This window comes from Bacillus rossius, chromosome 12 (assembly GCF_032445375.1).
Source record: "Bacillus rossius redtenbacheri isolate Brsri chromosome 12, Brsri_v3, whole genome shotgun sequence".
Taxonomy (NCBI): Eukaryota; Metazoa; Arthropoda; class Insecta; order Phasmatodea; family Bacillidae; genus Bacillus; species Bacillus rossius.
In genome coordinates, this window is record NC_086339.1 from 49,465,536 (window position 1) to 49,537,624 (window position 72,089).

The window sequence follows — 72,089 nt, forward strand, 5'->3', positions numbered from 1 at the left end:
GGTTAAGTAAGGTTAGGTTGGGTTAGGTTAGTTTGGGTAGGTTAGGTTGTGTTAAGTTCGGTTGGTTTGGGTTAGGTTAGATTGGGTTGGGTTAGTTTAAGTTGGGTTAGGTTAGGTTAGGTTATATTTGATGGGTTAGGTTAGGTTTGGTTAGGTTAGGTTGGGTTAGGTTAGGTTACGTTAGGTTAGGTAAGTTTAGATTTTCGATAAGTTAGGTAACGTTAGGTTAAATAAGGGGAGGTTAGGTTAGGTTAGATCAAAAAGCATCATAATAACCCATTTCTAAGTAATAAGTTTATTTGAATAGAAACAAATTCCAATAATAAAGCCTGAATTATTTTAAATAAACAAAAGAAAGGACTCAAATGTGTGTAAATATAATCCACTTGTACATATTAATGTGATTAACAAAAAAAATATATAAACGATTCAAATGAATACTAAATAAATACAATTTTAACTAATTGATAAGGAAAATAATTACATTAAACCAAATCGCTTGAACAAATATAAATAAATTGATATCCAGCGAAATGAATTATTTAAGTAAAATGAAGGAGAAAATGTTAAAACTCACTAAATGAATTTATAACGAAATAAGTTTACTCCAATAGAAGTAATTTCCAACTATTAAATGCATGATTTATATTAATTATACATTGTAAAACACTCAAATGTGTGGAAAAGTATTCCACTTGTAAAATTTAATGTGAAGGTTAGGTTAGGATAGGTTAGGTTATGTTTGGTATGGTTAGGTTAGGTTAGATTATGTTAGGAAAGCTTATGTAAGATTAGATTAAGTAAGGTTAGATTAGGTTAGTTTAGGTAAGGTTGGGTTAGGTTAGGTTGGGTTAGGTTGGGTTGGGTTAGGTTCTGTTAGGTTAGGCTGGGTTAAGTTAGGTTGGGTTAGGTTAGGTTGGGTTTGGTTAAGTTAGTTTAGGTTGGTTTAGGTTAGGTTGGGTTGGGTTAGGTTTGGTTGGGATGGGTTGGGTTTGGTTAGGTTGGGTTGAATTCGGTTGGTTTGGGTTATGTTTGATTGGGTTTGGTTAGTTTGGGTTGGGTTTGATTATGTTAGGTTAGGTTTGATGGGGTAGGTTAGGTTGGGTTAGGTTAGTTTGAGTTAAGTTAGGGTGGGTTGGGCTGGGTTAGGTTTGGTTAAGATGGGTTTGGTTTAGTTAGGTTGGGTTGAATTCGGTTGGGTTGGGTTGGGCTTGGTTAAGATGGGTTTGGTTTGGTTAGGTTGGGTTGAGTTAGGTTGGGTTGGGTTAGGTTAAGATTGGTTTGGGTTAGGTTAGGTTGGGTTAAGTGAGGTTGGGTTAGGTAAGGTTGGGTTAGGTTAGGTTAGGTTAGGTTGGGTTGGGTTGGGTTAGGTTCTGTTAGGTTAGGCTGGGTTAAGTTAGGTTGAGTTAGGTTAGATTGGGTTAAGTTAAGTTAGATAAGGTTATTTTAGGTTAGTTTAGGTTAGGTTAGGTTAGTTTAGGTAAGGTTGGGTTAGGTTAGGTTGGGATAGGTTTGGTTTGGTTAGGTTGAGTTTGGTTAGGTTGGGTTGAGTTTGCTTGGTTTGGGTTAGGTAAGATTTGGTTGGGTTAGTTTGGGATGGGTTAGGTTAGGTTAGGTTTGATAGGTTAGGTTAGGTTGGGTTTGGTTTGGTTAGGTTAGGTTAGGTTGGTTAAGCTTAGGTTAGTTTAGATTTTTATTAAGATAGGTTAGGTTAGGTTAAATAAGGTTAGGTTAGGTTAAATGAGGTTAGGTTAGGTTAGATCAAAAAGCATCAAAATCATCCATTTTTAATGAAATAAATTTACTCGAATAGAAACAACTTTAGTTTATTAAATGCATGAATTATTCGAAATAAACCTTTTGAAAGAACTCAAATGTTTGGAAATGTTATCCACTTGTACAATTTAATGTGAATTAATCAAAAAAATAGTAAACGATTCCAATAAATACGAAATTAATCCAATATTACTACATTAGTCGGTAAAACTACTACATCAAACAAATACACTCGGTATAATATGAAACAAGTAATTTTTACTTAAATGCACTTAATGGAGTAATATGAAGTAGAAAATGATCAAAAAACATCAAAATAACACATTAATAACGAAATATGTTTATTCGAATAGAAACCATTGCCAATTATTAGATGCATGATTGATTCTAAATAAACCATTAGAAAGGAATTAAATCGTGGTAATGTTATCTACTTATACAATTTAATAAGAATTAACCAAAGTAATCAAACTATTTTAATGAATACGAAATAAACCAATTACAACAAATTAATTCGGAAAATTATAAATTCAAACCAAATCACTCGTGACAATCAAAATAAATTCGATTCTACTCAAACGTACTTATTTAGGTAAAATGAAGTAGAAAAGAATAAAAAAGCATCAAAATAACCCATTTATAATGAATAGAAACAATATTTAATTATTAAATGCATAATTTATATTAATATGTAAAACACTTAAACATGTGGAAAGTTATCCACTTGTACAATTTATGTGAAGGATAGGTTGGGTTAGGTTAGGTTAGGTAAGGTTAGGTTAGGTTAGGTTAGGTTATGTTAGGTTAGCTTATGTTAGGTTAGGTTAATTTAGGTTAGGTTAGGTTGGGTTAGGTTAGGTTGGGTTAGGTTAGATTGGGTTAGGTTAAGTTAGGTAAGGTTATTTTAGGTTAGTTAAGGTTAGGTTAGATTATGTTAGTTTAGGTTAGGTTGGGTTAGGTTAGGTTGGGTTTGTTTAAGTTACGTTAGGTTGGGTAAAATTAGTTGGGGTAGGTTAAGTTGGGTTGAGTTAGGTATGGTTGGGATAGGTTGGGTTTGGTTAGGTTAAGTTTGGTTAGGTTGGGTTGAGTTTGCCTTGGTTTGGGTTAGGTTAGATTTGGTAGGGTTGGTTTGGGATGGGTTAGGTAAGGTTAGGTTAGGTTTGATGGGTTATGTTAGGTTGGGTTTGGTAAGGTTAGGTTAGGTTAGGTTGGGTTAGTTTAATATTAGTTTAGATTTTTGTTAAGATAGGTTAGGTAAGGTTAAATAAGGTTAGGTTAAGTTAAATGAGGTTATGTTAGGTTAGATCAAAAAGCATCAAAATAATCCATTTTTAATGAAATAAGTTTACTCGAATAGAAACAACTTTATTTTATAAAAGGAATTAATTATTTGAAATAAACTATTGAAAAGGACTCAAATGTTTAGAAATGTTATCCACTTGTACAATTTAATGTGAATTAATCAAAAAAATAGTAAACGATTCCAATGAATACGAAATAAACCCAATTATAATTAAATTAGTCTAAAAACACTATTACATCAAACAAATACACTCGGTACAATATGAAACAAGTAATTTTTACTGAAATGCACTTAAAGAAGTAATATAAAGTAGAAAAAACATCATAAAATATCAAAAAAAACACATTTATAACGAAATATGTTTATTTGAATAGATAATATTGCCAATTATTAGATGCATGATTGATTCTATCTAAACCATTGGAAAGGAATTAAATACGTGGAAATGTTATCTACATGTACAATTTAAAAAGAATTAACCAAAGTTATCATAAACTATTTAAATAAATACGAAATAAACTAATTACAACAAATTAATTCGGAAAATTATAAAATCAAACCAAATCACTCCAGACAATCAAAAATAAATTTAGGTAAAATGAAGTAGAAAAGAATGAAAAAGCATCAAAATAACACATTTATAATTAAAAGAAAACAATATTCAATTATTAAATGCATAATTTATATTAATAATACATTCTAAAACACTCAAACGTTTGGAAAAGTTATCCACTTGTACAATTTAATGTGAAGGATAGATTGGGTTAGGTTAGGTTAGGTAAGGTTAGGTAGGTTATGTTAGGTTAACTTATGTTTGGTTAGGTTAATTTAGGTTAGGTTAGGTTGTTTTAGGTTAGATTGGGTTAGGTTAAGTTTAGATAAGGTTATTTTAGGTTAGTTTAGGTTAGGTTAGGTTAGGTTAGTTTAGGTTAGTCTGGGTTAGGTTAGGTTGGGTTTGATTAAGTTAGGTTAGGTTGGGTTAGATTAGTTTGGATAGGTTAGGTTGGGTTGGGTTAGGTTTGGTTGGGATAGGTTTGGTTAGGTTGAGTTTGGTTAGGTTGGGTTGAGTTTGCTTGGTTTGGGTTAGGGTTAGATTTGGTTGGGTTAGTTTGGGATGGGTTAGGTTAGGTAAGGTTAGGTTTGATGGGTTAGGTTAGGTTGGGTTTGGTTAGGTTAGGTTAGGTAAGGTAGGGTTAGTTTAGGTTAGTTTAGATTTTTGTTAGGTTAGGTTAGGTTAAATAAGGTTAGGTTAGGTTAAATAAGGTTAAGTAAGGTTAGATCAAAAAGCATCAAAATAATCCATTTTTAATGAAATAAGTTTACTCGAATAGATACAACTTTAGTTTATTAAATGCATGAATTATTAGAAATAAACCTTTTGAAAGGACTCAAATGTTTGGAAATGTTATCCACTTGTACAAATTTAATGTGAATTAATCAAAAAATTAGTAAACGATTCCAATGAATACGAAATTAATCCAATTATAACTACATTGGTCGGTAAAACTATTACATCAAACAAATACACTTGGTACAATATGAAACAAGTAATTTTTACTTAAATGCACTTAAAGAAGTAATATGAAGTAGAAAAAGATAAAAAAACATCAAAATAACACATTTATAATGAAATATGTTTATTTGAATAGATAATATTGCCAATTATTAGATGCATGATTGATTCTAAATAAACCATTGGAAAGGAATTAAATGCGTAGAAATGTTATCTACTTGTACAATTCAATAAGAATTAATCAAAGTAACCATAAACTATTTTAATGAATACGAAATAAACCAATTACAACAAATTAAATCGGATAATTATAAAATCAAACCAAATCACTCAAGACAATAAAAATAAATTAATTTCTAACCAAATGTACTTATTTAGGTAAAATGAAGTAGAAATGAATAAAAAAGCATTAAAATAACCTATTTAAATGAATAGAAACAATATTCAATTATTAAATGCATAATTTATATTAATAATACATTGTAAAACACTCAAACGTGTGGAAAAAGTTATCCACTTGTACAATTAATGTGAAGGATAGGTTGGGTTAGGTTAGGTTAGGTAAGGTTAGGTTAGGTTAGGTTAAGTTATGTAAGGTTAGCTTATGTTAGGTTAGGTTAAATTTAGGTTAGGTCAGGTTGGGTTAGGTTAGGTTGAGTTAGGTTAGATTGTGTTAGGTTAAGTTAGGTAAGGTTATTTTAGGTTAGGTTAGGTTAGGTTAGTTTAGGTTAGGTTGGGTTTAGGTTAGGTTGGGTTGGGTTAGGTTCTGTTAGGTTAGGATGGTTTAAGTTGGTTTGGGTTAGGTAAAGTTAGGTTAGGTTAGGTTTGGGTTAGGTTAGTTTGGGTAGGTTAGGTTGGGTTGAGTTCGGTTGGTTTGGGTTAGGTTAGATTGGGTTAAGTTAGTTTAAGTTGGGTTAGGTTAGGTTGGGTTAAGTAAGGTTGGGTTAGGTAGGGTTAGGTTAGGTTAGGTTGCGTTAGGTTAGGTTAGTTTAGATTTTCGTTAAGTTAGGTAACGTTAGGTTAAATAACGTGAGGTTAGGTTAGGTTGGATCAAAAAGCATCATAATAACCCATTTTAAAGTAATAAGTTTATTTGAATAGAAACAATTTCCAATAATAAAGCCTAAATTATTTTAAATAAACAAAAGAAAGGACTCAAATGTGTGTAAATCTAATCCACTTGTACATATTAATGTGATTTAACAAAAAGAATATAAACGATTCAAATGAATACTAAATAAATACAATTTTAACGAATTGATAAGGAAAATAATTACATGAATCCAAATCGCTTGAACAAATATAAATAAATTGATATCCAGCCAAATGAATTTTTAAGTAAAATAAAGAAGAAAATGTTAAAACTCACTAAATGAATTTATAACGAAATAAGATTACTCCAATAGAAGTAATTTCCAACTATTAAATGCATGATTTATATTAATTATACATTGTAAAACACTCAAATGTGTGAAAAGTATTCTATTTGTACAATTTAATGTAAAGGTTAGGTTAGGATAGGTTAGGTTAGGTTTGGTAAGGTTAGGTTAGGTTATGTTATGTTAGGAAAGCTTATGTTAGGTTAGATTAAGTAAGGTTTGGTTAGGTTAGTTTAGGTAAGGTTGGGTTAGGTTAGGTTGGGTAAGGTTGGGTTGGGTTGGGTTAGGTTCTGTTAGGTTAGGCTGGGTTAAGTTAGGTTGAGTTAGGTTAGGTTGGGTTTGGTTAAGTTAGGTTAGGTTGGGTTTGATTACGTTAGGTTAATTAGGTTAGGTTTGGTTAAGTTAGTTTAGGTTATGTTAAATTAGGTTATATTAGGTTAGGTTAAATAAAAAAGCAATACAATAACCCTTTTTTAATGAAATAAGTTTACTCGAATAGAAACAACTTTAGTTTATTAAATGCATGAATTATTCGAAATTAAGTATTGAAAAGGACTCAAATGTTTGGAAATGTTATCCACTTGTACAATTTAATGTAATTTAATCAAAAAAATAGTAAACGATTCCAATGACTACGAAATAAATCCAATTATAACTAGATTAGTCGGTAAAACTATTACATCAAACAAATACACTCGGTACAATATGAAACAAGTAATTTTTACTTAAATGCACTTAAAGAAGTAATATGAAGTAGAAAAAGATCAAAAAACATCAAAATAACACATTTATAACGAAATATGTTTATTTGAATAGATAATATTGCCAATTATTAGATGCATGATTGATTCTAAATAAACCATTGGAAAAGGAATTAAATGCATGGAAATGTTATCTACTTGTACAATTTAATAAGAATTAACCAAAGTAATCATAAACTATTTTAATGAATACGAAAAAAACCAATTACAACAAATTAATTCGGATAATTATAAAATCAAACCAAAACACTCAAGACAATAAAATATAAATATAGGTTAAATGAAGTAGAAAAGAATGATAAAGCATCAAAATAACCCATTTATAATGAATAGAAACAATATTCAATTATTAAATGCATAATTTATATAAATAATACATTCTAAAACACTCAAACGTTTGGAAATGTTATCCACTTGTACAATTTAATGTGAAGGATAGGTTGGGTTAGGTTAGGTTATGTATGGTTAGGTTAGGTTAGGTAGGTTATGTAAGGTTAGTTTATGTTAGGTTAGGTTAATTTAGGTTAGGTTAGGTTGTGTTAGGTTAGATTGGGTTAGGTTAAATTAGATAAGGTTATTTTAGATTAGTTTAGGTTAGGTTAGGTTAGGTTAGTTTAAGTTAGGTTGGGTTAGGTTAGGTTGGGTTTGTTTAAGTTAGGTTAGGTTGGGTTAGATTAGTTTGGGTAGGTTAATCTGGGTTGGGTTAGGTTTGGTTGGGATAGGTTGGGTTTGGTTAGGTTGAGTTTGGTTAGGCTGGGGTGAGTTTTCTTGGTTTGGGTTAGGTTAGATTTGGTTGGGTTAGTTTGAGATGAGTTAGGTTATGTTAGGTTAGGTTTGATGGGTTAGGTTAGGTTGGGTTTGGTTAGGTTAGGTTAGGTTGGGTTAGTTTAGGTTAGTTTAGATTTTTGTTAAGTTAGGTTAGGGTAAATAAGGTAAGATTAGGTTAAATGAGGTTAGGTTAGGTTAGATCAAAAAGCATCAAAATAATCTATTTTTAATTGAAATAAGTTTACTCGAATAGAAAACAACTTTAGTTTATTAAATGCATGAATTAACCGAAATAAACCTTTTGAAAGGACTCAAATGTTTGGAAATGTTATCCACTTGTACAATTTAATGTGAGTTAATCAAAAAATAGTAAACGATTCCAATGAATACGAAATTAATAAAATAATAATTACATTAGTCGGTAAAAACTATTACATCAAACAAATACACTCGGTATAATATGAAATAAGTAATTTTTACTTAAATGCACTTAAAGGAGTAATATGAAGTAGAAAAAGACAAAAAAACATCAAAATAACACATTAATAACGAAATATGTTTATTCGAATAGAAACCATTGCCAATTATTAGATGCATGATTGATTCTAAATAAACCATTGGAAAGGAATTAAATGCGTGGAAATGTTATCTACTTGTACAATTTAATAAGAATTAACCAAAGTAATCATAAACTATTTTAATGAATACGAAAAAAACCAATTACAACAAATTAAATCGGAAAATTATAAAATCAAACCAAATGACTCAAGACAATAAAAAATAAATTTAGGTAAAATAAAGTAAAAGAATGTAAAAGCATCAAAATAACCCATTTATAATGAATAGAAACAATATTCAATTATTAAATGCATAATTTATATTAATAATACATTGTAAAACACTCAAACATGTGGAAAGTTATCCACTTGTACAATTTAATGTGAAGGATAGTTTGGGTTAGGTAAGGTAAGGTAAGGTTAGGTTAGGTAAGGTTAGGTTATGTTAGGTAAGCTTATGTTAGGTTAGGTTAATTTAGGTTAGGTAAGGTTGGGTAAGGTTGTGTTAGGTTATATTGGGTTAGGTTAAGTTAGATAAGGTTATTTTATGTTAGTTTAGGTTAGGTTAGGTTAGGTTAGTTTAGGTTAGGTTGGGTTAGGTTAGGTTGGGTTTGTTTTAGTTAGGTTAGGTTGGGTTAGATTAGTTTGGTTAGGTTAGGATGGGTTGGGTTAGGTTTGGTTGGGATAGGTTGGGTTTGGTTAGGTTGAGTTTGGTAAGGTTGGGTTGAGTTTGCTTGGTTTGGGTTAGGTAAGATTTGGTTGGGTTAGTTTGGGATGGGTTAGGTTAGGTTAGGTTTGATGGGTTAGGTTAGGTTGGGTTTGGTTTGGTTAGGTTAGGTTAGGTTGGGTAAGTTTAGGTTAGTTTAGATTTTTGTTAAGATAGGTTAGGTTAGGTTAAATAAGGTTAGGTTAGGTTAAATGAGGTTAGGTTAGGTTAGATCAAAAAGCATCAAAATCATCCATTTTTAATGAAATAAATTTACTCGAATAGAAACAACTTTAGTTTATTAAATGCATGAATTATTCGAAATAAACCTTTTGAAAGAACTCAAATGTTTGGAAATGTTATCCACTTGTACAATTTAATGTGAATTAATCAAAAAAATAGTAAACGATTCCAATAAATACGAAATTAATCCAATATTACTACATTAGTCGGTAAAACTACTACATCAAACAAATACACTCGGTATAATATGAAACAAGTAATTTTTACTTAAATGCACTTAATGGAGTAATATGAAGTAGAAAATGATCAAAAAACATCAAAATAACACATTAATAACGAAATATGTTTATTCGAATAGAAACCATTGCCAATTATTAGATGCATGATTGATTCTAAATAAACCATTAGAAAGGAATTAAATCGTGGTAATGTTATCTACTTATACAATTTAATAAGAATTAACCAAAGTAATCAAACTATTTTAATGAATACGAAATAAACCAATTACAACAAATTAATACGGAAAATTATAAAATCAAACCAAATCACTCGTGACAATCAAAATAAATTCATTTCTACTCAAATGTACTTATTTAGGTAAAATGAAGTAGAAAAGAATAAAAAAGCATCAAAATAACCCATTTATAATGAATAGAAACAATATTTAATCATTAAATGCATAATTTATATTAATAATACATTGTAAAACACTTAAACATGTGGAAAGTTATCCACTTGTACAATTTATGTGAAGGATAGGTTGGGTTAGGTTAGGTTAGGTAAGGTTAGGTTAGGTTAGGTTAGGTTATGTTAGGTTAGCTTATGTTAGGTTAGGTTAATTTAGGTTAGGTTAGGTTGGGTTAGGTTAGGTTGGGTTAGGTTAGATTGGGTTAGGTTAAGTTAGGTAAGGTTATTTTAGGTTAGTTAAGGTTAGGTTAGATTATGTTAGTTTAGGTTAGGTTGGGTTAGGTTAGGTTGGGTTTGTTTAAGTTACGTTAGGTTGGGTAAAATTAGTTGGGGTAGGTTAAGTTGGGTTGAGTTAGGTATGGTTGGGATAGGTTGGGTTTGGTTAGGTTAAGTTTGGTTAGGTTGGGTTGAGTTTGCTTGGTTTGGGTTAGGTTAGATTTGGTAGGGTTGGTTTGGGATGGGTTAGGTAAGGTTAGGTTAGGTTTGATGGGTTATGTTAGGTTGGGTTTGGTAAGGTTAGGTTAGGTTAGGTTGGGTTAGTTTAATATTAGTTTAGATTTTTGTTAAGATAGGTTAGGTAAGGTTAAATAAGGTTAGGTTAAGTTAAATGAGGTTATGTTAGGTTAGATCAAAAAGCATCAAAATAATCCATTTTTAATGAAATAAGTTTACTCGAATAGAAACAACTTTATTTTATAAAAGGAATTAATTATTTGAAATAAACTATTGAAAAGGACTCAAATGTTTAGAAATGTTATCCACTTGTACAATTTAATGTGAATTAATCAAAAAAATAGTAAACGATTCCAATGAATACGAAATAAACCCAATTATAATTAAATTAGTCTAAAACACTATTACATCAAACAAATACACTCGGTACAATATGAAACAAGTAATTTTTACTGAAATGCACTTAAAGAAGTAATATAAAGTAGAAAAAACATCATAAAATATCAAAAAAACACATTTATAACGAAATATGTTTATTTGAATAGATAATATTGCCAATTATTAGATGCATGATTGATTCTATCTAAACCATTGGAAAGGAATTAAATACGTGGAAATGTTATCTACATGTACAATTTAAAAAGAATTAACCAAAGTTATCATAAACTATTTAAATAAATACGAAATAAACTAATTACAACAAATTAATTCGGAAAATTATAAAATCAAACCAAATCACTCCAGACAATCAAAAATAAATTTAGGTAAAATGAAGTAGAAAAGAATGAAAAAGCATCAAAATAACACATTTATAATTAAAAGAAACAATATTCAATTATTAAATGCATAATTTATATTAATAATACATTCTAAAACACTCAAACGTTTGGAAAAGTTATCCACTTGTACAATTTAATGTGAAGGATAGATTGGGTTAGGTTAGGTTAGGTAAGGTTAGGTAGGTTATGTTAGGTTAACTTATGTTTGGTTAGGTTAATTTAGGTTAGGTTAGGTTGTTTTAGGTTAGATTGGGTTAGGTTAAGTTAGATAAGGTTATTTTAGGTTAGTTTAGGTTAGGTTAGGTTAGGTTAGTTTAGGTTAGTCTGGGTTAGGTTAGGTTGGGTTTGATTAAGTTAGGTTAGGTTGGGTTAGATTAGTTTGGATAGGTTAGGTTGGGTTGGGTTAGGTTTGGTTGGGATAGGTTTGGTTTGGTTAGGTTGAGTTTGGTTAGGTTGGGTTGAGTTTGCTTGGTTTGGGTTAGGTTAGATTTGGTTGGGTTAGTTTGGGATGGGTTAGGTTAGGTAAGGTTAGGTTTGATGGGTTAGGTTAGGTTGGGTTTGGTTAGGTTAGGTTAGGTAAGGTAGGGTTAGTTTAGGTTAGTTTAGATTTTTGTTAGGTTAGGTTAGGTTAAATAAGGTTAGGTTAGGTTAAATAAGGTTAAGTAAGGTTAGATCAAAAAGCATCAAAATAATCCATTTTTAATGAAATAAGTTTACTCGAATAGATACAACTTTAGTTTATTAAATGCATGAATTATTCGAAATAAACCTTTTGAAAGGACTCAAATGTTTGGAAATGTTATCCACTTGTACAATTTAATGTGAATTAATCAAAAAATTAGTAAACGATTCCAATGAATACGAAATTAATCCAATTATAACTACATTGGTCGGTAAAACTATTACATCAAACAAATACACTTGGTACAATATGAAACAAGTAATTTTTACTTAAATGCACTTAAAGAAGTAATATGAAGTAGAAAAAGATAAAAAAACATCAAAATAACACATTTATAATGAAATATGTTTATTTGAATAGATAATATTGCCAATTATTAGATGCATGATTGATTCTAAATAAACCATTGGAAAGGAATTAAATGCGTAGAAATGTTATCTACTTGTACAATTCAATAAGAATTAATCAAAGTAACCATAAACTATTTTAATGAATACGAAATAAACCAATTACAACAAATTAAATCGGATAATTATAAAATCAAACCAAATCACTCAAGACAATAAAAATAAATTAATTTCTAACCAAATGTACTTATTTAGGTAAAATGAAGTAGAAATGAATAAAAAAGCATTAAAATAACCTATTTAAATGAATAGAAACAATATTCAATTATTAAATGCATAATTTATATTAATAATACATTGTAAAACACTCAAACGTGTGGAAAAGTTATCCACTTGTACAATTAATGTGAAGGATAGGTTGGGTTAGGTTAGGTTAGGTAAGGTTAGGTTAGGTTAGGTTAAGTTATGTAAGGTTAGCTTATGTTAGGTTAGGTTAATTTAGGTTAGGTCAGGTTGGGTTAGGTTAGGTTGAGTTAGGTTAGATTGTGTTAGGTTAAGTTAGGTAAGGTTATTTTAGGTTAGGTTAGGTTAGGTTAGTTTAGGTTAGGTTGGGTTAGGTTAGGTTGGGTTGGGTTAGGTTCTGTTAGGTTAGGATGGTTTAAGTTGGTTTGGGTTAGGTAAAGTTAGGTTAGGTTAGGTTGGGTTAGGTTAGTTTGGGTAGGTTAGGTTGGGTTGAGTTCGGTTGGTTTGGGTTAGGTTAGATTGGGTTAAGTTAGTTTAAGTTGGGTTAGGTTAGGTTGGGTTAAGTAAGGTTGGGTTAGGTAGGGTTAGGTTAGGTTACGTTGCGTTAGGTTAGGTTAGTTTAGATTTTCGTTAAGTTAGGTAACGTTAGGTTAAATAACGTGAGGTTAGGTTAGGTTGGATCAAAAAGCATCATAATAACCCATTTTAAAGTAATAAGTTTATTTGAATAGAAACAATTTCCAATAATAAAGCCTAAATTATTTTAAATAAACAAAAGAAAGGACTCAAATGTGTGTAAATCTAATCCACTTGTACATATTAATGTGATTTAACAAAAAGAATATAAACGATTCAAATGAATACTAAATAAATACAATTTTAACGAATTGATAAGGAAAATAATTACATGAATCCAAATCGCTTGAACAAATATAAATAAATTGATATCCAGCCAAATGAATTATTTAAGTAAAATAAAGAAGAAAATGTTAAAACTCACTAAATGAATTTATAACGAAATAAGATTACTCCAATAGAAGTAATTTCCAACTATTAAATGCATGATTTATATTAATTATACATTGTAAAACACTCAAATGTGTGAAAAGTATTCTATTTGTACAATTTAATGTAAAGGTTAGGTTAGGATAGGTTAGGTTAGGTTTGGTAAGGTTAGGTTAGGTTATGTTATGTTAGGAAAGCTTATGTTAGGTTAGATTAAGTAAGGTTTGGTTAGGTTAGTTTAGGTAAGGTTGGGTTAGGTTAGGTTGGGTAAGGTTGGGTTGGGTTGGGTTAGGTTCTGTTAGGTTAGGCTGGGTTAAGTTAGGTTGAGTTAGGTTAGGTTGGGTTTGGTTAAGTTAGGTTAGGTTGGGTTTGATTACGTTAGGTTAAATTAGGTTAGGTTTGGTTAAGTTAGTTTAGGTTATGTTAAATTAGGTTATATTAGGTTAGGTTAAATAAAAAAGCAATACAATAACCCTTTTTTAATGAAATAAGTTTACTCGAATAGAAACAACTTTAGTTTATTAAATGCATGAATTATTCGAAATTAAGTATTGAAAAGGACTCAAATGTTTGGAAATGTTATCCACTTGTACAATTTAATGTAATTTAATCAAAAAAATAGTAAACGATTCCAATGACTACGAAATAAATCCAATTATAACTAGATTAGTCGGTAAAACTATTACATCAAACAAATACACTCGGTACAATATGAAACAAGTAATTTTTACTTAAATGCACTTAAAGAAGTAATATGAAGTAGAAAAAGATCAAAAAACATCAAAATAACACATTTATAACGAAATATGTTTATTTGAATAGATAATATTGCCAATTATTAGATGCATGATTGATTCTAAATAAACCATTGGAAAGGAATTAAATGCATGGAAATGTTATCTACTTGTACAATTTAATAAGAATTAACCAAAGTAATCATAAACTATTTTAATGAATACGAAAAAAACCAATTACAACAAATTAATTCGGATAATTATAAAATCAAACCAAAACACTCAAGACAATAAAATATAAATATAGGTTAAATGAAGTAGAAAAGAATGATAAAGCATCAAAATAACCCATTTATAATGAATAGAAACAATATTCAATTATTAAATGCATAATTTATATAAATAATACATTCTAAAACACTCAAACGTTTGGAAATGTTATCCACTTGTACAATTTAATGTGAAGGATAGGTTGGGTTAGGTTAGGTTATGTATGGTTAGGTTAGGTTAGGTAGGTTATGTAAGGTTAGTTTATGTTAGGTTAGGTTAATTTAGGTTAGGTTAGGTTGTGTTAGGTTAGATTGGGTTAGGTTAAATTAGATAAGGTTATTTTAGATTAGTTTAGGTTAGGTTAGGTTAGGTTAGTTTAAGTTAGGTTGGGTTAGGTTAGGTTGGGTTTGTTTAAGTTAGGTTAGGTTGGGTTAGATTAGTTTGGGTAGGTTAATCTGGGTTGGGTTAGGTTTGGTTGGGATAGGTTGGGTTTGGTTAGGTTGAGTTTGGTTAGGCTGGGGTGAGTTTTCTTGGTTTGGGTTAGGTTAGATTTGGTTGGGTTAGTTTGAGATGAGTTAGGTTATGTTAGGTTAGGTTTGATGGGTTAGGTTAGGTTGGGTTTGGTTAGGTTAGGTTAGGTTGGGTTAGTTTAGGTTAGTTTAGATTTTTGTTAAGTTAGGTTAGGGTAAATAAGGTAAGATTAGGTTAAATGAGGTTAGGTTAGGTTAGATCAAAAAGCATCAACATAATCTATTTTTAATTGAAATAAGTTTACTCGAATAGAAACAACTTTAGTTTATTAAATGCATGAATTAACCGAAATAAACCTTTTGAAAGGACTCAAATGTTTGGAAATGTTATCCACTTGTACAATTTAATGTGAGTTAATCAAAAAATAGTAAACGATTCCAATGAATACGAAATTAATAAAATAATAATTACATTAGTCGGTAAAACTATTACATCAAACAAATACACTCGGTATAATATGAAATAAGTAATTTTTACTTAAATGCACTTAAAGGAGTAATATGAAGTAGAAAAAGACAAAAAAACATCAAAATAACACATTAATAACGAAATATGTTTATTCGAATAGAAACCATTGCCAATTATTAGATGCATGATTGATTCTAAATAAACCATTGGAAAGGAATTAAATGCGTGGAAATGTTATCTACTTGTACAATTTAATAAGAATTAACCAAAGTAATCATAAACTATTTTAATGAATACGAAAAAAACCAATTACAACAAATTAAATCGGAAAATTATAAAATCAAACCAAATGACTCAAGACAATAAAAAATAAATTTAGGTAAAATAAAGTAAAAGAATGTAAAAGCATCAAAATAACCCATTTATAATGAATAGAAACAATATTCAATTATTAAATGCATAATTTATATTAATAATACATTGTAAAATACTCAAACATGTGGAAAGTTATCCACTTGTACAATTTAATGTGAAGGATAGTTTGGGTTAGGTAAGGTAAGGTAAGGTTAGGTTAGGTAAGGTTAGGTTATGTTAGGTAAGCTTATGTTAGGTTAGGTTAATTTAGGTTAGGTAAGGTTGGGTAAGGTTGTGTTAGGTTATATTGGGTTAGGTTAAGTTAGATAAGGTTATTTTATGTTAGTTTAGGTTAGGTTAGGTTAGGTTAGTTTAGGTTAGGTTGGGTTAGGTTAGGTTGGGTTTGTTTTAGTTAGGTTAGGTTGGGTTAGATTAGTTTGGTTAGGTTAGGATGGGTTGGGTTAGGTTTGGTTGGGATAGGTTGGGTTTGGTTAGGTTGAGTTTGGTAAGGTTGGGTTGAGTTTGCTTGGTTTGGGTTAGGTAAGATTTGGTTGGGTTAGTTTGGGATGGGTTAGGTTAGGTTAGGTTTGATGGGTTAGGTTAGGTTGGGTTTGGTTTGGTTAGGTTAGGTTAGGTTGGGTAAGTTTAGGTTAGTTTAGATTTTTGTTAAGATAGGTTAGGTTAGGTTAAATAAGGTTAGGTTAGGTTAAATGAGGTTAGGTTAGGTTAGATCAAAAAGCATCAAAATCATCCATTTTTAATGAAATAAATTTACTCGAATAGAAACAACTTTAGTTTATTAAATGCATGAATTATTCGAAATAAACCTTTTGAAAGAACTCAAATGTTTGGAAATGTTATCCACTTGTACAATTTAATGTGAATTAATCAAAAAAATAGTAAACGATTCCAATAAATACGAAATTAATCCAATATTACTACATTAGTCGGTAAAACTACTACATCAAACAAATACACTCGGTATAATATGAAACAAGTAATTTTTACTTAAATGCACTTAATGGAGTAATATGAAGTAGAAAATGATCAAAAAACATCAAAATAACACATTAATAACGAAATATGTTTATTCGAATAGAAACCATTGCCAATTATTAGATGCATGATTGATTCTAAATAAACCATTAGAAAGGAATTAAATCGTGGTAATGTTATCTACTTATACAATTTAATAAGAATTAACCAAAGTAATCAAACTATTTTAATGAATACGAAATAAACCAATTACAACAAATTAATACGGAAAATTATAAAATCAAACCAAATCACTCGTGACAATCAAAATAAATTCATTTCTACTCAAATGTACTTATTTAGGTAAAATGAAGTAGAAAAGAATAAAAAAGCATCAAAATAACCCATTTATAATGAATAGAAACAATATTTAATCATTAAATGCATAATTTATATTAATAATACATTGTAAAACACTTAAACATGTGGAAAGTTATCCACTTGTACAATTTATGTGAAGGATAGGTTGGGTTAGGTTAGGTTAGGTAAGGTTAGGTTAGGTTAGGTTAGGTTATGTTAGGTTAGCTTATGTTAGGTTAGGTTAATTTAGGTTAGGTTAGGTTGGGTTAGGTTAGGTTGGGTTAGGTTAGATTGGGTTAGGTTAAGTTAGGTAAGGTTATTTTAGGTTAGTTAAGGTTAGGTTAGATTATGTTAGTTTAGGTTAGGTTGGGTTAGGTTAGGTTGGGTTTGTTTAAGTTACGTTAGGTTGGGTAAAATTAGTTGGGGTAGGTTAAGTTGGGTTGAGTTAGGTATGGTTGGGATAGGTTGGGTTTGGTTAGGTTAAGTTTGGTTAGGTTGGGTTGAGTTTGCTTGGTTTGGGTTAGGTTAGATTTGGTAGGGTTGGTTTGGGATGGGTTAGGTAAGGTTAGGTTAGGTTTGATGGGTTATGTTAGGTTGGGTTTGGTAAGGTTAGGTTAGGTTAGGTTGGGTTAGTTTAGGTTAGTTTAGATTTTTGTTAAGATAGGTTAGTTAAGGTTAAATAAGGTTAGGTTAAGTTAAATGAGGTTATGTTAGGTTAGATCAAAAAGCATCAAAATAATCCATTTTTAATGAAATAAGTTTACTCGAATAGAAACAACTTTATTTTATAAAAGGAATTAATTATTTGAAATAAACTATTGAAAAGGACTCAAATGTTTGGAAATGTTATCCACTTGTACAATTTAATGTGAATTAATCAAAAAAATAGTAAACGATTCCAATGAATACGAAATAAATCCAATTATAATTAAATTAGTCTAAAACACTATTACATCAAACAAATACACTCGGTACAATATGAAACAAGTAATTTTTACTTAAATGCACTTAAATAAGTAATATAAAGTAGAAAAAACATCATAAAACATCAAAAAAACACATTTATAACGAAATATGTTTATTTGAATAGATAATATTGCCAATTATTAGATGCATGATTGATTCTATCTAAACCATTGGAAAGGAATTAAATACGTGGAAATGTTATCTACATGTACAATTTAAAAAGAATAAACCAAAGTTATCATAAACTATTTAAATAAATACGAAATAAACTAATTACAACAAATTAATTCGGAAAATTATAAAATCAAACCAAATCACTCCAGACAATCAAAAATAAATTTAGGTAAAATGAAGTAGAAAAGAATGAAAAAGCATCAAAATAACACATTTATAATTAAAAGAAACAATATTCAATTATTAAATGCATAATTTATATTAATAATACATTCTAAAACACTCAAACGTTTGGAAAAGTTATCCACTTGTACAATTTAATGTGAAGGATAGATTGGGTTAGGTTAGGTTAGGTAAAGTTAGGTAGGTTATGTTAGGTTAACTTATGTTTGGTTAGGTTAATTTAGGTTAGGTTAGGTTGTTTTAGGTTAGATTGGGTTAGGTTAAGTTAGATAAGGTTATTTTAGGTTAGTTTAGGTTAGGTTAGGTTAGGTTAGTTTAGGTTAGTCTGGGTTAGGTTAGGTTGGGTTTGATTAAGTTAGGTTAGGTTGGGTTAGATTAGTTTGGATAGGTTAGGTTGGGTTGGGTTAGGTTTGGTTGGGATAGGTTTGGTTTGGTTAGGTTGAGTTTGGTTAGGTTGGGTTGAGTTTGCTTGGTTTGGGTTAGGTTAGATTTGGTTTGGGTTAGGTTAGAATTGGTTGGGTTAGTTTGGGATGGGTTAGGTTAGGTTAGGTTAGGTTTGATGGTTAGGTTAGGTTGGGTTTGGTTAGGTTAGGTTAGGTTAGGTTGGGTAAGTTTAGGTTAGTTTAGATTTTGTCAAGATAGGTTAGGTAAGGTTAAATAAGGTTAGGTTAAGTTAAATGAGGTTAGGTTAGGTTAGATCAAAAAGCATCAAAATAATCCATTTTTAATGAAATAAGTTTACTCGAATAGAAACAACTTTAGTTTATTAAATGCATGAATTATTCGAAATAAACCTTTTGAAAGGACTCAAATGTTTGGAAATGTTATCCACTTGTACAATTTAATGTGAATTAATCAAAAAAATAGTAAACGATTCCAATAAATAAGAAATTAATCCAATTATAACTACATTGATCAGTAAAACTATTACATCAAACAAATACACTCGGTATAATATGAAACAAGTAATTTTTACTAAAATGCACTTAAAGGAGTAATAAGAAGTAGAAAAAGATCAAAAAACCTCAAAATAACACATTAATAACCAAATATGTTTATTCGAATAGAAACCATTGCCAATTATTAGATGCATGATTGATTATAAATAAACCATTGGAAAGGAATTAAATGCGTGGAAATGTTATCTACTTGAACAATTTAATAGGAATTAACCAAAGTAATCATAAACTATTTTAATGAATACGAAAAAAACCAATTACAACAAATTAATTCGGAATATTATAAAATCAAAACCAAATCACAAGACAATAAAAAATAAATTTAGGTAAAATGAAGTAGAAAAGAATAAAAATCATCAAAATAACCTATTTATAATGAATAGAAACAATATTCAATTATTAAATGCATAATTTATATTAATAATACATTGTAAAACACTCAAACGTGTGGAAAGTTATCCTTTTGTACAATTTAATGTGAAGGATAGTTTGGGTTAGGTTAGGTAGGGTAAGGTTAGGTTAGGTTAGGTTAGGTTAGGTTATGTTAGGTTAGCTTATGTTAGGTTAGGTTAGTTTAGGTTAGGTTAGGTTGGGTTAGGTTGTGTTAGGTTAGATTGTGTTAGGTTAATTAAGATAAGGTTTTTTTAGGTTAGTTTAGGAAAGGTTAGGTTAGTTTAGGTAAGGTTGGGTTAGGTTAGGTTGCGTTAGTTTAGGTTACTTAGATTTTTATTAAGTTAGGTTAGGTTAGGTTAAAAAAGGTTAGGTTAGGTTAGGTTGGATCAAAAAGCATCATAATAACCCATTTTAAAGTAATAAGTTTATTTGAATAGAAACAATTTCCAATAATAAAGCCTGATTTATTTTAAATAACTTAAAGAAAGGACTCAAATGTGTGTAAATCTAATCCACTTGTACATATTATTGTGATTTAACAAAAAAATATTAAACGATTCAAATGAATAGTAAATAAATAGAATTTTAACGAATTGATTAGAAAAATAATTACATAAAACCAAATCGCTTGAACAAATATAAATAAATTAATATCCAGCCAAATAAATTATTTGAGTAAAATGAAGGAGAAAATGTTAAAACTCACTAAATGAATTTATAACGAAATAAGTTTACTCCAATAGAAGTAATTTCCAACTATTAAATGCATGATTTATATTAATTATACATTGTAAAACACTCAAATGTGTGGAAAAGTATTCCACTTGTACAATTTAATGTGAAGGTTAGGTTAGGATAAGTTAGGTTATGTTTGGTAAGGTTAGGTTAGGTTAGGTTATGTTAGGAAAGCTTATGTTAGGTTACATTAAGTAAGGTTAGGTTAGGATAGTTTAGGTTAGGTTGGATTAGGTTAGGTTGGGTTAGGTTAGGTTGGGTTAGGTTAGGTTGGGTTGGGTTAGGTTCTGTTAGGTTAGGCTGGGTTAAGTTAAGTTGGGATAGGTTAGGTTGGGTTTTGGTTAAGTTAGGTTAGGTTGGTTTGGGTTAGTTTGGGTAGGTTAGGTTGGGTTGGGTTAGGTTTGGTTGAGATGTGTTTGGTTTGGTTAGGTTGGGTTAGGTTAGGTTGGGTTAAGTGAGGTTGGGTTAGGTAGGGTTAGGTTAGGTTGGGTTAGGTTAGGATGGGTTTGGTTACGTTAGGTTAAATTAGGTTAGGTTTGGTTAAGTTAGTTTAGGTTATGTTAAATAAGGTTATATTAGGTAAGGTTATTTTAGGTTAGTTTAGGTTAGGTTAGGTTAGGTTAGTTTAGGTTAGGTTGCGTTAGTTTAGGTTGGGTTTGTTTAAGTTACGTTAGGTTAGGTTAGATTAGTTTAAGTAGGTTAGGTTGGGTTGGGTTAGGTTTGGTTGGGATAGGTTTTGTTTGGTTAGGTTGAGTTTGATTAGGTTGGGTGGAGTTTGCTTGGTTTGGGTTAGGTTAGATTTAATTGGGTTAGTTTTGGGATGGGTAAGGTTAGGTTAGGTTAGGTTTGATAGGTTAGGTTAGGTTGACTTTGGTTAGGTTAGGTTAGGTTAGGTTAGGTTGGGTTAGTTTAGGTTAGATTAGATTTTTGTTAAGTTAGGTTAGGTTAAATAAGGTTAGGTTAAGTTAAATGAGGTTAGGTTAGGTTAGATCAAAAAGCATCAAAATAATGCATTTTTAATGAAATAAGTTTACTCGAATAGAAACAACTTTAGTTTATTAAATGAATGAATTATTAAAAATAAACCTTTTGAAAGGACTCAAATGTTTGGAAATGTTATCCACTTGTACAATTTAATGTGAATTAATCAAAAAAATAGTAAACGATTCCAATGAATACGAAATTAATCCAATTATAACTACATTAGTCGGTAAAATTATTACATCAAACAAATACACTCGGTATAATATGAAACAAGTAATTTTTACTTAAATGCACGTAAAGGAGTAATATGAAGTTGAAAAAGATCAAAAAACATCAAAATATCACATTAATAACGAAATATGTTTATTCGAATAGAATACCATTGCCAATTATTAGATGCATGATTGATTATAAATAAACCATTGGAAAGGAATTAAATGCATGGAAATGTTATCTACTTTTACAATTTAATAAGAATTAACCAAAATAATCATAAACTATTTTAATGAATACGAAATAAAACAATTACAACAAATTAATTCGGAAAATTATAAAATCAAACCAAATCACTCAAGACAATAAAAAATAAATTTATTTTTACCCAAATTTACTTATTTAGGTAAAATGAAGTAGAAAAGAATGAAAAAGCATCAAAATAACCCATTTATAATGAATAGAAACAATATTCATTTATTAAATGCATAATTTATATTAATAATACATTCTAAAACACTCAAACGTTTGGAAAAGTTATCCACTTGTACAATTTAATGTGAAGAATCGGTTGGGTTATGTTAGGTTAGGTAAGGTTAGGTTAGGTCAGGTTAGGTTATGTTAAATTAGCTTATGTTAGGTTAGGTTAATTTAGGTTAGGTTAGGTTGGGTTAGGTTGTGTTAGGTTAGATTAGGTTAGGTTAAGTTAGATAAGGTTTTTTTAGGTTAGTTTAGGAAAGGTCAGGTTAGGTTAGTTTAGGTTAGGTTGGGTTAGGTTAGGTTGGGTTTGTTTAAGTTAGGTTAGGTTGGGTTAGATTAGTTTGGGTAGGTTAGGTTGGGTTGGGTTAGGTTTGGTTGGGATAGGTTGGGTTTGGTTAGGTTAAGTTTGGTTTAGTTGGGTTGAGTTTGCTTGGTTTGGGTGGGCTTTGGTTGGGTTACTTTGGGATGGGTTAGGTTAGGTTAGGTTAGGTTTGATGGGTTAGGTTAGGTTGGGTTTGGTTAGGTTAGGTTAGGTTAGGTTGGGTTAGTTTAGGTTAGTTTAGATTTTGGTTAAGATAGGTTAAGTAAAGTTAAATTAGGTTAGGTAAGGCTAAATGAGGTTAGGTTAGGTTAGATCAAAAAGCATCAAAATAATCCATTTTAATGAAATAAGTTTACTCGAATAGAAACAACTTTAGTTTATTAAATGAATGAATTATTAAAAATAAACCTTTTGAAAGGACTCAAATGTTTGGAAATGTTATCCACTTGTACAATGTAATGTGAATTAATTTAAAAAAAAATAGTAAACGATTCCAATGAATACGAAATAAATCCAATTATAACTAAATTAGTCGGTAAAACTATTACATCAAACAAATACACTCGGTACAATATAAAACAAGTAATTTTTACTTAAATGCACTTAAAGAAGTAATATGAAGTAGAAAAAGATCAAAAAACATCAAAATAACACATTTATAACGAAATATGTTTATTTGAATAGATAATATTGCCAATTATTAGATGCATGATTGATTCTAAATAAACCATTGGAAAGGAATTAAATGCGTAAAAATTTTATCTACTTGTATAATTCAATAAGAATTAAGCAAAGTAACCATAAACTATTTTAATGAATACGAAATAAACCAATTACAACAAATTAAATCGGAAAATTATAAAATCAAACCAAATCACTCAAGACAATAAAAATAAATTCATTTCTAACCAAATGTACTTATTTAGTTAAAATGAATTAGAAAAGAATAAAAAAGCATCAAAATAACCCATTTATAATGAATAGAAACAATATTCAATTATTAAATGCATAATTTATATTAATAATACATTGTAAAACACTCAAACGTGTGGAAAAGTTATCCACTTGTACAATTTAAAGTGAAGGATAGGTTGGGTTAGGTTAGGTTAAGTTAGGTTAGGTTAGGTTAGGTAAGGTTATGTTAGGTTAGCTTATGTTAGGTTAGGTTAATTAAAGTTATGTTAGGTTTGGTTAGGTTAGGTTGGGTTAGGTTAGATTGGGTTAGGTTAGGTTAGGTTGGGTTATGTTAGGTTAGTTAGGTTAGGTTAGGTTAATTTGGGTTGGGTTAGGTTAGGTTGGGTTTGGTTAAGTTAGGTTAGGTTGAGTTAGGTTTAGTTTGGGTAGGTTAGGTTGGGTTGGGATAGGTTGGGTTGGGATGGTTTGGGTTTGGTTAGGTTGGGTTGAGTTTGGTTGGTTTGGGTTAGGTTAGATTGGATTAGGTTATTTTGAGATGGGTTAGGTTAGGTTAGGTTAGGTTTGATGGGTTAAGTTAGGTTGGGTTAGGTTAGGTTGGGAAAGGTTAGGTTGCGTTAGTTAAGGTCACTTAATATTTTTATTAAGTTAGGTTAGGTTAAATAAAGTTAGGTTGGATCAAAAAGCATCATAATAACCCATTTTAAAGTAATAAGTTTATTTGAATAGAAACAATTTCTAATAAGAAAGCCTGATTTATTTTAAATAAATTAAAGAAAGGGCTCAAATGTGTGTGAATCTAATCCACTTGTACATATTAATGTGATTTAACAAAAAGAATATTAAACGATTCAAATAAATAGTAAATAAATAGAATTTAAACGAATTGATTAGGAAAATAATTACATGAAACCAAATCGCTTAAAAAATATAAATAAATTGATATCCAGCCAAATGAATTATTTGAGTAAAATGAAGGAGAAAATGATAAAACTCACTAAATGAATTTATAACGAAATAAGTTTACTCCAATAGAAGTAATTTCCAAATATTAAATGCATGATTTATATTAATTATACATTGTAAAACACACAAATGTGTGGAAAAGTATTCCACTTGTACAATTTAATGTGAAGGTTAGGTTAGAATAGGTTAGGTTAGGTTTGGTAAGGTTAGGTTAGGTTATGTTAGGAAAGCTTATGTTAGGTTATATTAAGTAAAGTTAGGTTAAAATAGTTTAGGTTAGGTTGGGTAAGGTTAGGTTGGGTTAGGTTAGGTTGGGTTAGGTTGGGTTGGGTTGGGTTAGGTTCTGTTAGGTTAGGCTGGGTTAAGTTAGGTTGGGTTAGGTTAGGTTGGGTTTGGTTAAGTTAGGTTAGGTTGGTTTAGGTTAGTTTGTGTAGGTTAGGTTGGTTTGGGTTAGGTTTGGTTGGGATGGGTTGGGTTTGGTTAGGTTGGGTTGATTTCGGTTGGTTTCGGTTATGTTAGATTGGGTTGGGTTAGTTTGGGTTGGGTTTGATTATGTTAGGTTAGGTTTGATGGGTTAGGTTAGGTTGGGTTAGGTTAGTTTGTGTTAAGTTAGGGTGGGTTGGGCTGCGTTAGGTTTGGTTAAGATGGGTTTGGTTTAGTTAAGTTGGGTTGAGTTCGGTTGGGTTGGGTTAGGTTAAGATTGGGTTGGGTTAGGTTAGGTGAGGTTAAATGAGGTTGGGTTAGGTAGGGTTAGGTAAGGTTGGGTTAGGTTAGGATGGGTTTGGTTACGTTAGGTTAAATTAGGTTAGGTGTGGTTAAGTTAGTTTAGGTGATGTTAAATTAGGTTATATTAGGTAAGGTTTAATCAAAAAGCAATACAATAACCCATTTTTAATGAAATAAGTTTACTCGAATAGAAACAACTTTAGTTTATTAAATGCATGAATTATTCGAAATAAACTATTGAAAAGGACACAAATGTTTGGAAATGTTATCCACTTGTACAATGTAATGTGAATAATTTTAAAAAAATAGTAAACGATTCCAATGAATACGAAATTATCCAATTATAACTAAATTATTCGGTAAAACTATTTCATCAAACAAATACACTCGGTACAATATGAAACAAGTAATTTTTTCTTAAATGCACTTAAAGAAGTAATATAAAGTAGAAAAAGATCAAAAAATATCAAAATAACACATTAATAACGAAATATGTTTATTCGAATAGAAACCATTGCCAATTATTAGATGCATGATTGATTCTAAATAAACCAATGGAAATGAATTAAATGCGTGGAAATGTTATATACTTTTACAATTTAATAACAATTAACCAAAGTAATCATAAACTATTTTAATGAATACGAAAAAACCAATTACAACAAATTAATTCGGAAAATTATAAAATCAAACCAAATCACTCAAGACAATAAGAAATAAATTTATTTCTACCCAAATGTACTTATTTAGGTAAAATGAAGTAGATAAGAATAAAAAAGCATCAAAATAACCCATTTATAATGAATAGAAACAATATTCAATTATTAAATGCATAATTTATATTAATAATACATTCTAAAACACTCAAACGTTTGGAAAAGTTATCCACTTGTACAATTTAATGTGAAGGATAGGTTGGGTTAAGTTAGGTTAGGTAAGGTTAGGTTAGGTTAGGTTAGGTAGGGTTTTTTTAAGTTAGGTTAGGTTGGGTTTGGTTAGGTTAGGTTAGGTTAGGTTGGGTTAGTTTAGGTTAGTTTAGATTTTTGTTAAGATAGGTTAAGTAAGGTTAAATTAGGTTAGGTTAGGCTAAATGAGGTTAGGTTAGGTTAAATCAAAAAGCATCAAAATAATCCATTTTTAATGAAATAAGTTTACTCGAATAGAAAAAACTTTAGTTTATTAAATGCATGAATTATTCGAAATAAACCTTTTGAAAGGACTCAAATGTTTGGAAATGGTATCCACTTGTACAATTTAATGTGAATTAATCAAAAAAATAGTAAACGATTCCAATGAATACGAAATTAATCCAATTATAACTACATTAGTCGGTAAAACTATTACATCAAACAAATACACTCGGTATAATATGAAACAAGTAATTTTTACTTAAATGCACTTAAAGGTGTAATATGAAGTAGATAAAGATAAAAAAACATCAAAATAACACATTAATAACGAAATATGTTTATTCGAACAGAATACCATTGCCAATTATTAGATGCATGATTGATTATAAATAAACCATTGGAAAGGAATTAAATGCGTGGAAATGTTATCTTCTTTTACAATTTAATAAGAATTAACTAAAGTAATCATAAACTATTTTAATGAATACGAAAAAAAACCAATTACAACAAATTAATTCGGAAAATTATAAAATCAAACCAAATCACTCAAGACAATAAAAAATAAATTTATTTCTTCCCAAATGTACTTATTTAGGTAAAATGAAGTAGAAAAGAATGAAAAAGCATCAAAATAACCCATTTATAATGAATAGAAACAATATTCATTTATTAAATGCATAATTTATATTAATAATACATTCTAAAACACTCAAACGTTTGGAAAAGTTATCCACTTGTACAATTTAATGTGAAGAATAGGTTGGGTTAGGTTAGGTTAGGTAAGTTTAGGTTAGATCAGGTTAGGTAATGTTAGGTTAGCTTATGTTAGGTTAGGTTAATTTAGGTTAGGTTAGGTTGGGTTAGGTTGTGTTGGTTAGATTATGTTAGGTTATGTTAGATAAAGTTTTTTTAGGTTAGTTTAGGAAAGGTTAGGTTAGGTTAGTTTAGGTTAGGTTGGGTTGGGTTAGGTTGGGTTTGTTTAAGTTAGGTTAGGTTGGGTTAGATTAGTTTGGGTAGGTTAGGTTGGGTTGGGTTAGGTTTGGTTGGGATAGGTTGGGTTTGGTTAGTTTTAGTTTGGTTAGGTTGGGTTGAGTTTGCTTGGTTTGGGTTAGGTTAGATTTGGTTGGGTTAATTGGGATGGGCTAGGTTAGGTTAGGTTAGTTTTGATGGGTTAGGTTAGGTGTGGTTTGGTTAGGTTCGGTTAGGTTAGGTTGGGTTAGTTTAGGTTAGTTTAGATTTTTGTTAAGTTAGGTTAGGTTAGGTTAAATAAGGTTAGGTTAGGTTAAATGAGGTTAGGTAAGGTTAGATCAAAAAGCAACAAAATAATCCATTTTTAAAGAAATAAGTTTACTTGAATAGAAACAACTTTAGTTTATTAAATGCATTAATTATTCGAAATAAACCTTTTGAAAGGACTCAAATGTTTGGAAATGTTATCCACTTGTACAATTTAATGTGAATTAATCAAAAAAATAGTAAACGATTCCAATGAATACGAAATTAATCCAATTATAACTACATTAGTCGGTAAAACTATTACATCAAACAAATACACTCGGTATAATATGAAACAAGTAATTTTTACTTAAATGCACTTAGAAGAGTAATATAAAGTTGAAAAAGATCAAAAAACATCAAAATAACACATTAATAACGAAATATGTTTATTCGAATAGAAACCATTGCCAATTATTAGATGCATGATTGATTCTAAATAAACCATTGGAAAGGAATTAAATGCGTGGAAATGTTATCTACTTGTACAATTTAATAAGAATTAACCAAAGTAATCATAAACTATTTTAATGAATACGAAAAAAACTAATTACAACAATTTAATTTGGAAAATTATAATATCAAACCAAATCACTTCTGACAATCAAAATAAATTCATTTCTACCCAAATGTACTTATTTAGGTAAAATAAAGTAGAAAAGAATGAAAAAGCATCAAAATAACCCATTTATAATGAATAGAAACAATATTCAATTATTAAATGCATAATTTATATTAATAATACATTGTAAAACACTCAAACGTTGAAAAAGTTATCCACTTGTACAATTTAATGTGAAGGATAGGTTGGGTTATGTTTAGTGAGGTAAGGTTACGTTAGGTTAGGTTAAGTTATGTAAGGTTAGCTTATGTTATGTTAGGTTAATTTAGGTTAGGTTTGGTTGGGTTAGGTTAGGTTGGGTTAGGTTAGATTGGGTTAGGTTAAGTTAAGTAAGGTATATTTTAGGTTATTTTAGGTTAGGTTAGGTAAGGTTAGTTTAGTTTAGGTTGGGTTAGTTTAGGTTGGGTTGGGTTAGGTTCTGTTAGGTTAGGTTGGGTTAAGTTTTGTTGGGTTATGTTAGGTTGTGTTTGGTTAAGTAAGGTTAGGTTGGGTTAGGTTAGTTTGGGTAGGTTAGGTTGTGTTAAGTTCGGTTGGTTTGGGTTAGGTTAGATTGGGTTGGGTTAGTTTAAGTTGGGTTAGGTTAGGTTAGGTTATATTTGATGGGTTAGGTTAGGTTGGGTTAGGTTAGGTTGGGTTAGGTTAGGTTACGTTAGGTTAGGTAAGTTTAGATTTTCGATAAGTTAGGTAACGTTAGGTTAAATAAGGAGAGGTTAGGTTAGGTTAGATCAAAAAGCATCATAATAACCCATTTCTAAGTAATAAGTTTATTTGAATAGAAACAATTTCCAATAATAAAGCCTGAATTATTTTAAATAAACAAAAGAAAGGACTCAAATGTGTGTAAATATAATCCACTTGTACATATTAATGTGATTAACAAAAAAAATATATAAACGATTCAAATGTATACTAAATAAATACAATTTTAACTAATTGATAAGGAAAATAATTACATTAAACCAAATCGCTTGAACAAATATAAATAAATTGATATCCAGCGAAATGAATTATTTAAGTAAAATGAAGGAGAAAATGTTAAAACTCACTAAATGAATTTATAACGAAATAAGTTTACTCCAATAGAAGTAATTTCCAACTATTAAATGCATGATTTATATTAATTATACATTGTAAAACACTCAAATGTGTGGAAAAGTATTCCACTTGTAAAATTTAATGTGAAGGTTAGGTTAGGATAGGTTAGGTTATGTTTGGTATGGTTAGGTTAGGTTAGATTATGTTAGGTAAGCTTATGTAAGATTAGATTAAGTAAGGTTAGATTAGGTTAGTTTAGGTAAGGTTGAGTTAGGTTAGGTTGGGTTAGGTTGGGTTGGGTTGGGTTAGGTTCTGTTAGGTTAGGCTGGGTTAAGTTAGGTTGGGTTAGGTTAGGTTGGGTTTGGTTAAGTTAGTTTAGGTTGGTTTAGGTTAGGTTGGGTTGGGTTAGGTTTGGTTGGGATGGGTTGGGTTTGGTTAGGTTTGGTTGAGTTCGGTTGGTTTGGGTTATGTTTGATTGGGTTTGGTTAGTTTGGGTTGGGTTTGGTTATGTTACGTTAGGTTTGATGGGGTAGGTTAGGTTGGGTTAGGTTAGTTTGAGTTAAGTTAGGGTGGGTTGGGCTGGGTTAGGTTTGGTTAAGATGGGTTTGGTTTAGTTAGGTTGGTTTGAATTCGGTTGGGTTGGGTTGGGCTTGGTTAAGATGGGTTTGGTTTGGTTAGGTTGGGTTGAGTTAGGTTGGGTTGGGTTAGGTTAAGATTGGGTTGGGTTAGGTTAGGTTGGGTTAAGTGAGGTTGGGTTAGGTAAGGTTGGGTTAGGTTAGGTTAGGTTAGGTTTGGTTGGGTTGGGTTAGGTTCTGTTAGGTTAGGCTGGGTTAAGTTAGGTTGAGTTAGGTTAGATTGGGTTAAGTTAAGTTAGATAAGGTTATTTTAGGTTAGTTTAGGTTAGGTTAGGTTAGTTTAGGTAAGGTTGGGTTAGGTTAGGTTGGGATAGGTTTGGTTTGGTAAGGTTAGGTTAGGTTAATTTAGGTTAGGTAAGGTTGGGTTAGGTTGTGTTAGGTTAGATTGGGTTAAGTTAAGTTAGATAAGGTTATTTTAGGTTAGTTTAGGTTAGGTTAGGTTAGTTTAGGTAAGGTTGGGTTAGGTTAGGTTGGGATAGGTTTGGTTTGGTTAGGTTGAGTTTGGTTAGGTTGGGTTGAGTTTGCTTGGTTTGGGTTAGGTTAGAATTGGTTGGGTTAGTTTGGGATGGGTTAGGTTAGGTTAGGTTAGGTTTGATGGGTTAGGTTAGGTTGGGTTTGGTTAGGTTAGGTTAGGTTAGGTTGGGTAAGTTTAGGTTAGTTTAGATTTTGTCAAGATAGGTTAGGTAAGGTTAAATAAGGTTAGGTTAAGTTAAATGAGGTTAGGTTAGGTTAGATCAAAAAGCATCAAAATAATCCATTTTTAATGAAATAAGTTTACTCGAATAGAAACAACTTTAGTTTATTAAATGCATGAATTATTCGAAATAAACCTTTTGAAAGGACTCAAATGTTTGGAAATGTTATCCACTTGTACAATTTAATGTGAATTAATCAAAAAAATAGTAAACGATTCCAATAAATAAGAAATTAATCCAATTATAACTACATTGATCAGTAAAACTATTACATCAAACAAATACACTCGGTATAATATGAAACAAGTAATTTTTACTAAAATGCACTTAAAGGAGTAATGAGAAGTAGAAAAAGATCAAAAAACCTCAAAATAACACATTAATAACCAAATATGTTTATTCGAATAGAAACCATTGCCAATTATTAGATGCATGATTGATTATAAATAAACCATTGGAAAGGAATTAAATGCGTGGAAATGTTATCTACTTGAACAATTTAATAGGAATTAACCAAAGTAATCATAAACTATTTTAATGAATACGAAAAAAACCAATTACAACAAATTAATTCGGAATATTATAAAATCAAACCAAATCACAAGACAATAAAAAATAAATTTAGGTAAAATGAAGTAGAAAAGAATAAAAATCATCAAAATAACCTATTTATAATGAATAGAAACAATATTCAATTATTAAATGCATAATTTATATTAATAATACATTGTAAAACACTCAAACGTGTGGAAAGTTATCCTTTTGTACAATTTAATGTGAAGGATAGTTTGGGTTAGGTTAGGTAGGGTAAGGTTAGGTTAGGTTAGGTTAGGTTAGGTTATGTTAGGTTAGCTTATGTTAGGTTAGGTTAGTTTAGGTTAGGTTAGGTTGGGTTAGGTTGTGTTAGGTTAGATTGTGTTAGGTTAATTAAGATAAGGTTTTTTTAGGTTAGTTTAGGAAAGGTTAGGTTAGTTTAGGTAAGGTTGGGTTAGGTTAGGTTGCGTTAGTTTAGGTTACTTTAGATTTTTATTAAGTTAGGTTAGGTTAGGTTAAAAAAGGTTAGGTTAGGTTAGGTTGGATCAAAAAGCATCATAATAACCCATTTTAAAGTAATAAGTTTATTTGAATAGAAACAATTTCCAATAATAAAGCCTGATTTATTTTAAATAACTTAAAGAAAGGACTCAAATGTGTGTAAATCTAATCCACTTGTACATATTATTGTGATTTAACAAAAAAATATTAAACGATTCAAATGAATAGTAAATAAATAGAATTTTAACGAATTGATTAGAAAAATAATTACATAAAACCAAATCGCTTGAACAAATATAAATAAATTAATATCCAGCCAAATAAATTATTTGAGTAAAATGAAGGAGAAAATGTTAAAACTCACTAAATGAATTTATAACGAAATAAGTTTACTCCAATAGAAGTAATTTCCAACTATTAAATGCATGATTTATATTAATTATACATTGTAAAACACTCAAATGTGTGGAAAAGTATTCCACTTGTACAATTTAATGTGAAGGTTAGGTTAGGATAAGTTAGGTTATGTTTGGTAAGGTTAGGTTAGGTTAGGTTATGTTAGGAAAGCTTATGTTAGGTTACATTAAGTAAGGTTAGGTTAGGATAGTTTAGGTTAGGTTGGATTAGGTTAGGTTGGGTTAGGTTAGGTTGGGTTAGGTTAGGTTGGGTTGGGTTAGGTTCTGTTAGGTTAGGCTGGGTTAAGTTAAGTTGGGATAGGTTAGGTTGGGTTTTGGTTAAGTTAGGTTAGGTTGGTTTGGGTTAGTTTGGGTAGGTTAGGTTGGGTTGGGTTAGGTTTGGTTGAGATGTGTTTGGTTTGGTTAGGTTGGGTTAGGTTAGGTTGGGTTAAGTGAGGTTGGGTTAGGTAGGGTTAGGTTAGGTTGGGTTAGGTTAGGATGGGTTTGGTTACGTTAGGTTAAATTAGGTTAGGTTTGGTTAAGTTAGTTTAGGTTATGTTAAATAAGGTTATATTAGGTAAGGTTATTTTAGGTTAGTTTAGGTTAGGTTAGGTTAGGTTAGTTTAGGTTAGGTTGCGTTAGTTTAGGTTGGGTTTGTTTAAGTTACGTTAGGTTAGGTTAGATTAGTTTAAGTAGGTTAGGTTGGGTTGGGTTAGGTTTGGTTGGGATAGGTTTTGTTTGGTTAGGTTGAGTTTGATTAGGTTGGGTGGAGTTTGCTTGGTTTGGGTTAGGTTAGATTTAATTGGGTTAGTTTGGGATGGGTAAGGTTAGGTTAGGTTAGGTTTGATAGGTTAGGTTAGGTTGACTTTGGTTAGGTTAGGTTAGGTTAGGTTAGGTTGGGTTAGTTTAGGTTAGATTAGATTTTTGTTAAGTTAGGTTAGGTTAAATAAGGTTAGGTTAAGTTAAATGAGGTTAGGTTAGGTTAGATCAAAAAGCATCAAAATAATGCATTTTTAATGAAATAAGTTTACTCGAATAGAAACAACTTTAGTTTATTAAATGAATGAATTATTAAAAATAAACCTTTTGAAAGGACTCAAATGTTTGGAAATGTTATCCACTTGTACAATTTAATGTGAATTAATCAAAAAAATAGTAAACGATTCCAATGAATACGAAATTAATCCAATTATAACTACATTAGTCGGTAAAATTATTACATCAAACAAATACACTCGGTATAATATGAAACAAGTAATTTTTACTTAAATGCACGTAAAGGAGTAATATGAAGTTGAAAAAGATCAAAAAACATCAAAATATCACATTAATAACGAAATATGTTTATTCGAATAGAATACCATTGCCAATTATTAGATGCATGATTGATTATAAATAAACCATTGGAAAGGAATTAAATGCATGGAAATGTTATCTACTTTTACAATTTAATAAGAATTAACCAAAATAATCATAAACTATTTTAATGAATACGAAATAAAACAATTACAACAAATTAATTCGGAAAATTATAAAATCAAACCAAATCACTCAAGACAATAAAAAATAAATTTATTTTTACCCAAATTTACTTATTTAGGTAAAATGAAGTAGAAAAGAATGAAAAAGCATCAAAATAACCCATTTATAATGAATAGAAACAATATTCATTTATTAAATTAGAAACAATATTCAATTATTAAATGCATAATTTATATAAATAATACATTCTAAAACACTCAAACGTTTGGAAATGTTATCCACTTGTACAATTTAATGTGAAGGATAGGTTGGGTTAGGTTAGGTTATGTATGGTTAGGTTAGGTTAGGTAGGTTATGTAAGGTTAGTTTATGTTAGGTTAGGTTAATTTAGGTTAGGTTAGGTTGTGTTAGGTTAGATTGGGTTAGGTTAAATTAGATAAGGTTATTTTAGATTAGTTTAGGTTAGGTTAGGTTAGGTTAGTTTAGGTTAGGTTAGGTTAGGTTAGGTTAGGTTAGGTTAGGTTAGGTTAGGTTAGGTTAGGTTAGGTTAGGTTAGGTTAGGTTAGGTTAGGTTAGGTTAGGTTAGGTTAGGTTAGGTTAGGTTAGGTTAGGTTAGGTTAGGTTAGGTTAGGTTAGGTTAGGTTAGGTTAGGTTAGGTTAGGTTAGGTTAGGTTAGGTTAGGTTTGATGGGTTAGGTTAGGTTGGGTTTGGTTAGGTTAGGTTAGGTTAGGTTGGGTTAGTTTAGGTTAGTTTAGATTTTGGTTAAGATAGGTTAAGTAAAGTTAAATTAGGTTAGGTAAGGCTAAATGAGGTTAGGTTAGGTTAGATCAAAAAGCATCAAAATAATCCATTTTAATGAAATAAGTTTACTCGAATAGAAACAACTTTAGTTTATTAAATGAATGAATTATTAAAAATAAACCTTTTGAAAGGACTCAAATGTTTGGAAATGTTATCCACTTGTACAATGTAATGTGAATTAATTTAAAAAAAAATAGTAAACGATTCCAATGAATACGAAATAAATCCAATTATAACTAAATTAGTCGGTAAAACTATTACATCAAACAAATACACTCGGTACAATATAAAACAAGTAATTTTTACTTAAATGCACTTAAAGAAGTAATATGAAGTAGAAAAAGATCAAAAAACATCAAAATAACACATTTATAACGAAATATGTTTATTTGAATAGATAATATTGCCAATTATTAGATGCATGATTGATTCTAAATAAACCATTGGAAAGGAATTAAATGCGTAAAAATTTTATCTACTTGTATAATTCAATAAGAATTAAGCAAAGTAACCATAAACTATTTTAATGAATACGAAATAAACCAATTACAACAAATTAAATCGGAAAATTATAAAATCAAACCAAATCACTCAAGACAATAAAAATAAATTCATTTCTAACCAAATGTACTTATTTAGTTAAAATGAATTAGAAAAGAATAAAAAAGCATCAAAATAACCCATTTATAATGAATAGAAACAATATTCAATTATTAAATGCATAATTTATATTAATAATACATTGTAAAACACTCAAACGTGTGGAAAAGTTATCCACTTGTACAATTTAAAGTGAAGGATAGGTTGGGTTAGGTTAGGTTAAGTTAGGTTAGGTTAGGTTAGGTAAGGTTATGTTAGGTTAGCTTATGTTAGGTTAGGTTAATTAAAGTTATGTTAGGTTTGGTTAGGTTAGGTTGGGTTAGGTTAGATTGGGTTAGGTTAGGTTAGGTTGGGTTATGTTAGGTTAGTTAGGTTAGGTTAGGTTAATTTGGGTTGGGTTAGGTTAGGTTGGGTTTGGTTAAGTTAGGTTAGGTTGAGTTAGGTTTAGTTTGGGTAGGTTAGGTTGGGTTGGGATAGGTTGGGTTGGGATGGTTTGGGTTTGGTTAGGTTGGGTTGAGTTTGGTTGGTTTGGGTTAGGTTAGATTGGATTAGGTTATTTTGAGATGGGTTAGGTTAGGTTAGGTTAGGTTTGATGGGTTAAGTTAGGTTGGGTTAGGTTAGGTTGGGAAAGGTTAGGTTGCGTTAGTTAAGGTCACTTAATATTTTTATTAAGTTAGGTTAGGTTAAATAAAGTTAGGTTGGATCAAAAAGCATCATAATAACCCATTTTAAAGTAATAAGTTTATTTGAATAGAAACAATTTCTAATAAGAAAGCCTGATTTATTTTAAATAAATTAAAGAAAGGGCTCAAATGTGTGTGAATCTAATCCACTTGTACATATTAATGTGATTTAACAAAAAGAATATTAAACGATTCAAATAAATAGTAAATAAATAGAATTTAAACGAATTGATTAGGAAAATAATTACATGAAACCAAATCGCTTAAAAAATATAAATAAATTGATATCCAGCCAAATGAATTATTTGAGTAAAATGAAGGAGAAAATGATAAAACTCACTAAATGAATTTATAACGAAATAAGTTTACTCCAATAGAAGTAATTTCCAAATATTAAATGCATGATTTATATTAATTATACATTGTAAAACACACAAATGTGTGGAAAAGTATTCCACTTGTACAATTTAATGTGAAGGTTAGGTTAGAATAGGTTAGGTTAGGTTTGGTAAGGTTAGGTTAGGTTATGTTAGGAAAGCTTATGTTAGGTTATATTAAGTAAAGTTAGGTTAAAATAGTTTAGGTTAGGTTGGGTAAGGTTAGGTTGGGTTAGGTTAGGTTGGGTTAGGTTGGGTTGGGTTGGGTTAGGTTCTGTTAGGTTAGGCTGGGTTAAGTTAGGTTGGGTTAGGTTAGGTTGGGTTTGGTTAAGTTAGGTTAGGTTGGTTTAGGTTAGTTTGTGTAGGTTAGGTTGGTTTGGGTTAGGTTTGGTTGGGATGGGTTGGGTTTGGTTAGGTTGGGTTGATTTCGGTTGGTTTCGGTTATGTTAGATTGGGTTGGGTTAGTTTGGGTTGGGTTTGATTATGTTAGGTTAGGTTTGATGGGTTAGGTTAGGTTGGGTTAGGTTAGTTTGTGTTAAGTTAGGGTGGGTTGGGCTGCGTTAGGTTTGGTTAAGATGGGTTTGGTTTAGTTAAGTTGGGTTGAGTTCGGTTGGGTTGGGTTAGGTTAAGATTGGGTTGGGTTAGGTTAGGTGAGGTTAAATGAGGTTGGGTTAGGTAGGGTTAGGTAAGGTTGGGTTAGGTTAGGATGGGTTTGGTTACGTTAGGTTAAATTAGGTTAGGTGTGGTTAAGTTAGTTTAGGTGATGTTAAATTAGGTTATATTAGGTAAGGTTTAATCAAAAAGCAATACAATAACCCATTTTTAATGAAATAAGTTTACTCGAATAGAAACAACTTTAGTTTATTAAATGCATGAATTATTCGAAATAAACTATTGAAAAGGACACAAATGTTTGGAAATGTTATCCACTTGTACAATGTAATGTGAATAATTTTAAAAAAATAGTAAACGATTCCAATGAATACGAAATTATCCAATTATAACTAAATTATTCGGTAAAACTATTTCATCAAACAAATACACTCGGTACAATATGAAACAAGTAATTTTTTCTTAAATGCACTTAAAGAAGTAATATAAAGTAGAAAAAGATCAAAAAATATCAAAATAACACATTAATAACGAAATATGTTTATTCGAATAGAAACCATTGCCAATTATTAGATGCATGATTGATTCTAAATAAACCATTGGAAAGGAATTAAATGCGTGGAAATGTTATCTACTTGTACAATTTAATAAGAATTAACCAAAGTAATCATAAACTATTTTAATGAATACGAAAAAACCAATTACAACAAATTAATTCGGAAAATTATAAAATCAAACCAAATCACTCAAGACAATAAGAAATAAATTTATTTCTACCCAAATGTACTTATTTAGGTAAAATGAAGTAGATAAGAATAAAAAAGCATCAAAATAACCCATTTATAATGAATAGAAACAATATTCAATTATTAAATGCATAATTTATATTAATAATACATTCTAAAACACTCAAACGTTTGGAAAAGTTATCCACTTGTACAATTTAATGTGAAGGATAGGTTGGGTTAAGTTAGGTTAGGTAAGGTTAGGTTAGGTTAGGTTAGGTAGGGTTTTTTTAAGTTAGGTTAGGTTGGGTTTGGTTAGGTTAGGTTAGGTTAGGTTGGGTTAGTTTAGGTTAGTTTAGATTTTTGTTAAGATAGGTTAAGTAAGGTTAAATTAGGTTAGGTTAGGCTAAATGAGGTTAGGTTAGGTTAAATCAAAAAGCATCAAAATAATCCATTTTTAATGAAATAAGTTTACTCGAATAGAAAAAACTTTAGTTTATTAAATGCATGAATTATTCGAAATAAACCTTTTGAAAGGACTCAAATGTTTGGAAATGGTATCCACTAGTACAATTTAATGTGAATTAATCAAAAAAATAGTAAACGATTCCAATGAATACGAAATTAATCCAATTATAACTACATTAGTCGGTAAAACTATTACATCAAACAAATACACTCGGTATAATATGAAACAAGTAATTTTTACTTAAATGCACTTAAAGGAGTAATATGAAGTATAAAAATTCAAAAAACATCAAAATAACACATTAATAACGAAATATGTTTATTCGAATAGAAACCATTGCCAATTATTAGATGTATGATTGATTCTATATAAACCATTGGAAAGGAATTAAATGCGTGGAAATGTTATCTACTTGTACAATTTAATAAGAATTAACCAAAGTTAACATAAACTATTTTAATGAATACGAAATAAACCAATTACAACAAATTAATTCGGAAAATTATAAAATCAAACCAAATCACTTGTGACAATCAAAATAAATTCATTTCTACCCAAGTGTACTTATTTAGGTAAAATGAAGTAGAAAAGAATGAAAAAGCATCAAAAAAACCCATTTATAATGAATAGAAACAATATTCAATTATTAAATGCATAATTTATATTAATAATACATTGTAAAACACTCAAACGTTGAAAAAGTTATCCACTTGTACAATTTAATGTGAAGGATAGGTTGGGTTAGGTAAGGTTAGGTTAGGTTAGGTTAAGTTATGTAAGGTTAGCTTATGTTAGGTTAGATTAATTTAGTTTAGGTTAGGTTGGGTTAGGTTAGATTGGGGTAGGTTAGATTGGGTTAGGTTAAGTTAGGTAAGGTTATTTTAGGTTATTTTAGGTTAGGTTAGGTTAGGTTGGGTTAGGTTAGGTTGGTTTGGGTTAGGTTCTGTTAGGTTAGGTTGGGTTAAGTTGGGTTGGGTTAGGTTAGGTTGGTTTGGTTAAGTTAGGTTAGGTTGGGTTAGGTTAGTTTGGGTAGGTTAGGTTGGTTTGAGTTCGGTTGGTTTGAGTTAGGTTAGATTGGGTTGGGTTAGTTTAATTCGGTTTAGGTTAGGTTAGGTTATATTTGATGGGTTTGGTTAGATTGGGTTAGGTTAGGTTGGGTTAGGTTAGGTTGCGTTAGGTTAGGTTAGTTTAGATTTTCGTTAAGTTAGGTAACGTTTGGTTAAATAACGTGAGGTTAGGTTAGGTTGGATCAAAAAGCATCATAATAACCCATTTTAAAGTAATAAGTTTATTTGAATAGAAACAATTTCCAATAATAAAGCCTAAATTATTTTAAATAAACAAAAGAAAGGACTCAAATGTGTGTAAATCTAATCCACTTGTACATATTAATGTGATTTAACAAAAAGAATATAAACGATTCAAATGAATACTAAATAAATACAATTTTAACGAATTGATAAGGAAAATAATTACATGAATCCAAATCGCTTGAACAAATATAAATAAATTGATATCCAGCCAAATGAATTATTTAAGTAAAATGAAGAAGAAAATGTTAAAATTCACTAAATGAATTTATAACGAAATAAGATTACTCCAATAGAAGTAATTTCCAACTATTAAATGCATGATTTATATTAATTATACATTGTAAAACACTCAAATGTGTGGAAAAGTATTCCATTTGTACAATTTAATGTAAAGGTTAGGTTAGGATAGGTTAGGTTAGGTTTGGTAAGGTTAGGTTAGGTTATGTTATGTTAGGAAAGCTTATGTTAGGTTAGATTAAGTAAGGTTTGGTTAGGTTAGTTTAGGTTAGGTTGGGTTAGGTTAGGTTGGGTAAGGTTGGGTTGGGTTGGGTTAGGTTCTGTTAGGTTAGGCTGGGTTAAGTTAGGTTGAGTTAGGTTAGGTTGGGTTTGGTTAAGTTAGGTTAGGTTGGGTTTGATTACGTTAGGTTAAATTAGGTTAAGTTTGGTTAAGTTAGTTTAGGTTATGTTAAATTAGGTTATATTAGGTTAGGTTAAATAAAAAAGCAATACAATAACCCTTTTTTAATGAAATAAGTTTACTCGAATAGAAACAACTTTAGTTTATTAAATGCATGAATTATTCGAAATTAAGTATTGAAAAGGACTCAAATGTTTGGAAATGTTATCCACTTGTACAATTTAATGTAATTTAATCAAAAAAATAGTAAACGATTCCAATGACTACGAAATAAATCCAATTATAACTAGATTAGTCGGTAAAACTATTACATCAAACAAATACACTCGGTACAATATGAAACAAGTAATTTTTACTTAAATGCACTTAAAGAAGTAATATGAAGTAGAAAAAGATCAAAAAACATCAAAATAACACATTTATAACGAAATATGTTTATTTGAATAGATAATATTGCCAATTATTAGATGCATGATTGATTCTAAATAAACCATTGGAAAGGAATTAAATGCATGGAAATGTTATCTACTTGTACAATTTAATAAGAATTAACCAAAGTAATCATAAACTATTTTAATGAATACGAAAAAAACCAATTACAACAAATTAATTCGGATAATTATAAAATCAAACCAAAACACTCAAGACAATAAAATATAAATATAGGTAAAATGAAGTAGAAAAGAATGATAAAGCATCAAAATAACCCATTTATAATGAATAGAAACAATATTCAATTATTAAATGCATAATTTATATAAATAATACATTCTAAAACACTCAAACGTTTGGAAATGTTATCCACTTGTACAATTTAATGTGAAGGATAGGTTGGGTTAGGTTAGGTTATGTATGGTTAGGTTAGGTTAGGTAGGTTATGTAAGGTTAGTTTATGTTAGGTTAGGTTAATTTAGGTTAGGTTAGGTTGTGTTAGGTTAGATTGGGTTAGGTTAAATTAGATAAGGTTATTTTAGATTAGTTTAGGTTAGGTTAGGTTAGGTTAGTTTAAGTTAGGTTGGGTTAGGTTAGGTTGGGTTAGTTTAAGTTAGGTTAGGTTGGGTTAGATTAGTTTGGGTAGGTTAATCTGGGTTGGGTTAGGTTTGGTTGGGATAGGTTGGGTTTGGTTAGGTTGAGTTTGGTTAGGTTGGGGTGAGTTTTCTTGGTTTGGGTTAGGTTAGATTTGGTTGGGTTAGTTTGAGATGAGTTAGGTTATGTTAGGTTAGGTTTGATGGGTTAGGTTAGGTTGGGTTTGGTTAGGTTAGGTTAGGTTGGGTTAGTTTAGGTTAGTTTAGATTTTTGTTAAGTTAGGTTAGGTTAAATAAGGTAAGATTAGGTTAAATGAGGTTAGGTTAGGTTAGATCAAAAAGCATCAAAATAATCTATTTTTAATTGAAATAAGTTTACTCGAAAAGAAACAACTTTAGTTTATTAAATGCATGAATTAACCGAAATAAACCTTTTGAAAGGAATCAAATGTTTGGAAATGTTATCCACTTGTACAATTTAATGTGAGTTAATCAAAAAATAGTAAACGATTCCAATGAATACGAAATTAATAAAATAATAATTACATTAGTCGGTAAAACTATTACATCAAACAAATACACTCGGTATAATATGAAATAAGTAATTTTTACTTAAATGCACTTAAAGGAGTAATATGAAGTAGAAAAAGACAAAAAAACATCAAAATAACACATTAATAACGAAATATGTTTATTCGAATAGAAACCATTGCCAATTATTAGATGCATGATTGATTCTAAATAAACCATTGGAAAGGAATTAAATGCGTGGAAATGTTATCTACTTGTACAATTTAATAAGAATTAACCAAAGTAATCATAAACTATTTTAATGAATACGAAAAAAACCAATTACAACAAATTAAATCGGAAAATTATAAAATCAAACCAAATGACTCAAGACAATAAAAAATAAATTTAGGTAAAATAAAGTAAAAGAATGTAAAAGCATCAAAATAACCCATTTATAATGAATAGAAACAATATTCAATTATTAAATGCATAATTTATATTAATAATACATTGTAAAACACTCAAACATGTGGAAAGTTATCCACTTGTACAATTTAATGTGAAGGATAGTTTGGGTTAGGTAAGGTAAGGTAAGGTTAGGTTAGGTAAGGTAAGGTTATGTTAGGTAAGCTTATGTTAGGTTAGGTTAATTTAGGTTAGGTTAGGTTGGGTAAGGTTGTGTTAGGTTATATTGGGTTAGGTTAAGTTAGATAAGGTTATTTTAGGTTAGTTTAGGTTAGGTTAGGTTAGGTTAGTTTAGGTTAGGTTGGGTTAGTTTAGGTTGGGTTTGTTTTAGTTAGGTTAGGTTGGGTTAGATTAGTTTGGTTAGGTTAGGATGGGTTGGGTTAGGTTTGGTTGGGATAGGTTGGGTTTGGTTAGGTTGAGTTTGGTAAGGTTGGGTTGAGTTTGCTTGGTTTGGGTTAGGTAAGATTTGGTTGGGTTAGTTTGGGATGGGTTAGGTTAGGTTAGGTTTGATGGGTTAGGTTAGGTTGGGTTTGGTTTGGTTAGGTTAGGTTAGGTTGGGTAAGTTTAGGTTAGTTTAGATTTTTGTTAAGATAGGTTAGGTTAGGTTAAATAAGGTTAGGTTAGGTTAAATGAGGTTAGGTTAGGTTAGATCAAAAAGCATCAAAATCATCCATTTTTAATGAAATAAATTTACTCGAATAGAAACAACTTTAGTTTATTAAATGCATGAATTATTCGAAATAAACCTTTTGAAAGAACTCAAATGTTTGGAAATGTTATCCACTTGTACAATTTAATGTGAATTAATCAAAAAAATAGTAAACGATTCCAATAAATACGAAATTAATCCAATATTACTACATTAGTCGGTAAAACTACTACATCAAACAAATACACTCGGTATAATATGAAACAAGTAATTTTTACTTAAATGCACATAATGGAGTAATATGAAGTAGAAAATGATCAAAAAACATCAAAATAACACATTAATAACGAAATATGTTTATTCGAATAGAAACCATTGCCAATTATTAGATGCATGATTGATTCTAAATAAACCATTAGAAAGGAATTAAATCGTGGTAATGTTATCTACTTATACAATTTAATAAGAATTAACCAAAGTAATCAAACTATTTTAATGAATACGAAATAAACCAATTACAACAAATTAATTCGGAAAATTATAAATTCAAACCAAATCACTCGTGACAATCAAAATAAATTCATTTCTACTCAAACGTACTTATTTAGTTAAAATGAATTAGAAAAGAATAAAAAAGCATCAAAATAACCCATTTATAATGAATAGAAACAATATTCAATTATTAAATGCATAATTTATATTAATAATACATTCTAAAACACTCAAACGTGTGGAAAAGTTATCCACTTGTACAATTTAATGTGAAGAATCGGTTGGGTTATGTTAGGTTAGGTAAGGTTAGGTTAGGTCAGGTTAGGTTATGTTAAATTAGCTTATGTTAGGTTAGGTTAATTTAGGTTAGGTTAGGTTGGGTTAGGTTGTGTTAGGTTAGATTAGGTTAAATTAAGTTAGATAAGGTTTTTTTAGGTTAGTTTAGGAAAGGTCAGGTTAGGTTAGTTTAGGTTAGGTTGGGTTAGGTTAGGTTGGGTTTGTTTAAGTTAGGTTAGGTTGGGTTAGATTAGTTTGGGTAGGTTAGGTTGGGTTGGGTTAGGTTTGGTTGGGATAGGTTGGGTTTGGTTAGGTTAAGTTTGGTTTAGTTGGGTTGAGTTTGCTTGGTTTGGGTGGGCTTTGGTTGGGTTACTTTGGGATGGGTTAGGTTAGGTTAGGTTAGGTTTGATGGGTTAGGTTAGGTTGGGTTTGGTTAGGTTAGGTTAGGTTAGGTTGGGTTAGTTTAGGTTAGTTTAGATTTTGGTTAAGATAGGTTAAGTAAAGTTAAATTAGGTTAGGTAAGGCTAAATGAGGTTAGGTTATGTTAGATCAAAAAGCATCAAAATAATCCATTTTAATGAAATAAGTTTACTCGAATAGAAACAACTTTAGTTTATTAAATGAATGAATTATTAAAAATAAACCTTTTGAAAGGACTCAAATGTTTGGAAATGTTATCCACTTGTACAATGTAATGTGAATTAATTTAAAAAAAATAGTAAACGATTCCAATGAATACGAAATAAATCCAATTATAACTAAATTAGTCGGTAAAACTATTACATCAAACAAATACACTCGGTACAATATAAAACAAGTAATTTTTACTTAAATGCACTTAAAGAAGTAATATGAAGTAGAAAAAGATCAAAAAACATCAAAATAACACATTTATAACGAAATATGTTTATTTGAATAGATAATATTGCCAATTATTAGATGCATGATTGATTCTAAATAAACCATTGGAAAGGAATTAAATACGTAAAAATTTTATCTACTTGTATAATTCAATAAGAATTAAGCAAAGTAACCATAAACTATTTTAATGAATACGAAATAAACCAATTACAACAAATTAAATCGGAAAATTATAAAATCAAACCAAATCACTCAAGACAATAAAAATAAATTCATTTCTAACCAAATGTACTTATTTAGTTAAAAAGAATTAGAAAAGAATAAAAAAGCATCAAAATAACCCATTTATAATGAATAGAAACAATATTCAATTATTAAATGCATAATTTATATTAATAATACATTGTAAAACACTCAAACGTGTGGAAAAGTTATCCACTTGTACAATTTAAAGTGAAGGATAGGTTGGGTTAGGTTAGGTTAAGTTAGGTTAGGTTAGGTAAGGTTATGTTAGGTTAGCTTATGTTAGGTTAGGTTAATTTAAGTTATGTTAGGTTTGGTTAGGTTAGGTTGGGTTAGGTTAGATTGGGTTAGGTTAGGTTAGGTTGGGTTATGTTAGGTTAGTTAGGTTAGGTTAGGTTAAGTTGGGTTGGGTTAGGTTAGGTTGGGTTTGGTTAAGTTAGGTTAGGTTGAGTTAGGTTTAGTTTGGGTAGGTTAGGTTGGGTTGGGATAGGTTGGGTTGGGATGGTTTGGGTTTGGTTAGGTTGGGTTGAGTTTGGTTGGTTTGGGTTAGGTTAGATTGGATTAGGTTATTTTGAGATGGGTTAGGTTAGGTTAGGTTAGGTTTGATGGGTTAAGTTAGGTTGGGTTAGGTTAGGTTGGGAAAGGTTAGGTTGCGTTAGTTAAGGTCACTTAATATTTTTATTAAGTTAGGTTAGGTTAAATAAAGTTAGGTTGGATCAAAAAGCATCATAATAACCCATTTTAAAGTAATAAGTTTATTTGAATAGAAACAATTTCTAATAAGAAAGCCTGATTTATTTTAAATAAATTAAAGAAAGGGCTCAAATGTGTGTAAATCTAATCCACTTGTACATATTAATGTGATTTAACAAAAAGAATATTAAACGATTCAAATAAATAGTAAATAAATAGAATTTAAACGAATTGATTAGGAAAATAATTACATGAAACCAAATCGCTTAAAAAATATAAATAAATTGATATCCAGCCAAATGAATTATTTGAGTAAAATGAAGGAGAAAATGATAAAACTCACTAAATGAATTTATAACGAAATAAGTTTACTCCAATAGAAGTAATTTCCAAATATTAAATGCATGATTTATATTAATTATACATTGTAAAACACACAAATGTGTGGAAAAGTATTCCACTTGTACAATTTAATGTGAAGGTTAGGTTAGAATAGGTTAGGTTAGGTTTGGTAAGGTTAGGTTAGGTTATGTTAGGAAAGCTTATGTTAGGTTATATTAAGTAAAGTTAGGTTAAAATAGTTTAGGTTAGGTTGGGTAAGGTTAGGTTGGGTTAGGTTAGGTTGGGTTAGGTTGGGTTGGGTTGGGTTAGGTTCTGTTAGGTTAGGCTGGGTTAAGTTAGGTTGGGTTAGGTTAGGTTGGGTTTGCTTAAGTTAGGTTAGGTTGGTTTAGGTTAGTTTGTGTAGGTTAGGTTGGTTTGGGTTAGGTTTGGTTGGGATGGGTTGGGTTTGGTTAGGTTGGGTTGATTTCGGTTGGTTTCGGTTATGTTAGATTGGGTTGGGTTAGTTTGGGTTGGGTTTGATTATGTTAGGTTAGGTTTGATGGGTTAGGTTAGGTTGGGTTAGGTTAGTTTGTGTTAAGTTAGGGTGGGTTGGGCTGCGTTAGGTTTGGTTAAGATGGGTTTGGTTTAGTTAAGTTGGGTTGAGTTCGGTTGGGTTGGGTTAGGTTAAGATTGGGTTGGGTTAGGTTAGGTGAGGTTAAATGAGGTTGGGTTAGGTAGGGTTAGGTAAGGTTGGGTTAGGTTAGGATGGGTTTGGTTACGTTAGGTTAAATTAGGTTAGGTGTGGTTAAGTTAGTTTAGGTGATGTTAAATTAGGTTATATTAGGTAAGGTTTAATCAAAAAGCAATACAATAACCCATTTTTAATGAAATAAGTTTACTCGAATAGAAACAACTTTAGTTTATTAAATGCATGAATTATTCGAAATAAACTATTGAAAAGGACACAAATGTTTGGAAATGTTATCCACTTGTACAATGTAATGTGAATAATTTTAAAAAAATAGTAAACGATTCCAATGAATACGAAATTATCCAATTATAACTAAATTATTCGGTAAAACTATTTCATCAAACAAATACACTCGGTACAATATGAAACAAGTAATTTTTTCTTAAATGCACTTAAAGAAGTAATATAAAGTAGAAAAAGATCAAAAAATATCAAAATAACACATTAATAACGAAATATGTTTATTCGAATAGAAACCATTGCCAATTATTAGATGCATGATTGATTCTAAATAAACCATTGGAAAGGAATTAAATGCGTGGAAATGTTATATACTTTTACAATTTAATAACAATTAACCAAAGTAATCATAAACTATTTTAATGAATACGAAAAAACCAATTACAACAAATTAATTCGGAAAATTATAAAATCAAACCAAATCACTCAAGACAATAAGAAATAAATTTATTTCTACCCAAATGTACTTATTTAGGTAAAATGAAGTAGATAAGAATAAAAAAGCATCAAAATAACCCATTTATAATGAATAGAAACAATATTCAATTATTAAATGCATAATTTATATTAATAATACATTCTAAAACACTCAAACGTTTGGAAAAGTTATCCACTTGTACAATTTAATGTGAAGGATAGGTTGGGTTAAGTTAGGTTAGGTAAGGTTAGGTTAGGTTAGGTTAGGTAGGGTTTTTTTAAGTTAGGTTAGGTTGGGTTTGGTTAGGTTAGGTTAGGTTAGGTTGGGTTAGTTTAGGTTAGTTTAGATTTTTGTTAAGATAGGTTAAGTAAGGTTAAATTAGGTTAGGTTAGGCTAAATGAGGTTAGGTTAGGTTAAATCAAAAAGCATCAAAATAATCCATTTTTAATGAAATAAGTTTACTCGAATAGAAAAAACTTTAGTTTATTAAATGCATGAATTATTCGAAATAAACCTTTTGAAAGGACTCAAATGTTTGGAAATGGTATCCACTTGTACAATTTAATGTGAATTAATCAAAAAAATAGTAAACGATTCCAATGAATACGAAATTAATCCAATTATAACTACATTAGTCGGTAAAACTATTACATCAAACAAATACACTCGGTATAATATGAAACAAGTAATTTTTACTTAAATGCACTTAAAGGAGTAATATGAAGTATAAAAATTCAAAAAACATCAAAATAACACATTAATAACGAAATATGTTTATTCGAATAGAAACCATTGCCAATTATTAGATGTATGATTGATTCTATATAAACCATTGGAAAGGAATTAAATGCGTGGAAATGTTATCTACTTGTACAATTTAATAAGAATTAACCAAAGTTAACATAAACTATTTTAATGAATACGAAATAAACCAATTACAACAAATTAATTCGGAAAATTATAAAATCAAACCAAATCACTTGTGACAATCAAAATAAATTCATTTCTACCCAAGTGTACTTATTTAGGTAAAATGAAGTAGAAAAGAATGAAAAAGCATCAAAAAAACCCATTTATAATGAATAGAAACAATATTCAATTATTAAATGCATAATTTATATTAATAATACATTGTAAAACACTCAAACGTTGAAAAAGTTATCCACTTGTACAATTTAATGTGAAGGATAGGTTGGGTTAGGTAAGGTTAGGTTAGGTTAGGTTAAGTTATGTAAGGTTAGCTTATGTTAGGTTAGATTAATTTAGTTTAGGTTAGGTTGGGTTAGGTTAGATTGGGGTAGGTTAGATTGGGTTAGGTTAAGTTAGGTAAGGTTATTTTAGGTTATTTTAGGTTAGGTTAGGTTAGGTTAGGTTGGGTTAGGTTAGGTTGGTTTGGGTTAGGTTCTGTTAGGTTAGGTTGGGTTAAGTTGGGTTGGGTTAGGTTAGGTTGGTTTGGTTAAGTTAGGTTAGGTTGGGTTAGGTTAGTTTGGGTAGGTTAGGTTGGTTTGAGTTCGGTTGGTTTGAGTTAGGTTAGATTGGGTTGGGTTAGTTTAATTCGGTTTAGGTTAGGTTAGGTTATATTTGATGGGTTTGGTTAGATTGGGTTAGGTTAGGTTGGGTTAGGTTAGGTTGGGTTAGGTTAGGTTAGTTTAGATTTTCGTTAAGTTAGGTAACGTTAGGTTAAATAACGTGAGGTTAGGTTAGGTTGGATCAAAAAGCATCATAATAACCCATTTTAAAGTAATAAGTTTATTTGAATAGAAACAATTTCCAATAATAAAGCCTAAATTATTTTAAATAAACAAAAGAAAGGACTCAAATGTGTGTAAATCTAATCCACTTGTACATATTAATGTGATTTAACAAAAAGAATATAAACGATTCAAATGAATACTAAATAAATACAATTTTAACGAATTGATAAGGAAAATAATTACATGAATCCAAATCGCTTGAACAAATATAAATAAATTGATATCCAGCCAAATGAATTATTTAAGTAAAATGAAGAAGAAAATGTTAAAGCTCACTAAATGAATTTATAACGAAATAAGATTACTCCAATAGAAGTAATTTCCAACTATTAAATGCATGATTTATATTAATTATACATTGTAAAACACTCAAATGTGTGGAAAAGTATTCCATTTGTACAATTTAATGTAAAGGTTAGGTTAGGATAGGTTAGGTTAGGTTTGGTAAGGTTAGGTTAGGTTATGTTATGTTAGGAAAGCTTATGTTAGGTTAGATTAAGTAAGGTTTGGTTAGGTTAGTTTAGGTAAGGTTGGGTTAGGTTAGGTTGGGTAAGGTTGGGTTGGGTTGGGTTAGGTTCTGTTAGGTTAGGCTGGGTTAAGTTAGGTTGAGTTAGGTTAGGTTGGGTTTGGTTAAGTTAGGTTAGGTTGGGTTAGGTTACGTTAGGTTAAATTAGGTAAGGTTTGGTTAAGTTAGTTTAGGTTATGTTAAATTAGGTTATATTAGGTTAGGTTAAATAAATAAGCAAAACCAATAACCCATTTTTAATGAAATAAGTTTACTCGAATAGAAACAACTTTTGTTTATTAAATGCATGAATTATTCGAAATAAACTATTGAAAAGGACTCAAATGTTTGGAAATGTTATCCACTTGTACAATTTAATGTAATTTAATCAAAAAAAATAGTAAACGATTCCAATGACTACGAAATAAATCCAATTATAACTAGATTAGTCGGTAAAAACTATTACATCAAACAAATACACTCGGTACAATATGAAACAAGTAATTTTTACTTAAATGCACTTAATGAAGTAATATGAAGTAGAAAAGATCAAAAAACATCAAAAAAACACATTTATAACGAAATATGTTTATTTGAATAGATAATATTGCCAATTATTAGATGCATGATTGATTCTAAATAAACCATTAGAAAGGAATTAAAGGCGTGGAAATGTGAACTACTTGTTCAATTTAATAATAATTAACCAAAGTTTTCATAAACTATTTTAATGAATACGAAAAAAACCAATTACAACAAATTAATTCGGAAAATTATAAAATCAAAACAAATCACTCAAGACAATAAAAAATAAATTTATTTCTACCCAAATGTACTTATTTAGGTAAAATGAAGTTGAAAAGAATGAAAAAGCATCAAAATAACCCATTTATAATGAATAGAAACAATATTCAATTATTAAATGCATAATTTATATTTTTAATACATTCTAAAACACTCAAACGTTTGGAAAAGTTATCCACTTGTACAATTTAATGTAAAGGATAGGTTGGGTTAGGTTAGGTTAGGTAAGGTTAGGTTAATTTAGGCTAGGTAGGTTATGTTAGGTTAGCTTAAGTTAGGTTAGGTTAATTTAGGTTAGGTTAGGTTGTGTTAGGTTAGATTGGGTTAGGTTAAGTTAGATAAGTTTTTTTAGGTTAGTTTAGGTTAGGTTAGGTTAGTTTAGGTTAGGTTGGGTTAGGTTAGGTTGGGTTTGTTTAAGTTAGTTTAGGTTGGGTTGGATTAGTTTGGATAGGTAAGGTTGGGTTGGGTTAGGTTTGGTTGGGATAGGTTGGGTTTGGTTAGGTTAGGTTAGATGGGTTAGGTTAGGTTGGGTTTGGTTAGGTTAGGTTAGGTTAGGTTGGGTAAGTTTAGGTTAGTTTAGATATTTGTTAAGTTAGGTTAGGTTAAATACCGTTAGGTTAGTTTAAATGAGGTTAGGTTAGGTTGGATCAAAAAGCATCAAAATAATCCATTTTTAATGAAATAAGTTTACTCGAATAGAAACAACTTTAGTTTATTAAATGCATGAATTATTCGAAACAAACCTTTTGAAAGGACTCAAATGTTTGGAAATGTTATCCACTTGACAATTTAATGTGAATTAATCAAAAAAATAGTAAACGATTCCAATGAATACGAAAATACCAATTCTAGCTACATTAGTCAGTAAAACTATTACATCAAACAAAAACACTCGGTATAATATGAAACAAGTAATTTTTACTTAAATGCACTTAAAGGAGTAATATGAAGTAGAAAAGATCAAAAAACATCAAAATAACACATTAATAACGAAATATGTTTATTCGAATAGAAACCATTGCCAATTATTAGATGCATGATTGATTCTAAATAAACCATTGGAAAGGAATTAAATGCGTGGAAATGTTATCTTCTTGTACAATTTAATAAGAATTAACCAAAGTAATCATAAACTATTTTAATGAATACGAAATAAACCAATTACAACAAATTAATTCGGAAAATTATAAAATCAAACCAAATCACTCAAGACAATAAAAAATAAATTAAGGTAAAATGAAGTAGAAAAAAATGAAAAAGCATCAAAATAACCCATTTATAATGAATAGAAACAATATTCAATTATTAAATGCATAATTTATATTAATAATACATTCTAAAACACTCAAACGTTTGGAAAAGTTATCCACTTGTACAATTTAATGTGAAGGATAGGTTTGGTTAGGTTAGGTTAGGAAAGGTTAGGTTAGGTTAAGTAAGGTTAGGTTAGGTTAGGTTAGGTTAGGTTAGGTTAGCTTATGTTAGGTTAGGTTAATTAAGGTAAGGTTAGGTTGTGTTAGGTTAGATTGGGTTAGGTTAGGTTAGATAAGGTTATTTTAGGTTAGTTTAGGTTAGGTTAGGTTAGGTTAGTTTATGTTAGGTTGGGTGAGGATAGGTTGGGTTTGTTTAAGTTAGGTTAGGTTGGGTTAGATTAGTTTGGGTAGGTTAGGTTGGGTTTGGTTAGGTTTGGTTGGGATAGGTTGGGTTTGATTAGGTTGAGTTTGGTTAGGTTGGGTTGAGTTTGCTTGGTTTGGGTTAGGTTAGATTTGGTTGGGTTAGTTTGGGATGGGTTAGGTAAGGTTAGGTTAGGTTTGAAGGGTTAGGTTAGGTTGGGTTTGGTTAGGTTAGGTTAGGTAAGGTTGGGTTAGTTTAGGTTAGTTTAGATTTCTGTTAAGTTAGGTTAGGTTAATTAAGGTTAGGTTAGGTTAAATGAGGTTAGGTTAGGTTAGATCAAAAAGCATCAAAATAATCCATTTTTAATGAAATAAGTTTACTCGAATAGAAACAACTTTAGTTTATTAAATGCATGAATTATTAGAAATAAACCTTTTGAAAGGACTCAAATGTTTGGAAATGTTATCCACTTGTACAATTTTATGTGAATTAATCAAAAAAATAGTAAACGATATCAATAAATACGAAATTAATCCAATTATAACTACATTAGTCGGTAAAACTATTACATCAAACAAATACACTTGGTATAATATGAAACAAGTAATTTTTACTTAAATGCACTAAGAAGAGTAATATGAAGTAGAAAATATAATAAAACATCAAAATAACACACTAATAACAAAATATGTTTATTCGAATAGAAACCATTGCTAATTATTAGATGCATGATTGATTCTAAATAAACCATTGGAAAGGAATTAAACGCGTAAAAATATTATCTACTTGTACAATTTAATAAGAATAATCATAAACTATTTTAATAAATACGAAACAATATAATTATAACAATTTAACTCGGAAAATTATAAAATCAAACCAAATCACTCGTGACAATCTAAAAAATAAATTTATTTCTACCTAAATGTACTTATTTAGGTAAAATGAAGTAGAAAAGAATGAAAAAGCATATAAATAACCCATTTATAATGAATAGAAACAATAATCAATTATTAAATGCATAATTTATATTAACAATACATTGTAAAACACTCAAACGTTGAAAAAGTTATCCACTTGTACAATTAAATGTGAAGGATAGGTTGGGTTAGTTAAGGTTAGGTAAGGTAAGGTTAGGTTAGGTTAAGTTATGTATGGTTAGCTTATGTTAGGTTAGGTTAATTTATGTTAGGTCAGGTTGGGTTAGGTTAGGTTGAGTTAGGTTAGATTGGGTTAGGTTAAGTTAGGTAAGGTTATTTTTAGTAGTTTAGGTTAGGTTAGGTTAGGTTAGTTTAGGTTAGGTTGGGTTAGGTTAGGTTGGGTTGGGTTAGGTTCTGTTAGGTTAGGATGGGTTAAGTTGGGTTGGGTTAGGTTAGGTTTGGTTTGGTTAAGTTAGGTTAGGTTGGGTTAGATTAGTTTGGGTAGGTTAGGGTTGGTTGAATTCGGTTGGTTTGGGTTAGGTTAGATTGGGTTGGGATAGTTTAAGTTGGGTTAGGTTAAGTTAGGTTATTTTTGATGGGTTAGGTTAGGTTAGGTTAGGTTAGGTTGGGTTAGGTTAGGTTGTGTTAGGTTAGGTTAGTTTAGATTTTCGTTAAGTTAGGTAACGTTAGGTTAAATAAGGTGAGGTTATGTTAGGTTAGATCAAAAAGCATCATAATAACCCATTTTAAAGTAATAACTTTATTTAAATAGAAACAATTTCCAATAATAAAGCCTGAATTATTTTAAATAAACAAAAGAAAGGACTCAAATGTGTGTAAATCTAATCCACTTGTACATATTAATGTGATTAACAAAAAGAATATAAACGATTCAAATGAATACTAAATAAATACAATTTTAACGAATTGATAAGGAAAATAATTACATGAAACCAAATCGCTTGAACAAATATAAATAAATTAATATCCAGCCAAATGAATTATTTAATTAAAATAAAGGAGAAAATGTTAAAACTCACTAAATGAATTTATAACGAAATAAGTTTACTCCAATGGAAGTAATTTCCAACTATTAAATACATTATTTATATTAATTATACATTGTAAAACACTCAAATGTGTGGAAAAGTATTCCACTTGTACAATTTAATGTGAAGGTTAGGTTAGGATAGGTTAGGTTAGGTTTGGTAAGGTTAGGTTAGGTTATTTTAGGAAAGCTTATGTTAGGTTATATTAAGTAAGGTTAGGTTAGGTTAGTTTAGGTAAGGTTGGGTTAGGTTAGGTTGGGTTAGGTTGGGTTGGGTTGGGTTAGGTTCTGTTAGATTAGGCTGGGTTATGTTAGGTTGGGTTAGGTTAGGTTGGTTTTGGTTAAGTTAGGTTAGGTTGGTTTAGGTTAGTTTGGGTAGGTTATGTTGGGTTGGGTTAGGTTTGGTTGGGATGGGTTGGGTTTGGTTAGGTTGGGTTGAGTTCGGTTGGTTTTGGTTATGTTAGATTGGGTTGGGTTAGTTTGGGTTGGGTTTGGTTATGTTAGGTTAGATTTGATGGGTTAGGTTAGGTTGGGTTAGGTTAGTTTGAGTTAAGTTAGGGTGGGTTGGGCTGGTTAGGTTTGGTTAAGATGGGTTTGGTTTGGTTAGGTTGGGTTGCGTTCGGTTTGGTTGGATTGGGCTGGGTTAGGTTTGGTTAAGATGGGTTTGGTTTGGTTAGGTTGGGTTGAGTTCGGTTGGGTTGGGTTAGGTTATGATTGGGTTGTGTGACATATTGTTTTGACTGAAAGGTATTCATCTGCTATAGCATCCTACATAACCTCAATGTGTGGCATTGGAAGTTACCCAAGGACACTATAACACATGAAAGTTTCAGATATGTCGGATCGTTTACATTTGCTGTACTATGTTATTATGTATTTACCAAAGCATTAGTATAAATTACTATAGAGACATGAGAATATGTTGCCTTTATAACCAAACATAATATGTTAAAAGGAATTAAAACTTATTGGAATAAACCACTGGGAACAAATAACACAAATATCAGATTGGTGCTGGTTGTAATTATAGGCCTTTGTAAAAACAACAATGTAAAACAAACATCAATAAAACAATTAACATTTTAACAAATGTTATTGAGTATTATATATTAAGTAACGAGCTCGTGAACAACTAGGTACGTACCAAGTATTTATATTTGATTTAAGTAAAAACAGGTTAAGTTTATCAACAAATATTATTAAAAAAAATAATTCATCAAACAAATATTAAATTATTGAAGTCTTCTTATAATTATTTCTTCATAATGAAAATTAATTGCCGGAAATGTTCCAAAGTGTAGAAATCAATATTATTTCGTTGATTCAAGTTCAATAGTAGAAACTTGCATGATGATCACGTAGAAGTTTAAAACAGTTACATAACCTTAATATAATAATAATGATAATAATGAAATTTCTGGCCTTTGTTTTGAAGAGGTTAATTCCCAAAAATGAATTTAGGTTCCTGGAACACCAAAGCCAGGATGAGGCCCATGACTCGAACCGCTATGGAATGAAACCACAAAAATATTAACCTCCAAACATAAAAAATAATTATCATGGGATACACTTTTCCCACAGACGAAACATTTACTCACCCAAAATGGCGGTAACAGATAAGTTATTACATTTTGTGGTGGTTTTTACATCCGCACCAAAAAATTACATGCCAAATGGCCGAAAAGAAATTGAAAAAGGGCAAGGTAAGTCTTTTTCGTTAGACACGACAGAAATCATAGAGTTTACAATAAGTAGAATTATACAAACAAAACAAAATATTCATAGAACCAGTATTGTAGTAGTGTTTCCCTTACACATTTGATTATAATAGAAACAAACACATTTAAGACATTATTAATTAAATAGATACACAAAACCTTAACATTAAGATAATGAAATATGTGAAGATAAATAAATATCAAATAAATATATTAAAATTTATTTAACATGAAAGATTAAAAAAAGAAATGTGAATAAATTAATTACCTACTCATAAAATCACGAGTGCCATACCTAGAAACGGCACACACTCCTCCCCTCAAAACAGACGCTACCGTCTAAAAAAAAATTTTTTTTTTAAATTTGCCATCAAAAACATATCAATTTACCCAAAAAAAAAGAGACATAAGAATTAATGATGTTAAAAAGGAAAGACTATATTAAATATAGAAATCAAAAATAAATCATTATACTGCTGAAGAAACAAACAGCACAGACACGAGCATAAAACCCCTATATATTTACTGAGAAACAACAAAATATTCTCCTTATAAACTCCATACTCAATGAGGAATATACACCTCTTCATACAATAATTAAAACAAAATGGGGACTACTCACCCCTTCATATTAAAAAAAATTATTTAAATGCTCGCTCAATAAAATTATAGAACACTTGGTCTCGACTTCAACATCAATTAGCTGAACGTAGGATGCTCACATACCTGCGAGAGAAAAATCTCAAAGCTAAAGTGTAAATTAATCGAAGATCAGACTACCAAAATACAAAATATTTTTAATGTGTGATTGTAGAACAAACAGGACAGAATGGTGGTACAAGTATCCAGGACAGCCAGTTACATACTACAACAAAAGAGGACAAAACCTCGTATAAAATGCCCGTCGGCTTATAAAGAAAAATGGGGACTATACACCCCTGCATAAATCCTGGTCACAAAAATCCTGATCTAATGATACCGCTCTGAAGACTGCAGCTCAAACAACACATGAAGATAAACATGAACCCAAACAAAAGGAAACAAAAATCTTTAAAATGCTTATTCAAAGCGACAACACAAAATTGAAAATAAAAACAAAGAAAACGGTCGTCCAAAGGTGAATGACTAAGTCCCATACCTTAGACACTCAAGAGATAATTTAGCACCTGCAAAAGCAAGCTTGACCACTAACACAAAATATAACATGAATAAAGTTATGATTCAGCAAAGGTGAAGTGAATAATAATAATAAAAAAAAGACTGCCTGAAATTTATTGAAAGGAAAATTTTTGAGAAGAAATCAAAGTTCAAACCATACCTTACAATGAAGAATGTGTCACTATAAGACAATCCCACCAAGCAGAGCTCCACTACATGAAATTCACCAGAGATGGCTGTAACGGTGAGTCGCAGCAACACCGAGCCGAAGCTGCAACCACCCTAGCAAACTCCATGCAGCAGACACCCCACCGGAGAGATGTCATACAGCAACAACCCTAGTACACAAATCAAAACAAGAAGGAACATCTAAATTCAAAACCAAAAAAAACTTGCAAAACAAAAAAATTGAAAAAATGATTAAGTTGATGACACTACACGGTGTAATGTGTGGAACACATGTGCAATGGCTGTATCGTGTGGAGAGATGTACAAGACACACAACACCTACATGAACTAACAACACATAACCTATAAAACAGAAATTTCAAAAAAAAGTATATGTTTTGGATGACCAGACAAGAAACAAAACAAATGTTATTTTAAAAGATGACACTAGCAAGACAAACAAAATAGAAAAGCAATGAATCAAAGCTAGCACTCAAAATAAATTAATTATTATTTAAAAACAAATAAACTCACAAAATATATTAATCTAAATTTAAATTATTATTAAAAATGAGTGATTGGATCTTCCATGGCAGATATATGGTTTGATAAAAAAAATGACTGAGGCCTGCAAAAAATGAAAAGTGCTGGTGAAGGCTAAACACTTCTCAACAGGACTTGGCACTGGCTCACTGGCTCTGGCTCAGAGGACCTGCCTAAAATAAAAAGTTGACCAAAGTCGACAACACAATTAAAACACAACCCAAATATTGTCTGGAAGTCACTTACTCCCAGAATAGAAAGTTACATACATACCTTGTATCAAAACTATAAAACTTTATCATAGTGCTTAAAGAAAAGATTCAAAAGAGAAAACGACAAAATTCTAACAAGAAAACCACTGACCTTTTACTGCATCTCACTGAAACAAAATAATTAAAACAAAACAAAGCAAAATAGTGAAATTTAAATTAAAAAAATTAATAGGCTCAAGAGAAAAAATTTAAATGATGATCCAACACAATTTAAGACAAAAAGAATATATTACCCAAATACTTGATTCAAAAGTAAATATACTGCAAATTAGATACTTATAAAACAATACCATAACCTCAATTATTAAACTGTGCAATGAAAAGCACTAGAACACACATTAAATGAACATAATAGGGAAACGGCAAAATGTCTCTGAAAAGATATCAATATCTAAAATACATACCCAAGATGACCTACACAAAACATGGGCAAAGAAACAACATTAAAATTATTAAAACCACTTGCTAAAAAAAGAACTTATTAAACGATGGCAACAAACAAGAAAATATACCTATCATGGTTAGATTATGAAAAACGTGCCCCAAATGGTGATACACGAAAAGTAAACAAAACAACCTCAATTAAAAAAATTCCCTGAAGTAACAACAGTAAACCACAGACCACTCAACACATGAAAATCTGCAAAATAAGATTTAAAAAAATTAAAGTATCATGAAAACGGGAAATAATATTCAAAAATTCTCTGTACAAACAAAACTTGCATCAATATTTAAACAGAAATACCATTTAGAATTATGTTAATAAAGAATATGCAAATAATATTATCTATCATTAAAACAATTACAGTTTTGTACTTTAAAATATTAGCTAAGAGATTACAAAAAAAATAATTTACCAATATTAAAAATACTATTAAAATTCATAAAAAGAATTAGGTATTTAAGATTGCAAAAGGTAAGAGATATCACACAAAAGAGAATGTTTATGAGTTATTTTACACAACAAAATATTTAAGGTTATAAAATCTTAAAATTAAAATTATGATTTAGTTTCTTCACAATTGTATATATAAAACAAAATAATAACATAGTAAACAGCAAACCCAAGCTCTGCTACCAATTTTGTGACATATTGTTTTGACTGAAAGGTATTCATCTGCTATAGCATCCTACATAACCTCAATGTGTGGCATTGGAAGTTACCCAAGGACACTATAACACATGAAAGTTTCAGATATGTCGGATCGTTTACATTTGCTGTACTATGTTATTATGTATTAACCAAAGCATTAGTATAAATTACTATAGAGACATGAGTATATGTTGCCTTTATAACCAAACATAATATGTTAAAAGGAATTAAAACTTATTGGAATAAACCACTGGGAACAAATAACACAAATATCAGATTGGTGCTGGTTGTAATTATAGGCCTTTGTAAAAACAACAATGTAAAACAAACATCAATAAAACAATTAACATTTTAACAAATGTTATTGAGTATTATATATTAAGTAACGAGCTCGTGAACAACTAGGTACGTACCAAGTATTTATATTTGATTTAAGTAAAAACAGGTTAAGTTTATCAACAAATATTATTAAAAAAAATAATTCATCAAACAAATATTAAATTATTGAAGTCTTCTTATAATTATTTCTTCATAATGAAAATTAATTGCCGGAAATGTTCCAAAGTGTAGAAATCAATATTATTTCGTTGATTCAAGTTCAATAGTAGAAACTTGCATGATGATCACGTAGAAGTTAAAAACAGTTACATAACCTTAATATAATAATAATGATAATAATGAAATTTCTGGCCTTTGTTTTGAAGAGGTTAATTCCCAAAAATGAATTTAGGTTCCTGGAACACCAAAGCCAGGATGAGGCCCATGACTCGAACCGCTATGGAATGAAACCACAAAAATATTAACCTCCAAACATAAAAAATAATTATCATGGGATACACTTTTCCCACAGACGAAACATTTACTCACCCAAAACGGCGGTAACAGATAAGTTATTACATTTTGTGGTGGTTTTTACATCCGCACCAAAAAATTACATGCCAAATGGCCGAAAAGAAATTGAAAAAGGGCAAGGTAAGTCTTTTTCGTTAGACACGACAGAAATCATAGAGTTTACAATAAGTAGAATTATACAAACAAAACAAAATATTCATAGAACCAGTATTGTAGTAGTGTTTCCCTTACACATTTGATTATAATAGAAACAAACACATTTAAGACATTATTAATTAAATAGCTACACAAAACCTTAACATTAAGATAATGAAATATGTGAAGATAAATAAATATCAAATAAATATATTAAAATTTATTTAACATGAAAGATTAAAAAAAGAAATGTGAATAAATTAATTACCTACTCATAAAATCACGAGTGCCATACCTAGAAACGGCACAGTTGGGTTAGGTTAGGTTGGGTTAAGTGAGGTTGGGTTAGGTAGGGTTAGGTTAGGTTGGGTTGGGTTAGAATGGGTTTGGTTACATTAGGTTAAATTAGGTTAGGTTTGGTTAGATAAAAAAGCATCAAAATAATCCATTTTTAATGAAATAAGTTTACTCGAATAGAAACAACTTTAGTTTATTAAATGCATGAATTATTCGAAATAAACCTTTTGAAAGAACTCAAAAGTTTGGAAATGTTATCCACTTGTACAATTTAATGTGAATTAATCAAAAAAATAGTAAACAATTCCAATGAATACGAAATTAATCTAATTGTAACTAAATTAGTCGGTAAAACTATTACATCAAACAAATACACTCGGTACAATATCAAACAAGTATTTTTACTTAAATGCACTTAAAGAAGTAATATGAAGTAGAAAAAGATCAAAAAACATCAAAAAAACACATTTATAACGAAATATGTTTATTTGAATAGATAATATTGCCAATTATTAGATGCATGATTGATTCTTAATAAACCATTGGAAAGGAATTAAATGCGTGGAAATGTTATCTACTTGTACAATTTAATAAGAATTAACCAAAGTAATCATAAACTATTTTAATGAATACGAAAAAAACCAATTACAACAAATTAATTTGGAAAATTATAAAAACAAACCAAATCACTCAAGACAATAAAAAATAAATTTATTTCTACCCAAATGTACTTATTTAGGTAAAATGAAGTAGAAAAGAATGAAAAAGCATCAAAATAACCCATTTATAATGAATAGAAACAATATTCAATTATTAAATGCATAATTTATATTAATAATACATTCTAAAACACTCAAACGTTTGGAAAAGTTATCCACTTGTACAATTTAATGTGAAGGATAGGTTGGGTTAGGTTAGGTTAGGTAAGGTTAGGTTAGGTTATGTTAGGTTAGCTTATGTTAGGTTAGGTTATTTAGGTTAGGTTAGGTTGGGTTAGGTTGTGTTAGGTTAGATTGGGTTAGGTTTAGTTAGATAAGGTTATTTTAGGTTAGTTTAGGTTAAGTTAAGTTAGGTTAGGTTAGGTTGGGTTAGGTTAGGTTGGGTTTGTTTAAGTTAGGTTAGGTTGGGTTAGATTAGTTTGGGTAGGTTAGGTTGGGTTGGGTTAGGTTTGGTTGGGATAGGTTGGGTTTGGTTAGGTTGAGTTTGGTTAGGTTGGGTTGAGTTTGCTTGGTTTGGGTTAGGTTAGATTTGGTTGGGTTAGTTTGGGATGAATTAGGTTAGGTTAGGTTAGGTTTGATGGGTTAGGTTGGGTTTGGTTTGGTTAGGTTAGGTTAGGTTAGGTTAGGTTAGTTTAGTTTAGTTTAGATTTTTGTTAAGTTAGGTTAGGTTAAATAAGGTTATGTTATGTTAAATGAGGTTAGGTTAAATTAGATCAAAAAGCATCAAAATAATCCATTTTTAATGAAATAAGTTTACTCGAATAGAAACAACTTTAGTTTATTAAATGCATGAATTATTCGAAATAAACCTTTTGAAAGGACTCAAATGTTTGGAAATGTTATCCACTTGTACAATTTAATGTGAATTAATCAAAAAAATAGTAAACGATTCCAATGAATACGAAATTAATCCAATTATAACTACATTAGTCGGTAAAACTATTACATCAAACAAAAACACTCGGTATAATATGAAACAAGTAATTTTTACTTAAATGCACTTAAAGAAGTAATATGAAGTAGAAAAAGATCAAAAAACATCAAAATAACACATTAATATCGAAATATGTTTATTCGAATAGAAACCATTGCCAAATATTAGATGCATGATTGATTCTAATTAAACCATTGGAAAGGAATTAAATGCATGGAAAGGTTATCTACTTTTACAATTTAATAAGAATACACCAAAGTAATCATAAACTATTTTAATGAATACGAAAAAAAACAATTTCAACAAATTAATTCGGAAAATTATAAAATCAAACCAAATCACTCAAGACAATAAAAAATAAATTTATTTCTACCCAAATGTACTTATTTAGGTAAAATGAAGTAGAAAAGAATGAAAAAGCATCAAAATAACCCATTTATAATGAATAGAAACAATATTTAATTATTAAATGCATAATTTATATTAATAATACATTCTAAAACACTCAAATGTTTGGAAAAGTTATCCACTTGTACAATTTAATGTGAAGGATAGGTTGGGTTAGGTTAGGTTAGGTAAGGTTAGGTTAGGTTATGTTAGGTTAGCTTATGTTAGGTTAGGTTATTTAGGTTAGGTTAGGTTGGGTTAGGTTGTGTTAGGTTAGATTGGGTTAGGTTAAGTTAGATAAGGTTATTTTAGGTTAGTTTAGGTTAGGTTAGGTTAGGTTAGGTTGGGTTATGTTAGGTTGGGTTGGGTTAGGTTTTGTTAGGTTAGGTTCGGGTTAAGTTGGGTTGGGTTAGGTTAGGTTGGTTTGGTTAAGTTAGGTTAGGTTGGGTTAGGTTAGTTTGGGTAGGTTGAGTTTGGTTAGTTTGGGTTGAGATTGCTTGGTTTGGGTGAGATTTGGTTGGGTTAGTTTGGGATGTGTTAGGTTAGGTTAGGTTATGTTTGATGGGTTAGGTTAGGTTGGGTTTGGTTAGGTTAGGTTAGGTTAGGTTGGGTTAGTTTAGGTTAGTTTAGATTTTTGTTAAGATAGGTTAAGTAAAGTTAAATTAGGTTAGGTTAGGCTAAATGAGGTTAGGTTAGGTTAGATCAAAAAGCATCAAAATAATCCATTTTAATGAAATAAGTTTACTCGAATAGAAACAACTTTAGTTTATTAAATGAATGAATTATTAAAAATAAACCTTTTGAAAGGACTCAAATGTTTGGAAATGTTATCCATTTGTACAATGTAATGTGAATTAATTTAAAAAAAATAGTAAACGATTCCAATGAATACGAAATAAATCCAATTATAACTAAATTAGTCGGTAAAACTATTACATCAAACAAATACACTCGGTACAATATAAAACAAGTAATTTTTACTTAAATGCACTTAAAGAAGTAATATGAAGTAGAAAAAGATCAAAAAACATCAAAATAACACATTTATAACGAAATATGTTTATTTGAATAGATAATATTGCCAATTATTAGATGCATGATTGATTCTAAATAAACCATTGGAAAGGAATTAAATGCGTAAAAATTTTATCTACTTGTATAATTCAATAAGAATTAAGCAAAGTAACCATAAACTATTTTAATGAATACGAAATAAACCAATTACAACAAATTAAATCGGAAAATTATAAAATCAAACCAAATCACTCAAGACAATAAAAATAAATTCATTTCTAACCAAATGTACTTATTTAGTTAAAATGAATTAGAAAAGAATAAAAAAGCATCAAAATAACCCATTTATAATGAATAGAAACAATATTCAATTATTAAATGCATAATTTATATTAATAATACATTGTAAAACACTCAAACGTGTGGAAAAGTTATCCACTTGTACAATTTAAAGTGAAGGATAGGTTGGGTTAGGTTAGGTTAAGTTAGGTTAGGTTAGGTTAGGTAAGGTTATGTTAGGTTAGCTTATGTTAGGTTAGGTTAATTTAAGTTATGTTAGGTTTGGTTAGGTTAGGTTGGGTTAGGTTAGATTGGGTTAGGTTAGGTTGGGTTATGTTAGGTTAGTTAGGTTAGGTTAGGTTAAGTTGGGTTGGGTTAGGTTAGGTTGGGTTTGGTTAAGTTAGGTTAGGTTGAGTTAGGTTTAGTTTGGGTAGGTTAGGTTGGGTTGGGATAGGTTGGGTTGGGATGGTTTGGGTTTGGTTAGGTTGGGTTGAGTTTGGTTGGTTTGGGTTAGGTTAGATTGGGTTAGGTTATTTTGAGATGGGTTAGGTTAGGTTAGGTTAGGTTTGATGGGTTAAGTTAGGTTGGGTTAGGTTAGGTTGGGAAAGGTTAGGTTGCGTTAGTTAAGGTCACTTAATATTTTATTAAGTTAGGTTAGATTAAATAAAGTTAGGTTGGATCAAAAAGCATCATAATAACCCATTTTAAAGTAATAAGTTTATTTGAATAGAAACAATTTCTAATAATAAAGCCTGATTTATTTTAAATAAATTAAAGAAAGGGCTCAAATGTGTGTAAATCTAATCCACTTGTACATATTAATGTGATTTAACAAAAAGAATATTAAACGATTCAAATAAATAGTAAATAAATAGAATTTAAACGAATTGATTAGGAAAATAATTACATGAAACCAAATCGCTTAAAAAATATAAATAAATTGATATCCAGCCAAATGAATTATTTGAGTAAAATGAAGGAGAAAATGATAAAACTCACTAAATGAATTTATAACGAAATAAGTTTACTCCAATAGAAGTAATTTCCAAATATTAAATGCATGATTTATATTAATTATACATTGTAAAACACACAAATGTGTGGAAAAGTATTCCACTTGTACAATTTAATGTGAAGGTTAGGTTAGAATAGGTTAGGTTAGGTTTGGTAAGGTTAGGTTAGGTTATGTTAGGAAAGCTTATGTTAGGTTATATTAAGTAAGGTTAGGTTAAAATAGTTTAGGTTAGGTTGGGTAAGGTTAGGTTGGGTTAGGTTAGGTTGGGTTAGGTTGGGTTGGGTTGGGTTAGGTTCTGTTAGGTTAGGCTGGGTTAAGTTAGGTTGGGTTAGGTTAGGTTGGGTTTGGTTAAGTTAGGTTAGGTTGGTTTAGGTTAGTTTGTGTAGATTAGGTTGGGTTGGGTTAGGTTTGGTTGGGTTGATTTCGGTTGGTTTCGGTTATGTTAGATTGGGTTGGGTTAGTTTGGGTTGGGTTTGATTATGTTAGGTTAGGTTTGATGGGTTAGGTTAGGTTGGGTTAGGTTAGTTTGTGTTAAGTTAGGGTGGGTTGGGCTGCGTTAGGTTTGGTTAAGATGGGTTTGGTTTAGTTAAGTTGGGTTGAGTTCGGTTGGGTTGGGTTAGGTTAAGATTGGGTTGGGTTAGGTTAGGTGAGGTTAAATGAGGTTGGGTTAGGTAGGGTTAGGTAAGGTTGGGTTAGGTTAGGATGGGTTTGGTTACGTTAGGTTAAATTAGGTTATGTGTGGTTAAGTTAGTTTAGGTGATGTTAAATTAGGTTATATTAGGTAAGGTTTAATCAAAAAGCAATACAATAACCCATTTTTAATGAAATAAGTTTACTCGAATAGAAACAACTTAAATGCATGAATTATTCGAAATAAACTATTGAAAAGGACACAAATGTTTGGAAATGTTATCCACTTGTACAATGTAATGTGAATAATTTTAAAAAAATAGTAAACGATTCCAATGAATACGAAATTATCCAATTATAACTAAATTATTCGGTAAAACTATTTCATCAAACAAATACACTCGGTACAATATGAAACAAGTATTTTTTCTTAAATGCACTTAAAGAAGTAATATAAAGTAGAAAAAGATCAAAAAAATATCAAAATAACACATTAATAACGAAATATGTTTATTCGAATAGAAACCATTGCCAATTATTAGATGCATAATTGATTCTAAATAAACCATTGGAAAGGAATTAAATGCGTGGAAATGTTATATACTTTTACAATTTAATAACAATTAACCAAAGTAAATCATAAACTATTTTAATGAATACGAAAAAACCAATTACAACAAATTAATTCGGAAAATTATAAAATCAAACCAAATCACTCAAGACAATAAGAAATAAATTTATTTCTACCCAAATGTACTTATTTAGGTAAAATGAAGTAGATAAGAATAAAAAAGCATCAAAATAACCCATTTATAATGAATAGAAACAATATTCAATTATTAAATGCATAATTTAAATTAATAATACATTCTAAAAACACTCAAACGTTTGGAAAAGTTATCCACTTGTACAATTTAATGTGAAGGATAGGTTGGGTTAAGTTAGGTTAGGTAAGGTTAGGTTAGGTTAGGTTAGGTTATGTTAGGTTAGCTTATGTAAGGTTAGGTTAATTTAGGTTAGGTTAGGTTGGGTTAGGTTGTGTTAGGTTAGATGGGGTTAGGTTAAGTTAGATAAGGTTATTTTAGGTTAGTTTAGGTTAGGTTAAGTTAGGTTAGTTTAGGTTAGGTTGGGTTAGGTTAGGTAGGGTTTGTTTAAGTTAGGTTAGGTTGGGTTTGGTTAGGTTAGGTTAGGTTGGGTTAGTTTAGGTTAGTTTAGATTTTTGTTAAGATAGGTTAAGTAAGGTTAAATTAGGTTAGGTTAGGCTAAATGAGGTTAGGTTAGGTTAAATCAAAAAAGCATCAAAATAATCCATTTTTAATGAAAAAAGTTTACTCGAATAGAAAAAACTTTAGTTTATTAAATGCATGAATTATTCGAAATAAACCTTTTGAAAGGACTCAAATGTTTGGAAATGGTATCCACTTGTACAATTTAATGTGAATTAATCAAAAAAAATAGTAAAACGATTCCAATGAATACGAAATTAATTAAATTATAACTACATTAGTCGGTAAAACTATTACATCAAACAAATACACTCGGTATAATATGAAACAAGTAATTTTTACTTAAATGCACTTAAAGGAGTAATATGAAGTATAAAAGATCAAAAAACATCAAAATAACACATTAATAACGAAATATGTTTATTCGAATAGAAACCATTGCCAATTATTAGATGTATGATTGATTCTATATAAACCATTGGAAAGGAATTAAATGCGTGGAAATGTTATCTACTTGTACAATTTAATAAGAATTAACCAAAGTTAACATAAACTATTTTAATGAATACGAAATAAACCAATTACAACAAATTAATTCGGAAAATTATAAAAATCAAACCAAATCACTTGTGACAATCAAAATAAATTCATTTCTACCCAAGTGTACTTATTTAGGTAAAATGAAGTAGAAAAGAATGAAAAAAGCATCAAAAAAAACCCATTTATAATGAATAGAAACAATATTCAATTATTAAATGCATAATTTATATTAATAATACATTGTAAAACACTCAAACGTTGAAAAAGTTATCCACTTGTACAATTTAATGTGAAGGATAGGTTGGGTTAGGTAAGGTTAGGTTAGGTTAGGTTAAGTTATGTAAGGTTAGCTTATGTTAGGTTAGATTAATTTAGTTTAGGTTAGGTTGGGTTAGGTTAGATTGGGGTAGGTTAGATTGGGTTAGGTTAAGTTAGGTAAGGTTATTTTAGGTTATTTTAGGTTAGGTTATGTTAGGTTAGGTTAGGTTGGGTTAGGTTAGGTTGGTTTGGGTTAGGTTCTGTTAGGTTAGGTTGGGTTAAGTTGGGTTGGGTTAGGTTAGGTTGGTTTAGTTAAGTTAGGTTAGGTTGGGTTAGGTTAGTTTGGGTAGGTTAGGTTGGTTTGAGTTCGGTTGGTTTGAGTTAGGTTAGATTGGGTTGGGTTAGTTTAATTCGGTTTAGGTTAGGTTAGGTTATATTTGATGGGTTTGGTTAGATTGGGTTAGGTTAGGTTGGGTTAGGTTAGGTTGCGTTAGGTTAGGTTAGTTTAGATTTTCGTTAAGTTAGGTAACGTTAGGTTAAATAAGGTGAGGTTAGGTTAGTTTAGATCAAAAAGCATCATAATAACCCATTTTTAAGTAATAAGTTTATTTGAATAGAAAACAATTTCCAATAATAAACCTTGAATTATTTTAAATAAACAAAAGAAAGGACTCAAATGTGTGTAAATCTAATCCACTTGTTACATATTAATGTGATTTAACAAAAAGAATATAAACGATTCAAATGAATACCAAATAAATACAATTATAACGAATTGATAAGGAAAATAATTACATGAAACCAAATCGCTTGAACAAATATAAATAAATTGATATCCAGCCAAATGAATTATTTAAGTAAAATGAAGGAGAAAATGTTAAAACTCACTAAATGTATTTATAACGAAATAAGTTTACTCATAGAGAAGTAATTTCCAACTATTAAATGCATGATTTATATTAAAGATACATTGTAAAACACTCAAATGTGTGGAAAAAGTATTCCACTTGTACAATTTAATGTGAAGGTTCGGTTATGATAGGTTAGGTTAGGTTTGGTAAGGTTAGGTTAGGTTAGGTTATGTTAGGAAAGCTTATGTTAGGTTAGATTAAGTAAGGTTACGTTAGGTTAGTTTAGGTTAGGTTGGGTTAGGTTAGGTTGGGTTAGGTTGGGTTGGGTTGGGTTAGGTTCTGTTAGGTTAGGCTGGGTTAAGTTAGGTTGAGTTAGGTTAGGTTGGGTTTGGTTAAGTTAGGTTAGGTTGGGTTAGGTTACGTTAGGTTAAATTAGGTAAGGTTTGGTTAAGTTAGTTTAGGTTATGTTAAATTAGGTTATATTAGGTTAGGTTAAATAAATAAGCAAAAACAATAACCCATTTTTAATGAAATAAGTTTACTCGAATAGAAACAACTTTTGTTTATTAAATGCATGAATTATTCGAAATAAACTATTGAAAAGGACTCAAATGTTTGGAAATGTTATCCACTTGTACAATTTAATGTGAATTAATCAAAAAAATAGTAAACGATTCCAATGACTACGAAATAAATCCAATTATAACTAAATTATCAGGTAAAACTATTACATCAAACAAATACACTCGGTACAATATGAAACAAGTAATTTTAACTTAAATGCACTTAATAAAGTAATATGAAGTAGAAAAAGATCAAAAAACATCAAAATAACACATTTATAACGAAATATGTTTATTTTAATAGATAATATTGCCAATTATTAGACGCATGATTGATTCTAAATAAACCATTGGAAAGGAATTAAAGGCGTGGAAATGTGACTACTTGTTCAATTTAATAATAATTTAACCAAAGTTTTCATAAACTATTTTAATGAATACGAAAAAAAACCAATTACAACAAATTAATTCGGAAAATTATAAAATCAAAACAAATCACTCAAGACAATAAAAAATAAATTTATTTCTACCCAAATGTACTTATTTAGGTAAAATGAAGTTGAAAAGAATGAAAAAGCATCAAAATAACCCATTTATAATGAATAGAAACAATATTCAATTATTAAATGCATAATTTATATTTTTAATACATTCTAAAACACTCAAACGTTTGGAAAAGTTATCCACTTGTACAATTTAATGTAAAGGATAGGTTGGGTTAGGTTAGGTTAGGTAAGGTTAGGTTAATTTAGGCTAGGTAGGTTATGTTAGGTTAGCTTATGTTAGGTTAGGTTAATTTAGGTTAGGTTAGGTTGTGTTAGGTTAGATTGGGTTAGGTTAAGTTAGATAAGGTTTTTTTAAGGTTAGTTTAGGTTAGGTTAGGTTAGTTTAGGTTAGGTTGGGTTAGGTTAGGTTGGGTTTGTTTAAGTTAGTTTAGGTTGGGTTGGATTAGTTTGGATAGGTAAGGTTGGGTTGGGTTACGTTTGGTTGGGATAGGTTGGGTTTGGTTAGGTTAGGTTAGATGGGTTAGGTTAGGTTGGGTTTGGTTAGGTTAGGTTAGGTTAGGTTGGGTAAGTTTAGGTTAGTTTAGATTTTTGTTAAGTTAGGTTAGGTTAAATAAGGTTAGGTTAGTTTAAATGAGGTTAGGTTAGGTTGGATCAAAAAGCATCAAAATAATAATCCATTTTTAATGAAATAAGTTTACTCGAATAGAAACAACTTTAGTTTATTAAATGCATGAATTATTCGAAACAAACCTTTTGAAAGGACTCAAATGTTTGGAAATGTTATCCACTTGTACAATTTAATGTGAATTAATCAAAAAAATAGTAAACGATTCCAATGAATACGAAAATAATCCAATTATAACTACATTAGTCAGTAAAACTATTACATCAAACAAAAACACTCGGTATAATATGAAACAAGTAATTTTTACTTAAATGCACTTAAAGGAGTAATATGAAGTAGAAAAGATCAAAAAACATCAAAATAACACATTAATAAACGAAATATGTTTATTCGAATAGAAACCATTGCCAATTATTAGATGCATGATTGATTCTAAATAAACCATTGGAAAGGAATTAAATGCGTGGAAATGTTATCTTCTTGTACAATTTAATAAGAATTAACCGAAGTAATCATAAACTATTTTAATGAATACGAAATAAACCAATTACAACAAATTAATTCGGAAAATTATAAAATCAAACCAAATCACTCAAGACAATAAAAAATAAATTAAGGTAAAATGAAGTAGAAAAAAATGAAAAAGCATCAAAATAACCCATTTATAATAAATAGAAACAATATTCAATTATTAAATGCATAATTTATATTAATAATACATTCTAAAACACTCAAACGTTTGGAAAAGTTATCCACTTGTACAATTTAATGTGAAGGATAGGTTTGGTTAGGTTAGGTTAGGAAAGGTTAGGTTAGGTTAAGTAAGGTTAGGTTAGGTTAGGTTAGGTTAGGTTAGGTTAGGTTAGCTTATGTTAGGTTAGGTTAATTAAGGTAAGGTTAGGTTGGGTTAGGTTGTGTTAGGTTAGATTGGGTTAGGTTAGGTTAGATAAGGTTATTTTAGGTTAGTTTAGGTTAGGTTAGGTTAGGTTAGTTTATGTTAGGTTGGGTGAGGATAGGTTGGGTTTGTTTAAGTTAGGTTTGGTTGGGTTAGATTAGTTTGGGTAGGTTAGGTTGGGTTAGGTTAGGTTTGGTTGGGATAGGTTGGGTTTGATTAGGTTGAGTTTGGTTAGGTTGGGTTGAGTTTGCTTGGTTTGGGTTAGGTTAGATTTGGTTGGGTTAGTTTGGGATGGGTTAGGTAAGGTTAGGTTAGGTTTGAAGGGTTAGGTTAGGTTGGGTTTGGTTAGGTTAGGTTAGGTAAGGTTGGGTTAGTTTAGGTTAGTTTAGATTTATGTTAAGTTAGGTTAGGTTAATTAAGGTTAGGTTAGGTTAAATGAGGTTAGGTTAGGTTAGATTAGGTTAGGTTAGGTTAGGTTAGGTTAGGTTAGGTTAGGTTAGGTTAGGTTAGGGTTAGGTTAGGTTAGGTTAGGTTAGGTTAGGTTAGGTTAGGTTAGGTTAGGTTAGGTTAGGTTAGGTTAGGTTAGGTTAGGTTAGGTTAGTTTATGTTAGGTTGGGTGAGGATAGGTTGGGTTTGTTTAAGTTAGGTTTGGTTGGGTTAGATTAGTTTGGGTAGGTTAGGTTGGGTTAGGTTAGGTTTGGTTGGGATAGGTTGGGTTTGATTAGGTTGAGTTTGGTTATTTTGATGCTTTTTGATCCAACCTAACCTAACCTAACCTAACCTAACCTAACCTAAAGCCTAACCTAACCTAACCTAACCTAACCTAAACCTAACCTAACCTAACCTAACCTAACCTAACCTAACCTAACCTTACCTAACCTAACCTAACCTAACCTAACCTAACCTAACCTAACCTAACCTAACCTAACCTAACCTAACCTAACCTAACCTAACCTAACCTAACCTAACCTAACCTAACCTAACCTAACCTAACCTAACCTAACCTAACCTAACCTAACCTAAACCTAACCTAACCTAACCTAACCTAACCTAACCTAACCTAACCTAACCTAACCTAACCTAACCTAACCTTACCTAACCTAACCTAACCTAACCTAACCTAACCTAACCTAACCTTACCTAACCTAACCTAACCTAACCTAACCTAACCTGGATCAAAAAGCATCAAAATAATCCATTTTTAATGAAATAAGTTTACTCGAATAGAAACAACTTTAGTTTATTAAATGCATGAATTATTCGAAACAAACCTTTTGAAAGGACTCAAATGTTTGGAAATGTTATCCACTTGTACAATTTAATGTGAATTAATCAAAAAAATAGTAAACGATTCCAATGAATACGAAAATAATCCAATTATAACTACATTAGTCAGTAAAACTATTACATCAAACAAAAAACACTCGGTATAATATGAAACAAGTAATTTTTACTTAAATGCACTTAAAGGAGTAATGTGAAGTAGAAAAGATCAAAAAAACATCAAAATAAACACATTAATAACGAAATATGTTTATTCGAATAGAAACCATTGCCAATTATTAGATGCATTATTGATTCTAAATAAACCATTGGAAAGGAATTAAATGCGTGGAAATGTTATCTACTTGTACAATTTAATAAGAATTAACCAAAGTAATCATAAACTATTTTAATAAATACGAAATAAACCAATTACAACAAATTAATTCGGAAAATTATAAAATCAAACCAAATCACTCAAGGCAATAAAAAATAAATTAAGGTAAAATGAAGTAGTAAAAAATGAAAAAGCATCAAAATAACCCATTTATAATGAATAGAAACAATATTCAATTATTAAATGCATAATTTATATTAATAATACATTCTAAAACACTCAAACGTTTGGAAAAGTTATCCACTTGTACAATTTAATGTGAAGGATAGGTTTGGTTAGGTTAGGTTAGGAAAGGTTAGGTTAGGTTAAGTAAGGTTAGGTTAGGTTAGGTTAGGTTAGGTTAGGTTAGGTTAGCTTATGTTAGGTTAGGTTAATTAAGGTAAGGTTAGGTTGGGTTAGGTTGTGTTAGGTTAGATTGGGTTAGGTTAAGTTAGATAAGGTTATTTTAGGTTAGTTTAGGTTAGGTTAGGTTAGGTTAGTTTATGTTAGGTTGGGTGAGGATAGGTTGGGTTTGTTTAAGTTAGGTTAGGTTGGGTTAGATTAGTTTGGGTATTTTAGAATGGGTTGGGTTAGGTTTGGTTGGGATAGGTTGGGTTTGATTAGGTTGAGTTTGGTTAGGTTGGGTTGAGTTTGCTTGGTTTGGGTTAGGTTAGATTTGGTTGGGTTAGTTAGGGATGGGTTAGGTAAGGTTAGGTTAGGTTTGAAGGGTTAGGTTAGGTTGGGTTTGGTTAGGTTAGGTTAGATAAGGTTGGGTTAGTTTAGGTTAGTTTAGATTTCTGTTAAGTTAGGTT